Consider the following 56,539-nt stretch of genomic DNA (forward strand, 5'->3'; position numbering starts at 1 on the left):
CATTCTCATCTGGCTTCTTCCCTTTCCCTGTCCTGTTCCATTCACTCCCTTCCTGGTTTTTCTTGGAGGCACTTAATAAATAACAAATCACCTGTTCTCAGTTGCTCATTTCAGGATCTCCTTCTGCAGAACACCACCAGAAAAACACAGCCAGACTTTATTGTGGGTATTGGTCTTGACCTTGGGGGTGGCCATGGAATACACATCCACTGAATGTGTGGGGGATTCCAAACCCTTGAGATACCTTTGCTAAGCCCTGACCTTGTGCCCAAAAGAGCAGGGGCTACAAGTCCAGAAGAGTGTTCCTGTCTGGCCTGCTTCACTCCAGGCCGTGTCCCTGAGGCAACAATGAACATCACACCAACACATGACTTCCCTTCTGATGGTTTATTTTATTGCTATTTAATTAGGCTCTTCCCCAAACATCTTTCGATCTCCGTCATGGCCTCTCGTCTAGAAAGTTGAAACTTCCCTGCTTCTTGCCATCTTCACGGTACCTCCCCTTCCTTCTTACATAAAATATTTCAAAATAAAGATCGAAACAGGAACTTAGCTGAGTTTTGCAACACAGAACTGTATCTTAGGTCTACATTTATAGAAAGTTGGGGATGGGGAAGAGCGATGAGTTCATGGGGACTGGGGGAGCTGTGCACGCTGCGGGTAGTCACACGGGGTAGGAGGGGCAAGCAAGATGGGAATGGGTGTTTGAGTCCGGGGGGCTCCAGAATCATCAGAAATTACCAACTTACCGATGGGGAGAGTTTTAGAAAAATTTATAAACACACACTGTCTCCACATGGGAGATGCTCACTTCCCCTTAAAGGTAGGCTAGAAAAAAAAATGAAAGAAAACCCCAAACCCCACATTAACCAAACACACACACACACAAACACACACACGACAAACTCTAAGTCTCCAGATGGACACCTTCGAATAGGCACTTGGTGTTTTCAGCTCTGGGGTTGCAGAAGTCTGGGGCTGTGGCCCCCAAAGGCAGGGGCACAACAGCTTCTAAAGGCTCTGGGGTCTGATCTGTCGGGTGGGTATTGGCCCAGCTGGGTGGGAAAGGAGGTCTGGTTGGAAAAGAACCCTCTACCTTCATCCAAAATTGTGACTTGCAGGAAGGTCTGTGCCCCGGGCATTTCCTGAATATAGCGGGTTCCCACTTTGGAAGAGCATATCACTGAAAGGGCAAATGTTGGCCATTTAGATTTGGACACGGCATGTTGAGAACTGACTGGCTCCAGGAGGCAGGGACCAGGTCCAGCCTCCTAGGGACCACCACATCCTCAGAGCCCAGCACTGTGCCTGGCCCTTAGTAGACATACAAGAAACATCTGCTGAATGCATGAATGAAATAACCCAAGAAGAAAATCCTGTTCTCGCAAGAATACAAATTTATAACAGTCTAATTGGCTATAAATTGGTTCTTTACAAAGTGGGATTATAATTCACTTATTCTCCCGACATCAGCTGGCCCTCAAGGAACTTTTTTTTTTTTATTGGAAACTGAGTCTTCTGGGTTGGAGCCAGGGAATTAATCTGGTTATGTGCAGATGAGAGGATATTCAGCAAATGTGCTGGTGAACTTCCATGGCATAGACAGTCTGTGTCTAAGGCCACCTGCTGGTCCAGAAATGGCCGTTGGGCTGGGGGCCAGCCCAGGTCCTTAGATGTCGGGTCTCAGGTCTGGGGAGAACTGGCGGGTCTTTAATTATAACCTGGGGCAGGTCTGAGCCTGGCTGGTGGCGAACCAGTCCCCATCTAGCTGCTTGGAGGGATAGGATTGGGAATAGGAAGTGGAGGCATGGGAGGAGGGAGGCCAGGGATTGCCCAGGGAATGGAGAACCAGGCAGGAGAAGGATAAGGCTGAGCCCAGGCATCTATACCCACGGCACTCTCAGGTTCAAGGATGCTGGTCTGGGGGGAGCCTCACAAGCGTTTGGGAGAGCCAGTGTCCATCAGAAAGATGAGGTATAAGGAGCATCTTGGAAATGGAGAGGTCTGAGAAAATCCACTTCTGGGGAAGGTTCTAAGCTAAATTATTGGACCCTCAGGGAATGGGGAAGCTAGTCAGGGATGTTCTACCCTGCAGAGAGGAAGCCAAGGGGGTCTGAGAGAGGCCGGGAAGGAATGAATAATTGAAGGCAGCCCTCTGCACACTCCAAGGGAGTGGGAAACTTGAAATGATGACGGCAGTTCAAAGTACATCTGGGGGTCCCAGGGTCCCTTTCCATGGGATCGACCTTGACCTTCAGAGCATGGCTGCCAGAGCTGGTGATCCCAGAGCTTCCAGAACCCTCTTCCCTTCTCCCCTCCTTCAATTTTGGACAAGAGACTAAGCACTCTTTGGGGAATGGTTTGGGTACAGAGTTTTTGTTTCTTGGTTTTTCGTGTCAGGGCTATACAGAGGCTGGCCAAAGGCACAGCTCTTTTCAGGAAGTATCAAGTTGAGGTTCATCGGGGGTGACTTTGGTGGACGCTGGGGCCCTTCTGAGAGATGGCAAGGCACAGATGTCCCAGGTCCCTTCCCCTTTCCTGGAGGCCTGGTGGGGACAGTCCGGTCCTTGTCAAGTCCTCGGCAGGCAGGGGGAAGCTTTGGGGGGCGGTTCCAGGGGTCTAGAGAAGGAAGGAGGGAGGTGCCAAGGCCCCGGCTGTGTGTGTTTTCTCTTTTTGGTAATGCAAGTGCCTGACTTGGGCTTTGATTGGGAGGTAACCGCTTCAAAGAAAGCCATCTCCAATAAGCATGTTTGTTGCCAGCCACAGGACTAGATAAAACACCAGGCTTCCTCTTGCCCCAGGCTCCTTCGTTTTAGAAATCTTGGCTGGTTTCTAAAGCTGACCATTTGAGCCCCTCGATTTTCCTCATCCCCCACTCCCTGCCGATGCTGCAAAACCCCCGGCCCCGACCCTCCACTGCCCAAAAAGCAGAACCCCAGGCTTGGGCTGTCTCTCTCTCCCTGCGACTTGGCTGTGTGGCCCCAGTTGTGCCATGCAATTTCCAGGTCCTGGAAATAATCATCCTTTTCTCCACCCCCGCCCCCCTCAAAGTTTCCTGATCGTTATTGCTGAAGAACATCTTGCAATCATAAGAACCACGAGGGCTGGTCCCACCACAATCTTGGTTACTGACGGGCTGAGACCCGCACAGCACAGCCCCCGCCCCGGCCGCTCAGGGCACCATGTGCCACCACTTGAAGGAGAAGGGCTTCCTGCGGACGTTGGTGCCACAGTGCACCTCCCCCAGAAACTTGTGGTAGGCCGAGATGTCGTCCACGAAGGTGCAGCAGAGGCCCAGGGGCTCCAGCAGGGAGCGCACGTGCGTCTCCAGGCAGCATACCTCCTCCACCTGGGGCCCGAACGGCTTAGGGATGCCCAGGTCCTTGTCCAGCACAATCATGTTCACCTGTGATGGGGCGTGGGCAACAGCTCCCGTTTAATGAGCACCGACTACTCTCGGGGGTCCTGTTCCAAGCTCTTGGGCACTCCTAACTCTCCTGTGACGTAGATGTTGCGATCATCCCCATTTTACAGTGAGAAAACCGAGGCACAGAGGGGGCCAAGCGGCTGCTACATGGTAGAGCTGAAGCGGAAAACCAGGCGACCTACCTCTGCATGTGTGCTGAGTCCCGGTACCTGCACGTGGTTATACGTGTCCGTATCGGTGTGTGCGTGCGTGCAAGTGTGTACCCGCGCGTGTGTTCTAACCGCCCCCGTCTCACAGAAGACTCTCCCCTAGGATGAAAAGCATCCTTCCTCTCTGTGAAGGCCTTTTTAACTTAGAAAGCACTTTGATATATGCTAAGGGAAAGGATTTCCCAGGGCCCCAGGGAGGCAGCTAGGATGAGCGTCTCACTCCTAGGGGGGAATGCAGCCCAGAGAGGACGAGGGGCCTGGGGTGGGTGGGCGAGGACGCACAGAAGTTCAGCCGGGACGGGCACCTGGGCCTCTGAGGGAACAACCTCAGCTGGTGGGTCCCTCTGATCGGGCTGCCCCTCACCGGCCTGGATGAAGTCTGGGGTCCCGAGTGCCTCACCATGTTTGGGAAGAAAGCTCTGGCCTGGTGGCCTTCGTCCATCTTGAACAGGGCGGGCAGATCGATGATGTCCTGCTCCGTCAGCCCCAGCTCCTTCTTGAGGATGTCACGGTTCCAGTCCAGGCAACGCTGGGGGAGAGAGGAGGGAGAGCGGGCGAGTGAGACGACACTCCTGTCGCTTTGTCCACCCTGCTCCTGTCTCCCGCAGCAGCAGACCCTGGGCCCCAGCACGCCAGAGAGGTTTCCAGTGCTCACCTCGCCCCCCGCCACCTCTCCAGTGCCCCTCCCATCAGGGTCCGGTGACAGGGGTAACAGAGAGAGCAGGACAGAAGATCACAGAAATCATGCTGTTAGAGAGAAATGGGACAGGGACTCAGAAGGTGGGATCTGTTCATGGCAAACTCCTGGAGACTCTGATCCCCTAAAATAAATAAAAATCCAGGGCATATACCGACACCTAATTTTTCTAGAGGGCAGGTCTGTAGCTTGCGTCATATTTTATTATTTTATTTTATTTTAATTAATTTTTAAAAATTTATTTACTTGACAGAGAGAGAGAGTGAGAGAGAGATCGAGCATAAGTAGGCAGAGGGAGAAGGAGAAGCAGACTCCCCGCTGAGCAAGGAGCCTGATGCAGGGCTCAACCCCAGAACACTGGGATCATGACCTGAGCCGAAGGCAGACTCTTTTTTTTTTTTTTTTTTTAAGATTTTAGTTATTTATTTGACAGACAGAGATCACAAGTAGGCAGAGAGGCAGGCAGAGAGAAGGGGGGGTAGAAGCAGGCTCCCCGCTGATCAGAGAGCCGGAAGTGGGGCTCAATCCCAGGACCCTGGGATCATGACCTGGGCTGAAGGCAGAGGCTTAACCCACTGAGCCACCCAGGCGCCCCTGAAGGCAGACTCTTAACGACTGAACCACCCAGGTGCCCCTAATTAATTTATTTTTTAAGTAGACTCCATGCTGGGCATGGAGCCCCATGTGGGGCTTGAACTCATGACCCTGAGATCAAGACCCGAGCTGAAATCAAGAGTCGGATGCTTCACTGGCTGAGTCACATCATAGTTTAAAGGGCTGTGTCTCCCCCAGATGTCTCGGGCTCTAGCCTTACAGAGCCCTTGGCTCTTTGGCACAGCCTGCTATGCTCTCCTTCCCTGGTCTCCTGGCTGCTTCTGACCTCTGTTGAACTGCACACCCTGCCTTTGCCCCTCCGTTTAGCTCCCGGCTTTACACGGGGGTGGTGGAGGGAGGCTGGATCGAATGCTCATGGAGGCCCTTCCCTCTGTCATGTGCCCTGACCCCTTGGTCATTCCCTCTAGAAGCCATGAGGATGTGAGCGGTGTCACCGGGCACAACCCCATCCCTCCCAGGGCCCCCTGTTCTGCTCTTACCTGGAAGTACAGGTTTTCTTGCACGAGGCTCTCATTGGATAGAATCTTGTTGATGGTGATTCGCTTGCTGCTCATGCCGCCCAGGCCTGTGGAAGTCAGAGGTCACAGGGGACAGTCTAGCCTCAGGTACCCAGCCTGCATTCTCCCCTCTATCAAGCCCCCAGGTTTTGGGCTAACTGCGGGGAGGAGGGAGATGGAGCTAGGACAGGCTGAGACTCAGGAGGGCCGGCCCCGGGAACCCAGGCCCCTCTGCCAGGGCGGCTATGTTGCTTGGGCCAGAGACCAGGTGGTGGCGTCTTGCTCTCTTTCTGGCCAGAGGGTGGCGTAGCACAAATACCTGGGCCTCTCACCAGGAGCCTGCTTCGAAGGACAAGCAGCTGACCAGGGGGAGGGAGGCAGAGCAGGTACCCTGAGGTCACCCTTCCTGTTTTCCAGAACTGCCTCATGCTCAGCCCCTGCCCTGGTCGCTGCTGCACCTGCCTCCTGGTCCACACCTGGCTTTTGGTCTGATTAGCAATTCCTAACCCTCATCCAGCCCCTACTGTGTGACAGGCACTCTTCTAGATATTTTACAGGGATTAACTCAGGAATCATCCCTACATTTCTATGAGGTAGCTGCTAGCATTAAAGAGGGGTAAACGGAGGCACAGAGAAGTTCAGTGACTTGTCCAAGGTCTTACAGCTAGTAGCAGAGCCCACGTGCAGACCAGACAGTCGGATTTCAGAGCCTAAGCCATTAATCATAATTCTTCTCCTTCTCCCCTTCCTCCTCTTCTACCTCCTCCTTCTTTTTTTCCATTTTGCCTGATCTGGAAAGAGTTTGCTGGCCCATTGCCCTTCCCAGTCCTGCAGGGTGTCAGTGGCAAAGAGATTGGGGCTGTCACGCCCCTGCTGTTCCTGCACCGTCTCCACACCCCACTTGGACCTATCTCTACAAAGAGAATGGTTTCTATATCCTATGCGTAGCTTTAGAGTATGTTTAATATATAAAGGAGCCTCCAGAAAATCCAGACGCATGCCTGCTAATCCAAAGAGAAGACTTCCCATCGGTGGGGAATCAAAAAAGGACAGAGGGCTTAAACTGACCTCATCTGCTCTAGACACCAGTAACTATCAGGAACACTACCTTCGGATCCAGCAGGCAGGGTTGTATTAAGTATCAGCCAGCCTTAGTAATGGGACTTTTGGGAGTAGGCAGGTTGGAGATACCAACCTGAAAAGTGACATGAAGTAATTTAAGAAAAACATGTAAGGAAGAAATTGTCACGGCCTCTCTAACCTGGCTCACCGTCTGCGTCTGATCAGCTTCCCCTCTTTCCGTGATTCATTTAAGAGCTCACCTAATCCCCGTCTACATCTGGCCCAGTGAAGGGAATGTCTGCACAAAGCAGGTAATTTCTCACTCTGGGACTGACGGTGGTGATGTCTGCTTCTAGATCATGTCTATGTCCGCTCACTTTTCTTCCTGTACCTAAACTGCGTTGTGTCTGTTTTTCTCTATCTCCTTTTCAAGCTCCTTGAATACAGATCACATGTCAATTAACTCTCTTGTGTCTGGTGCCATTGGGTCCTGGAGAAGCATTTGGCACTGCTGCTGATAATGAGGAGTGGTAGGTGGCTCGATAACCCGGCTGACCATGGCGAGGGTCACTAGAGGCCACTGCTGCTTCCCACCACGGTGAGCTCACAGGCCGGAGTGGGCCAGGAACCCAGGGAAGGGGAGCTGGATGCTTAGGGGCAAAGCATCCTCCAGAGCCCCATCCTCCCGAGCATCCCTCTGGGGGCTCAGCTATCCACCCCCTGCCAAGGTCCCACGGGCACTCACCTTTGAACATGATGGCCTCCCCATGGCCCTCCTTCTGCTTCTCTCGAAAGAGCTTGTAGCAGGCTGCGGTACTGGCCATTAGCATTCGGAATTCCTGCGAGAGGATGTCCAGAGGGACCGTGTCAGCAGCAGGGAAGGGACCAGGGACTCGGAGCCCTGTCTGCCTGTTGTCTCAGGCCTCCCTGTGTTGCGGGGCAAGGAGGCCTGGCTGGGTTTTCTCTCTTTTGGGGGAGTACTTTTCTCCCTTCCTGCTGTAGAAATTCCTCCACCTCAGCAATGACATCGTGTCAAAGCTCAGAGTCCAGAATGTCTTCGGACAGGGCGGAACTGCGTCTCCAAGGGGCTAAGAGGACAGGCCATTTACACGACATTTCCAGGGTATGAAGTTGCAGCCATTTCTTTCACGTCAGAAAATGAAAAAGCCCCAAGCCCATACCCCAGAGCTCTCTAGGGCATCACAGCAAATACAGTAGCCATGAGCCCCGTGATTATTGGACTCCGGAATTGTGGCTAATCTGAATTGAGATGTGTGGTTAAGAGTAAAATACGCACCAGATTTTGAAGACTTGGTATGGATCAAAGAACGTAAAATCTCTCATTTATATTTGTACATTGATGACTTGCTGCAATGCTAGTATTTTGGTATATTGGATTAAACATTTACCCGCCACAGCGACAACGGGTAAACCAACTTGAGCCTACTTCCTTCTTCCTTTATGCATGTGGTCCACTACCTGTAGATCCTGGCCCCTGATGACAAGAGCTGGTAGTACATGGGTTCGCCATCATCCTATTCACTCTAGACTCAGGGACTAGCTCACCTTTTTGCCCGGGATGGGGACGAAGGTCATGAACTCGTCCACGTGGCCCACGGTCAGCCAGTCCGAGTAGAGTTCCACGGGCGCCTGCACCTGCTGGGCCTGCAGGAAGTCCCGCACCACCTTGGTCATCCTCCGACCGCCGGACCTGGGGGTAGGGGTGGGGAGGGGGCCGCTCTTCAGATCTCCCCCTGCGCCTGCCTCACCAGAGGGCCTGCAGAAGTTCAGCCTCCGCAGCCCAGCCTGTATCCTAGGTGGCATCAGCAAAAGTCAGGGGAAGGAGCCTGAACCACAGGGCTGAGAGACCCTGGTGCAGGCAAGAAGGCATTTGAGCTCAAGGGGAAAGAAGGAGGCATTAGCTGGAGCCATGGTCTGCATGAATGGTATGGAGCCCAGCCTTCAGCTTTTTCAGATACTGAGGGTGTCAGTTGACATAAAGAGACCATCTTCTGTGCTCAGTGGCCCTGCCTGGACTGCTGGAGGGGGCTAGGGCACAGGTATGGTTCCAAAATCTGCCCGAGCCCGTGTGCCTCTTTGTTACATTAACTTCTACTTAACTTCCATCTTTAATCAGTTCAAGTGACACCTCCTCCAGGAAGCCCTTCCTGACTTTTGGACTCTCTGAGGTCTTCGATCTCCCTAGTGCCCTTAGACTATTACTCAAGGCCCTCCCAGTGGCCAAGAAATTCCTCTCTGATTTGGTCCCTGCCTGGACCTGCTACTTCCTCTCCCTGCCTTCCCCCTTGTTCTACTTCCTACGTGTTAGCTAGCCCTTCAAAGTCTTTGCCCTCGCTGTTCCGTCTATATGAAATGCCTTTCCCTCTGATCTTCCCATGGCTGCTCCCTTCTCATTCAAGCCTCGATTCCCAAGTCATTTCCTTAAAACCACAAAAGCTAAAGTGCACCTGCCCCATCACTCTTTGCCATGGAACCCTATTTTACCTTCTTCATTGCAACTTATTAGCATCTAGAAGCGTCTCATTTGCTGGCTTCTGTGTTGATTTTTTTGTACTCCTCCCACCGTGATTGAAAATTTCCCAAGATCTGGGGCTTTGCCTGCCTGGGTCACTGATGTATCCCTAGAGCCCAGAGCAGTGCCTGACAGAGAAGGCCCTCAATAAATATTTGTCTCTAAGGAGCCCTCTCTGGACTCCCTAAAGGGGTTAGGGACCCCTCTTTGGGTTCCCCAGCTCCCTATCATTCTTTCTATTACTGTATATGGTCATCCCTCTGCCCCCGACTGTTTCATGTCTGTGATCTCCACTATTTCCTTGAAGGTGGGGGCTGGACTTCAGGTTTAGAATGCCATGGCTTGCACTTGGCACTTGGCTAGGGCATGGAAAATACCTGAGGAATGGATGATTGACTATTGAGTGGAGGGAGGAGAGGAGGTGGGCAAACGGGCACTGGCCTCCTCCCAGAAGGTAGAGCATCCCCCGTTGTAGCTCACAGGTGCCCAAATCCTGGCTGATCCCATGTATGCAGGTTGCTGGCAGCCCTTTTGTGAAATGAGGACCCACAGTATTCAGTCTTCGTAGTGACTGTCCTGACCAAAGAAGAATCTGCCTTTTTATTGGGAAGTGGGTCACCTGGGGAGGGAGTGACAGTGTTGTGGACAGGCCCAAGAGCCAAGTACTCATACTTTGGGGCAGGGCCATGTCTTCTCATCCCTCTTTGGTGTATTGGCAACCCCAAGGACTTGTTGCTACCTTCCCACTCAGCCTCATTCAGTTACCTTTTATGGACTTCTTCATCCCTTCCTTTCCTGGTTTATAATCTCATTATACAACCTCCCATTTTGGGAAGAGCTATTTAGCTTTATATTAGATCCTAAGTCATACTAAGATATAAAGGCTAACTTGGTTTTATTTCTAAGAGTCGTGGAAGGGGTTCATTCTCCCAGATAATCTCTCCACGTGTGAACAGCCCAGGCTACTCCTAAAGAGAAGAAAGAGTAACATCTCCCCACTCCCCCAACCCCCTGAGCCCCACCCTCATCTCTCTTACAGAGGAAAGCTGCTCCCGATGAGAATCCGGCCCAGGGGGTAGGCCTTGCCGTTCACAGTCACTGGTGGACTGACCTCCAGGTTCCCAAAGGAATCAAGGCTGGTGACAGGCTCGAAGAGGGGCTCCCGGGTCACGTAGCCGAAATCTGGGCCCTGGGCAGGGAGCACACACCCATCATTAGTCTCCTGTAGCGAGAGGTCCTTAACCCCAGCTCAGCTAGCCACTGATGACTACTGTTTCACTATCTTTGGGCTGGCACTATTTGGGCACTTGGTTTCTAGGGGTCTTCTCAGTCCCACTGAAGAGCAGGGGGTAAGACACAGGGAGGCTGAGTTTGTGGGCAGGCTGGCGTGAGGGTGGGCCTGCCCGATAGTATATAAGTATGTATCAGTGCGTGTGTGCACTGGGTCTCATCATGCACCTCTGTTTCTGGACACAGAGACACACTGGTGACTTCAGGGCTGGTTCTCATTTTGTGCCCTTGACATCCCTGTTTATCTCTTTATTTATCTGACCCTCAGTTTCCCCATCCGTACAAGGAGCCAGATTCCCCATCTGTAAAAGAGGGAGACCTGTAGGTTCTATTGTTGTTCCCAGAGACTTGCTGCCTTCTCCCCGGGAAGAGGATTTTTGCATCCTGAGCCATAGCTGGTATGCATGGCGGTATCTCCTGGCGGAAGGAACAGAATTCCGCACCCAGTGTTGGACTCAGTCACGTGACTGGCTTTGGCCAGTGAAATGTGAGCCAAAGTGACGCATGCCCGTTCAGAGCAGAAGCCATAAGACCAAATCATTCTCTGCTCCTTGTGCTAGGAGAACAGTGTTTCCCAGGCTAGCACTGCACTTGCAGCCTGGGCTCTGGAATGGGGAAGGCACTCGGAAGCCGGGCTGCAGAAGACCAACCAGACATCAGTGCAAGATGCAGGCAAGAAATGGACCTCTGCTGTTGTCAGCCCCTACAGTTTGGGGGTTGTTTGTCCTCGCAGCCTTACCTAGGAACATCTGACTGATTCACGCAGGTATGGCAGATATGTAACATATAGACCGTCCCAACCCATTCCTCTCCCCTGAGCCCAGAGACAGCCTCAGAATCCTTTTTCAAACAGAGCTCCAAGAAATGAGAGCTGGTGCATAATATAACCCCAGGGACCCTTGAATTTTAAGGTTCCTTTCAGGACTTTTTGATGAAACAGTAGAGCCCTTGCTTGGGAACTTGTACTGGGGCTGGAACGAAGCTTGCCTGACAAAACTTCTTGGTAAAAAAAATCCCCTGGGGTGGGAAGATGTGCCTTATCCTCGCCCAGCTGAGAGGCTCAAGGGACAGCCATGCCCAGTGGCGTGGATGGCTACAGCTTAGCGCTTTCTCACGCAGGAGCCCCAGATGGTAAAGTGTGTGTTGCCGGAAGCTGGGGCAGCTGGGCTTTGGGGCACACGTAGGCAGGCAGGCATGGAGCACAAAGCCGGGCTTGGCCCAGGTCCCCAGGAACAATGCAGCCGTGGACCTTGGCACCAAGCCAGCCTGGAACATTGAAGGCAGGTGACAACCCTGGGCAGACCGTGAGAGCAGGAGCTGGGAGGCCGTGGTTCTCAGGCTTGTGGCCACTGCTGCTGAAGACCAGCTTGACTCTACCCCTCCAGTGTGGGAAGAAGCAGACAGTCCTCACCAAGGACAATGTCCAGGGCTGTGGGATGACAACCGTAAGGGCAGCTAATAATGAGCATTCTATTAGGAGTAGGAGGACGCCTTCTAGGTGCCTTCAATCTTCACAATGATTCTGTGAGAGGAATGCCATTTCTAGCCCCATTTACAGATGAGCAAACTGAGGCTTGACGAGGTCCAGCTGCTTGCCTCAGGTCAAGGAGTGGGACAAGATGCCAGGCCAGGCTCTAGCACCATCTCCCTGTGGTGAGGGCCCTAGGTTAAGTTCTCAAGAAGTAGAGGGGAGCCTGTGAATGTTTCTGACTCTAGCGGAAGCTGTCCCATGTGCGTGCGACCTTGGGAAGAGCCCCTGATCTATCCCAGTCTTTACTCCGTGCTCTGTCCTCGCCTCCCCTGCCTGTTCAAGGTGAAGGTGAGGACAAAAGAAGGAGGTTTTAGTTCTGCCCTCACTCCATCAGTGGCTAAGGGCATCAGTGGGAGTGGTAATGGCTTCTAGAATCAGGGGGTTGGATTGCTTAAAAAAAAAAACAAACCCACAGACTGATTATGGTTCCAACTTCAAAGCCCTGCAGCTTCAGGGAGCTTTGAAGTTGGAACCATAATTTTTGACAATGGCTTAACTCTAACTTTCCTCTTTGAAACTGATTTTTCTGCAAGGTGGGGGTGGGGCAGGGGCAAGGGCAGGAGCTGCCCCTTTCCCATAAGTTCCCATTTCCTATGAGAAAACTCCCCTATGAGTAAATTTTTTACCCAGGGGATTGAGAAGTCTTGTCAGGGTGCTTATCATTCCTGCCTTCCAAAGTGGGTGAAACTGATAACAATGGTACATTTATTGAGCACCTGTGGTGTGCCAGGCCGTGGGGTAGTGTCATGCTCTCCTCTGAGAAAACTCTCCAAGGAAAGGACCGTGGAGGTCACTATCCCAACTGACCCATTCTGCAGATGAGAAGATGGAGGTGTTGGGCAACAGACTAACTTGTCAAGGGTGCCTCCAGGTCTCCTGCCCACTCTGCCCTGTAAGAGTCCCCAGGATCATTTCCCCAACTCCCTACCCTGAGGTGGCCCTCAGCATCTCACCAGAAGCTGCTTCACTGGGAAGTCCTTCAGGTTTCCATCTCGGGGGGAGTCCAATACCACGGGGAAGCCTTTGTGGGGGGCCTCTATGTAGCCAAACTCAACTTCATCCTGTGGGGACACCAAGGAGAGCCATCAGATGAGCCAGCCTCCCTAGTTCTCCATCCTGGCAAGCGATGGCAGGGGTTCCTTATATATCCTTCTCCAAATAGTCTCTGCCTGCTCCAAGCATGTTTGACTCCTATCAACCCCATTTCTTAAAACATAATCAATAACATCCTATTTACATTTCCTGCAAGTAACATCTCCATTTGAAGTGCATTCTGTATTTCTAGGTTGGCTTCTTTTTCACTGTTGTATAGTACTCCATGGTAAGGCTATCTGCTCATATGGTGACCCAGTCTCTCTTGGGGGACAGTCTTTTGCTACTTCAAGAAGCAATGCTGCAGAGAATTGCCTTCTACATTTGTCTCTGTGCACATGGGCACGTAGGAGCCAATAGCAGAATTCCCATCCACGGAGCTGCTGGGTGCCACGGAGCTGATGTTAAGCCAACTCTTCTTGCCTGAGCCTTGGACCACATCCCTCCCAGCCTGCAGGGCCTCACCTGGATCCAGCGGTCCCCTCGGTTGATATACTGGAAGCAGACCTTCAGTTCGCAGTTGGTTTTCTCAACCAGGTTCTTCACCTCTTTCAGGAACAAATAATTGTCCTTCATGCTGAGAAGTTCGGGGAAGAGAGGGAGGCCAGGAGGAAGGGTGAGGAGGGTCAAGGGCCAGTCCAACTGAGGTGTCAACAAGCAGCTTTCACCTCTGGGTTGTGCTGGGAAGATGAGGCCACAAATGGGTTCCTAGTCACCTTTGCAAAGGCTGCTTGAGCCAAGGCCAGACAAATTCCTCCACCCATGGTATTTGCCAAGGTCACGAACGAGAAGGGGCACTCTTCCCCCCCAACCCGCCCAGCTTTCTGGAGAGTTCTGTCTAGCCCAGAGGCAGGGGGATGGGCCCAGGGCCTCAGGGCCCTCTCATCATGGCCAGCAGCCACCTGCAGGGCACTTTGTCTTGCTTCTCATCTTGCTGCAGATGTCTAGCACATGATAGCTGCTCAAAAAAAAAAAAGCTGCATAAGATGAGCTGAATATCCACCACACAGGAGCTTCCCAAGCAGACGACGCAAGCAAAGAATGAGAGAAGGGGTGACAGACCTTATTTTTATAGCATACGCAAGAGCCAGGACCTTGGATTAATACTTGACCTGCTTCATTTAGTGCCCACAGTGATGCTGTGATGTCAGCATTTCAGAGAAACAGAGGCACAGAGAGGTCAAGGGAGTTGCTCAAGGTCACACAGTGGGTAAGGGACAGAGCCAGGCTCTGAACTCAGAGCCCCAGCTTTAGTGACTCGGCCGTGCCACCTCCCTGTGCCCTGGCCATCGCTTACCAGCACACGAACACCGACACGGGAGGCAAGATGTTGGGGGTCATGATCCACGGAGCAATCCGGAATATCACGGTGTCCGTGAAGATGGGCGTCAGGGGAATCTTCTGGATGTGGGAGAGGGGAGGGGACCAGAAAGTCTGGTCAGGGTAGCTTTCATGCCTGCTTCCTAAAGTGGGTGAATCTGATGACAAAACTACATTTATTGAGCACTTGTAGTATACCAGGCCCTGGGCTAGCGCCACACATGCCATTTCATTTCTGCCTCACAGCAACTGCAGGGGGAAGATAACTATTATAACCCGTGTCTTACAGGTAGGGAAACTGAGTCACAGGCTTCTAGTCACAGACCTGTTTCACGTGGTTAGTGGGGGGGGGGGGCGGAGCCTGGATTTAAACCCACATGGTCAGGCTGCTGCCTTCATACTCTCAACCACGATTGGGTCTTGCCCCATCAAAGTCCCTGTCCTGAAACCAGCCCACAGGATGGCTGGGCCAGCCACGCCTTCTTCTGTCTCTGCTTTGGGACCTTGCTCTTTTCTACAGGTGAGTGTTTTAATGTTTCTCGGGGGAATTTTGCTATGTCCAGATGGTTCTTTAAGTAAAGGTTCAGGAAGCTTGCTTGGAACCTGAGGGAAAATGAGTCGATTCTGAGGTTTTGTGTAGTTGGCTTTGAACAGCTACAGGAAATGGGCACCTGCCCTTGGCAGAGACCGTGGGAGCAGGTGGGACTAGGGCCCTAGCTGTCCTTTCCTGCCTGGGTCTGCCTTGTGAGTCTCCGCTGGTGCCTGCTGGAGGGGCCAGTCTGAGGCCCCGATGGCCAGGCTACTCCAGGCACAGATGGGAGCAGAAGCCCTTCTCTGTCCCATCCTGTTAGTGCTGCCCTTCCTGCCTTTATTCTTCTGAGGGACTTGAGGATGCTTTGTGAAGGAGTTCTTACCAGTATGGGTGCTCACAACCACCCCAGGAAGCAGAAACTTCTGCCGTTTGTCTTACGGATGGGGAAACTAAGGCACAGGGAGCAAATTCACCTGCCCAGTGTCTCCCAGGGCTTGGAACTGGGCAGTCTGACTCCAGAGCCCGTTCTCTTAAGTGTAAGCTAGGTTCAGCCTCTCCTTCTACACAGCCCGCTGTGCCCTGCCCCCAGTACTCTGGAAGTGACAATGGGGAGGGGACCCCGTGTCGGGGAGGGCAGCCAGATCCCTCCCTATATCTGAGCAAAGCAGGGTGGGCCCGAGAGGTGGGAGTCTGGGGCTGTGGTCTTTGCGAGAAGAGGCCTTGTCAGCAGGACACACTCTAAGTGAGGGGGGCTTCTCCTCTAGAGGGGCGGACGTTCTCCTTCTCGTCCAGTTTCCCCAAACCAAGAACAATGGCGAGTGAGAAGTCTGCCTGCAGGGTTGGGGGGATGGGTTCAGCCTGTGGTCAGAGTTGGTATAACCCACAGTTAGGGTGAAGGGTCAGTCTGGGGAGGGAAAACCTCAAGTGTATGGCCTAGTTTCCTTCCTGCCTGGGCATCTGTGCCTCAGAACTAGGCCCATAGCGCTGCAGGGAGGAGGACAGACCACACCACTGTGGGGAACGCTGGAAAACCTCACCCACGGGGCGGGGGGGGGGTCCTGGGGAGCAGGTACGGGCAGCAGGAGGACCCCTAGAGCACAGCCCAGAGGAGCCTGGCAGGCAGGTGCGCGTAGGTTGGTGGGTGGGTCTCTAAGCTTGGCCACCCCCCCCTACCGCCCCAGTGCTTTGGAGCCTCATGGGAACCCCTGAGAGTGGCACGCTGGAAAGACTCCCACCTCGTCCCCAGGGATGGCCCTTCATGGTGGCTGCCCGGGAGCCCTCACCTCGGCCATGTACTCCAGCAGGCTGACGTGGATGGAGACCAGGCCCGGGAAGCCCTCGTCGGGGAAGCGCAGGCCTTCCACAAAGAACAGCAGCTCCGCCGAGCCGCCCGTGTACTTGACCACGTGGTAGAGCTTCCGCCGGCCCAGGATGTGGATGTAACGTTGGCCGAAAAATGGGTCTGGAGGGAGAGGGGCTCATGTCAGGCCCCCGCCCCCGCCAGGGGTGTGTCAGTGGGGCAGGGGACAAGAGGGCAGAGTGACTCGTCCTCTAGACACAGGGAGATAAGCACAAGCAGAAAATGCCACCGGAAGGGCCATGGCGCCGGTCATCGTCCCAGCACTGCCGCGCGCTCACCCGTGGTGAGAACCGGACCACCTCTCTAGCTTCCAGCTTCCTCATCTAGAAGATAGGCTGGCGCTCAGGAATGGCCCAGGCGCTCTGATAGCAGGTGATGACCGAGCACTGAGAGGTGCTGAGGAAGGACAGTATGTTCCTGCTTTACACATGAGGAAACCGAGTCTCAGAAAGGAGAAATGGGTTGCTGAGGTCATATAACCAGCAAGTGGCCAAGCTGGGGCTCAAATTCCTGTGCAATTCTGAACCCCAAGCTCCCCTCCCCTTTTATATGCAAAACCCCAAGATGCTCATTTATATCCCAAATTTCTGTCCGTGTGATGAAAGTCACATTGGTGTAAAGCCACACGCATGGTGTCCGGCTGTACTGGCTCGTGGCTGGGCGGAAAGGCAGGTTTCCCCAGTGCGTCTGTTCCACTGGCATCCCCCAGCTCTTTCCAGTGCCGTTCCCTCCGCTGGGCAGAGTTGTTCTTTCCTTCCAGGCCTTGATTTGGGTCCCTTCTGGGAATTACGCCCGGATCCTCCAGACACCAAGCCGGGGTCCGTGTGGAGCTTCTGCCGTCTCCTCCTTGCCCATCACAGCCCTTCTGAGGGGATATGATCTCAGTGTTTAGTTCTTGGCCCTGAGAGACTGTCACCTGAGGGCCGAGACAGGTCTGGCTGGGCCCAGTGCCAGCATCACACAGGTCGTGTTTAATCAATGTCTACCAAATGAACCCGTGGCTTCCACACCATTCCCTATAGGAGAATTTTCAGGCCAGAGCAGCATTACTACTCTGTTCCCAGCATGGGCAACCTCTGGGGGTGGGGGGTAGTGGATAGAAATGGGCAAGATTCTATACCTCTGTCTGTCCAACAGCAGTGCTCGGCCGATGATAATGCTGATGTGGGAAGTGTTGTAACATGGGTGAGAGCTCTGGGCAGGTTACTGGGGTGGGGAGTGGGGGGAAGGGAGGCAGGACGGGAAGCATGTGAGCAGATGAAGGGAGACTTTGAGATGCCCTTTGGGGTGGCAGAGGTGGGGTACAGTGAGGAGAGGAAACAGATACTTGCATTGCCCAAGGCATGGAGGCAGAACCCTATGTAGTTCCAGAAGGAGTTTCTTTATGCCCCGCAGAGCTGGAAGGGCAGAATCAGGCTCAGCTTAGGACATACTGTCAGCAACAACAGTAATGGTTAATCACTAGTCACCCGTGGGTCGGTCCTCGTACAAACAGGGTGTATGCTGAAAACCAGCAGATTAAATGGAGGAAACTCCAAAGCCTGGGTTTGGGATAGCTCCTCATGTAGGACAATGTGTTCAGGAGGACCCTGGTTATATGTCTCATTGAGGGCACGTGACCTTACTGGTTATGACTTCCAGAGTCAGAGAGACCTGGGTTCCAATACCATTCAGGCTTTACAAGCAGCAAAACCTCTGGGAATTCACTTAAACTTCCCAAGCCTCAGTTTACCCATCTGTTAAATGGGGCTAATATCACCTAGGCCACAAGGTCATTGCAAGATAGAATGACACAGCATCAGTAACTTAGGGACACCCATTAACCACGGGTAACCATCATTAACACAGCCGGGACCCGTAGATGTCAGTAAGACGAGCGCCTGAGCCAAGTTGGCACGCCCATTTCTGCAAAACTCATGGCCTTTGTGTTGAACGGCTTATGAGCAGAAGGCAAAGAAACAATACCTCACCTCTCCTCCCCTTGGCTGGGCCCAAGAAATGAGGCCAACAGGCTGAGACCCTGGACGTGCCCAGGAGCTGACCGAGAAGATGAAACAACAGGGTGCGCCCTCAGTAGATCCTAACTGCTGAATACATCCAGAAAGATCTTTGTAATTAAAAAGGTCTCTTCCAGGCATTCAGGCTGCCTGGGCTGCGGCTCAGGGGAGAGATCTCGGGCCCAGAAGCTGACTTGTCTTTGCAGAAACCTCCAAAGCTTCCCCAGGACTCCGGGTGGCGGGGCACTCCACCTGGGCCTGGGGAGGGAAGGGGTCTGGCCAGGAAGCTGGGTCAGGTGGAAGGACACATTCTCACTCCTCTGCAGGTAATTTTCTCCCTCCTGTGGCCTGTGATTTACACACGTCTCTCTTTCTGGTGCTTGGGCCACCTCCAGGTGGATTGACTCGGTGGTGGGAACAATGCAGCCACTGTCCCAAGGAGCATGTTTCCCCTGCCCCCAGCTTGGGGCAGGCTGCCTGAGCATGGCCAGCTCTCCCTGCAGGAACCAACAATGCCCTTCTCTGAGCAGCCCACATGCCCCGGGCTGGGCCTGCCAGCCACCCTGACCTCTCCTTGGCCCCAGGCATTGGACCTACCGGCCGGCGCGTGGTCTGGTTTGGCATAACCCTTCTGGTCACCTTGGAGCCATTCCACCTCCCAAGCTCCCAAGGAGACTCCCTGATGGTGCGACCAACTGTCCTGGTTTGCCTGGGACTCGGGTTTCCCAGGGAGGGGGGTTTTCACTGTGACAACCAGGGAAGTCCTGGGCAAATGGGGACAAGCTGGTCACTGTATTGTTATTGGAAGAAGTCAGGCCCCAACTTCAGGATCCTGGGGCAGAATCTGAGGCTGGAACCCAGACATCAGTGTCTTCCTAACAGCACGGGGGACTTCTGTCTATTGCAAGGGTTCTAATTCATGATCATCAGAATGATCCCAGCCAAACCAACAAGGGCCATCTCTAGAGGGCATTCCATGGGCCCGCTCCTGTGCCGGGTGTCTCACACATGGTCCTTGTTTAGTCCCCAACCTCGGCAGGGACCGTCATGCCCCCCCACCATCCCCACGTCACATCACAGCTGAACCCAAGTCACAGACTGGTAAGTAGACTTGCCCAGATGCAGGGTTTGAAACCCCCAGACACCAGAGCTCCTTCTTAGGATCCCTTGGCCTTCAGCCCAGCTCCCTGCTCTTGGGGAACCCAGGTGACATGAAACATTTGTGTAATACGGCCCATTCTCCCCCATAGGTGTACTGAGATTTTGACAAAACCTGGAAATGTTTGCACAGAAGAAAGGGAAACTGCCACAGACGGAGAACCCCCCTCCCCATCCTACTCCCCACTCCGTTCTTTCCAGGATTCCGCATTTCGTGGGAAAACTATTTTAGACTCATCACTGCATCAGTAAGGTGCCCCCTGTGCCCCACAGGACAGCAGTCCTATAAGGCAGACTGGGGAACAGCAGTGTCTCAAGGCATCTGTTTGCTCAGGGGCCATCTCGGATGGCAAGGGAGGGGCAGGGATGCGATTATGGGGCCAGACTACAATCCACTCCCATTAATGAGCAGCACCCTCTAGATAATGGCCAGGGGCCACTATTAGCAGCACGCCGCGTGTCCCAGTTGAATGTCACGGTTGAGAGGAGCAGGTGGGGGTTCTGCTGTACCACTCCCTCCTGCCGTGCCGTCAGCCCCATCCTCTGCAGTTGCCTTAGACTGGACGGGACAAGTATCAACAGCTCCGGCCCCCTGGGGCAGCAGAGCTGGCCTGACTCTGGGGACATTCCAATCTCGGGGAGGCCACTGCCAGGCCCAGGATGGATCAGGACTGGCCTTGGGTGGCAGCTGTCCACTGCTGTCTGGGCTAAATCACTCCCTGCAGTGAGGGTCCGGGGCTCCCATGACTAGCTCCTCATGGCGACTGTCCTGGTGCTAGCGGGCCTGTCCAGAGGTGGTCCCCAGAGGTAGGCCAGAGGTCCTGGGCCCCCCAGACAGCTGGGCACACAGGGGAAACCCCACCTCGCATCATGGCAAATTGCAAAGCTAACTATTTTGCTGAGAGAGCTTTTTAATACATAAATCAGATCTTGACAGTCTCTTGCTTAAAACTCTCTAATGGCTTTCCACAGCTCTCAGAATAAAATCCAAGCCTGCTCCTCATGCCCCTGGTCCCTGTCCAGCTTGCTGACCTTGACTCCAACACATCCCCCACCTATAGTCTCTCCCTTTTGCTCCTCTAACACTCCAAGCTGGTTCCACTCCTCTCTGATTTGTGCGTGCTGTTTCCTCTAATTAGAACTCTCTTCCCTCAGCTCATGAATATCTGGGTCCTTCACACTGTGGATTTGGGCCTCAGCTCAAATGTCACCTGCTCAGTGAGGCCTTTCTGGATGGCCCAGGGCCTGCGATCTCTCACCTCTGCCTCTGAAAGTCCCTAGTACTTGGTGGGTGTCATTTTTTCCCATTGTGCTCCTTATCATGCCCAGACCATCCCCTCCCCCAAGCTCAGGAGAGGGATGGTCGCAGAGGGAGACACACGTGGGGTGTGACTACTGAGAACAGTGCTGGGTGCGGAGGGGGCTCAACACGTATTTATAGGAGGCATGAGACAGAGCAGGTGGCTGTGAGGACTGGCTCTGTGGCAGAAGCATGTTCCCTACACAGCTAGGGCCCAGGATGTCCTGTCACCATCAAGAGGAGAGAGGGGCTCTGGGTTGTACATAAACCCCCATCAGTACCAACTCCTTTGAGAGAGGAGAGGCCTATCCCTGGGGCCTCCTGACTTCACAGGACAGCAACAGTGCTCCCAGGGACCATTACTAAGAAGCGGGTCCTGGCCCTCTCCAGTCACGTGCACCTGCAGAGGTCATAGCTGCTGGCGGGGGTGGGGGCGGTGCTCTGGGGAGCAGGAGGGCAAACCAGGGCCCTGGGGAAGTTAGCTCAGTGAGCACCAAATGGATAGAAACTTCCAGAGGGGTTGAACTGGGGTCACTCACTCTCCACGTAGAACACGCCCACTTTGTCCGAGTCCGCCATGGAAATGTAGAGAACTATCTCGTATCCGGCGGGGAGGCGCTCAGGGCCTTTGGTCCTCAGGATCATCTGGGACATGTCCTTGAGGTCTGGGGAGCAGGGGATACAGAGGAGGTTAGAATTAAGAGACAGGCAGCTGGAATGTGAGCTCAGGAATAATTGTTGCTTTTCCAATCGGGACAGAAAACCCCACACTTGTGTATTGTAGGAACCACAGAGAAGCACAACAACAGGTTGTCTTCTCTAATACCATGACCTCCTGTAACTTTTTGGGAATTTCCTTCCAGTCCTTTCCCTATGTGTTTGTGTACGTGTAACTCCTGTTACAAAACCATGGTTCCCATTGAATCTTGTTAATAGATTTTTTCTGTTTTTTAGCAAGAATGGATTTTTTTTTTTTTTTTTTTTGAGAGTGAGAGAGAGAGCAGAGCAGGGAGGTGCAGAGGGAGAGGGAGACAATCCTAAGCAAGCTCCAGACACAGCAAGGAGCTGGACACAGGGCTTGATCTCACAATCCCGAGATCATGACCTGATCCAAAATCAAGAGCTGGATGCTTAACAGACTGAGTGACCCAGGTGCCCCAAGAGTGGATATTGGAGTCCACCATCCCCAGGAGACTGAAGGTCACTCCTGCCTCAGTCTTGGCCCAGCCCAGGGCTGAGCATGCGTGTTTCCATTGTCCAACCCCCCACCCATTCCGAGTGTGAGTCCTGCTGGCACCTTCCTTGGTGTAGACCTTCTCATCGTTCAAGTCCTCCTTGGGCAGCCAGGGCGCGTCTCGGTCACAGTTCACCAGCAGGATGGCCCCCTGGCCCTCAGGGCCCCAGGTCCAGGATGCCTGCAATGTCAGGGAAAGGGTCAGCACCTTCTTGTCTACCTTCTGGCTGATTTGAGCTCTGCCACAGACCCCACAGGACCCTCAAGAGACAGTCCCAGGATGAGGATAAACAGAGCTACCATGCATCGAGACAGGGGTGACGTGGCAAATGTGAACCCCACGTCTGATGCCCGGAGAGGCTCAGTGCAGGCACCAGAGACAAGCTCAGGAGGGGGATGGTGGCAGAAGGAGACACAGAGATGGGGACACTGGGTATTTATGAGCCACAAGCCTGGTGTGCCTGTGTCTGGAAGGGGTGGAGGCAGGGAGACAGAGGGCGGCTGGAGGAATGAGGAGGTTTGCATTCTACGACAGGTTCTGGAGTCCCTGGAGGGGATCAGAGGGGAGACGCCTGGATGGGCGGACACCCAGCTGTTTCCAGACATGCTGAGTGCTCCAAACGGGACCTGCAAGGTGATCCGTTCTCTCCGCTGTAGCCAGGGACTTACTAGAACAAGCTCCAACCAGATCATGTTGCTTTCCTGCTGTAAGCCCTTTCCGGGGCTCCCTGTTGACTTAGGATAAAGCCCCAATCCCTGACTGTGGGCTGCAAGGCCGGGTAAGCCTGGCCCACTCTCCATCCATCCCCCTTCCTGCTGGCTCGCTCTGCTCCCTCCATACAGACTCAGGACCTCTCAGGCGGGTGCCCTCACAGGTCCTGTGCTCCCGACACTGTCGGTCTCCCCTCGCCTGGCCACCCTCACAACTCCTGGGGTCCTGGCAGGACCATCCCTTCCTTCCAGAAGACTTTCTAAGTTTCCAGCCCTGAGCGGCTGCACTGGGGTTACGTTTAGGGCCCCATACATGTTCCCTTTGGAGGTGAGCTTGGGACAATTGTGATGAGATGGTCACCCAGGACACTCTGTTTAAAGAGGCCCCTCTTCCCTCCTCCTGCCCTGGACTGCGGGCTCCCGGAGGGCAGCAGCTGACTTCCACTCTTTCCTTCTGCAGCTGCAGGGCCTGACCAGTCCGGGAACATCAACAAATACTTGTGGGACAAGGGGAGAACATATGAAGCCTCACAGGCCCGGCTAGAGAGAGTCCGAGGAAGTCTAGACCTGTAGGACTGTGGGACTTCACCAAGGCTGCAGAGCTGCCCGGGGGGGTGGGGGCGGGGTGCCACCGAGGCCTCCGTGGAGTCTGCTGTCATGTGGCTTGGCCACGGACACAGACTCGGCGTCTCCTTGCAGCAGGAACCCTCCAGAAGGCGGAGTCCCATGGAGGAGCCGGGGAGAGGGGGTTCCCCCACGGGCCTGAGGCCCCACATCCCTGGTACAGAGAGTCTGTGGCTGGCTGCTGGGACCCAGGCTTCTCCCTGGGCTGTGCTCATTTAACTTTTGCAAGTATCCATCTACATGTAATTTAAAACAGGCTTTGGGTTGTTATTATGAAAGTAACATAAACCACCAACGTAAGTGATCTAGAAGGCCGGGAAATGGAACGAAGGAACGTTGCATGTACACAGAGCAAAACCAGTGGAGCTTAAAACCTGTCTGGAGGGCGAAGGCCACAGCTGAAGGAGCCGGAGAACACGGTGCTGTCTACGCAGGCAAAAGACACACGTGCACCAAGCACACGGTGTGTTTTGCAGGAATCATGAGAACGGAAAGGAACACACCAAACCCATTAAAATGGTCCTCTGTAGGGAAGCCGGATGGGAGTGTGGAACGCGGGGTAAGAGGGAGTAAATGAATGAAGATATGAACCGATGCAGGGATGAATGAATGAATGGGTGAATGAAACAAGAGAGGGGGTATCGGTGCGCCCTTAAAGATAACACGCCTTGAACGAGAATGGTTTACGCGGCCTTCTGCTCCCGAGGGTCTCCCTCGTTCGGTTTTAAAATGAAAAAGAAGGCCGAGTCATAAGAGCGAATGCCTCCTCTGTGGCAGGACACCGTCCAACAGCTCTACGAACCGGGTGTTCCGTCCTGTGGACGGGGAACCGACTCGGGAAGGTGCTTGGCGGCTGTGGCTGTGAGGCACTTGGCTCCTCTGTGGGCTCTGCCATGGGCGCGCTGTGTGGGAGCCTGCGCTGGGCCTCAGTCTCCTTCTCTGTAAAAGGGGAGCTGTCCGTGCTTGTGGGGAGGACCGCGGCTGACCACAGCACCCATCCTGGGGCTCTGCTCTGCACCCCCGGGAGCCTCCCCACCAAGTCCGGGGCCGTTTGCCCTGGTAGCTCGGTACCTTTCCCGGGTTGTTCTTCTCCACCACGCCGTCCCGGTCTGCATCCACATCCAGGGAGATCTCTGGGGACAGACACACGCGTGAGTCGTGGAGCCTGCCAGACAGGGTGGGGTGGGGAGAGGGCCGGGGGGAAGCCCTGTGCAGCTCACACGTTTGCTTGGTCCCTGGGTCCCTGGAAGGGGAGGGTCTTGCTGCCATCTCAGGCAGCCTCCTGCCCCAGCCCCCCACCGCCCGATGGAGGATGTAAGTGGACACTGTGCCAACCTCACACATGACAGCCTGGAGAGGGGCGATCACATAGGGCAGGGATCCCCCCAGCCTTCATGGTTCTGCAGACGGTTCTGGGTGGTGGGTGGGATGAGCCCCATGAGATAGGTCCAGGAGACTTGGCTCAGAGACGCCAAGTCACGTGCCCCGTGTGGACAGGAGGCATTAGCGGAACTGGGGCATGTTGTGTTTGGCCTGACCTGAAGTTCAGATTTTGAAAACTTTCATAGGCGTCCCTGACTGCCTTTCTCCGTCTGTCCTGGCAGTGTGCACACATGCACGCGTGTGATCTCTTCTAGAACTTCCGCCTCCCATCGGGGTTTTACCTTGGATGGGAAGCTGGGTCTCCAATCCCTCCTGGTCTGAGGGTGCCTGAGAAAGCCAGGCTCTCAGATAGAGGACTCAGTCTGGGGTCCCTATTTATTCTTTCTCTTGGGGAAGGGCTATTTGGTATCTCTAGGCCTGTCCTAGGGACCAGCTTCATGGAAACCATGTGAGGCAGCGAAAGGAGCCCAAGATTAAGTGTTAGACAGTGCTGGGTTCAAACCCTGGTTTTCTGCTTATAAGCTGTGTGACTTTGGGCAGGTTGGACAGCCTCTCTGAGCCCTAGTTCCTCTACCTGCATTGGAGGATGTCTAGCAGCATCCCTGGCCACCACCTGCCAGATGCCAGTGACATCCCCTAACTGCAACAACTGAAATGTCTTCAGACATTGCCAAATGTCCCTTGGGAGGCCAAATGGCCCCCCGAGTTAGAGACTAACAGGACAGGGCAGGGCAGGGCTGAGGAGTCGTCCCGAGGTGATGGAGTGTCACACAATGGATGAACTGAGTCCAGGTCTTGGAAATGCCCTGGCCTCACGCAGAGCATGAGTTGGACAGAGGCGGGAGCTGGGTGGGAGTGAATGCATTCCTGGTCTGTCCCCTTGGCAGGCGTGCTCTCTCCCTGGATTGGGTGGGGAGGAGGGTCCTGGCACAGGAAGGGCTGCTGATGTCACCCTTCCTGAGGCAGCTCACCCTGGGGATAATACACAAGTCCTCTCTTTGCTCACAGCCTGATTCCCTGAATGTGGCTTTTCTGGGTCTAGAAGGAGGCAGGACAGGGGAAACTCTCAGGGCGCTTGGTCCTTTGGGAGAGGGAGCACCCCAGCGTCCCAGCCTCTGCAGCCCGGCTGTCAGTTGGGTGCCATAGGCCGCGATTATTAGATAAGCTCGTCCTATCAATCCCATCTGTCAAAAAATCATCATTGAGCATCCCCTCATTCCAGGCGCTCTACAGAGCTTGGGGGGCCCAGCGGTGGGCATTCGGGACACCTGCCTACCCTGGAGTCCCCAGTCTGATGAGATAAATATTATTATTGCCACGACTGTAGAGATGAGCGAACCCAGCCTTCGAGACGTCATCTGTCAGCAAACTGGGCTGATAGATAACCTGGAGGCTGGCTCAGGGTAGGGATATTCTCCAGGCCAAGTGGGGAGGCAGGTACCGCCAGCTGCTGTTAAAGAGATTGAAGGCTCTGATGGAGGAACAGTATTGATTTTGGCTTCCAGACCTTCATGAACTTTCCAACTGGACACCCCCCAGTGAGTGTTGCCTTTCAGGGAGGTTGGCTTCCCGAAGCTCCTCCCTGGGAACCAGCCACAGTCCTGGGCTCCCTAAGGAACCCCCTGTCTTTGCTTTTCCAGGTAACAATCTCTTCTGTGTGTGCAGTTCCCTTCTCCCGAGGCAGAGTGCCTCTCATCGCGTGTTCTCCCCTTAGTCACACCCGCAGAGACGACTTACCACTACCGCACAGATGGGGAGACCAAGGCATCCTGCAGGGAAATGCCCACAAAGTCTCCAGAGAGTGGAAAGCCAGGCATCCCATTCCAGCCTCTGACTCCAGACCCCTGACCTTGGCCCGTTTCCTCTCCACTGACTCAGGCTGATCTCCACCTTGGGATGTTTCTAAAAGCCAAGTCCGCCGTCAAAGACCCAAGGCTTATTCCCCTTAAGGCCATTCCCAGGGGAGCTGGCCACATCCCTACCCTGGCAGCCCTGGGACTTTGGTCTCTAGTTCAAGGTGACAGGACACCATGGCTGTTGGTGGGTCCACGGACACAGTGGGCCACAGGAGAGAAATTACGAAGCACTTAACTGTGTCTTCCTTCATGATAAATTCCTTAAATTTAAAAATTTTGTCGATGTAGGGGCGCCCATGTGACTTAGTCGGTTAAGCCTCTGACTTCTACTCAGGTCATGATCCCGGGGTCCTGGGATCGAGCCTCACATCGGGCTCTAGGCTCAGCAGGGAGTCTGCTTCCCCCCCCCTTCCCCCTGCTCCTTCTCTTTCTCTCAAATAAATAAATAAAATCTTAAAAAAAATTTTTTTTTAAATAAAAATTTTATCGATGGAATATTTGCACAAAATGCAAAACAAAACAAAACAACTCACACACAAAACAAGCAAACTGCAAATAGCACCAAACACCTTCTAAAAAATAGCAGTTTCCTGCCCATTCTATCCTCTCACCTGCCTTAGGAAATCTCCAGAATATCGAGTCTTATGCTTATTGCTCTCCCTTGAGACAAGTTTTAACTTTAACTTCAGACAAGTTTCACTGACTTCCTGTTATAAAATTCAGACATGACGTCATCGGGCTCTCTTATCACCCACCTCCCAACCGCCCAGGCTCTTCCCCTTCAAAGTTCCCTCCAATGTTGCATTTAACTAGATTTCCGCAGAGATGATCCTTGCAGGGACAGAGGACAGGGCCATCGTGACCCACCCAGAGTTCTGTCGTCTTGAGATAGCTCTGTCTTCCCTGAAGGGGAGGGGGGTGAGGACAGCTGTTTCGGGGCATCTGGGCTCCAGATGACATTTCCCAGAGGCTCAGAATCCTACCTCAGCTCCCCAGAATAGCCCCAAGGGGTCAGGTGGCACCTGGGGTGTGGGGCAGATTTATGGGAAATGTCACTGGGATTGAGTTCAAGGTAGTCTGCCCTGAGAATCTAGACACCGAGGCTTTAGGCTTGACACAGAGGCATAAGCATTTTGGCAGGCTGCTGGCCCCCAGGGGCAGGGGCAGGGGCAGCGTGCCTGCCCTTCTTACGTAACCGGGCAGCACGGGGTGTGGTGGGGAGGCAGGACTTTCTCCCCCACAGCCAACTAGGGCAATCAGCCTAGGCTCTGGGGAGGGGGCACAAGAAATGAGGTCCTTAGGATGAGGCTAATAATTCTCAAGGCTCATGTCCTGCTCCTCTTGCCAGAACCACAGCCAAGACGGGGAGACCATTCTTCTGTCTCCCACCCCTCCCTTCCCCCAGTCCCCTTCACAGGAAGGACTTTGCAACTCAGTCCTACCCGGAGTCTTGAAGGCCGTCAATGGGCTCAAAGCCTTGGTTTTACAGCTGGGAGAAAGTGAGGTCCCAAGGGGCGGGCTACTTGGTGAGGTCACACAGCATGTCCTTGGCAGGACTGGGAGCCGAGCCCCAGGGCCTGGTTTGGCCAAGGGCACCATGGATTTGTTTCCAAGTCCCAGGAGGAAGACTGAGGGACAATAGGGTTCTTCAGCTTTGCCCAGGTGGAAGGAAAATGTGGCTACCCCAAGCAGAAGGGCGAGAAGAACGAGTATTGACTGAGTGTCTACTCCAGACCCCATGATCGGATCTCCGTGAGCACTGTGCACAAGGGCACTGTGGGTCCCTCGGGGCAGGTGAGGAATGTGGGGCTCAGGGCAGAGCTAGGGTTTGGTGGACTCTGATATATCCCTGGGGGGGGCAGCCCCTTATCCCGGAACTTTTGGGGTATTCCTTGCCTCTGAGGTGCCCTCCCTAGGAAGGGGCAATGATTACTCAGGACTCGGGGCTCAGGGCCCCTGGGATAGATGCCTGAGAAAGACAAGACCCAGAGGGTCAGACAGACCAGCGGGCCCTAAGGGGAACCAATTTCCCCCAGGGTCCCTGGTAGAACAGGAAATGTAAGTTCAGCGGGTGAGGTTTCCGCAAGACTTTATTTCAGCAATGTAAGTGACTGTCTTCTATTCTGGAATAATTCCTCTGTCTACTTTTTAAGTGTGAAAAATGTTAGAATGATGGTGATAGTTGTTGGCAAATTATTTTATTTATATTTTATAAATAAATATTCACATATTTTTTTCTTTTTGGCCAAGCACCAACAATGTCAGGCTTATTACTGGGGGCGGGGTGGGCACTTTACTGGTCTGTGGAACCTGCTGTTCCCTCGAGCACAAGCTCCCCAGTCCTTCGGATGAGAGGGGGGGTCCGGTCCTGCCTCCTCACGGGGCACTGTTTTGCCATCTATCCTGTCTGCCTGGCTTCGGGGGTAGACTCGCTCATGGTGGCGTCAGCCCTCTGGGACCACTGGCCACTGCCCTTCCTGCTTATGTCCCCAGGTGTCCCCGTCTCTGTGGGATTAGGTTTCCTCAGGGCAGGTCATCTGAGATGCCCAGGGGCCGTGTGTGCTTGTGAGGACCCTCCTCCGGGGTCCCGCCCCCGAGGGTGTCCCGAGGAGCCTAGCCCAAGGCCGGGCACTCCCTCCGTGCAGAAAGAGGGTCAGGGTGACCAGCAAACAAAGCCCACCGGGGAAGAAGCTGAGGGTGGAGGTACATTGCTGCTACTCTGGTGGTTGGAGGAGGAGAAGCTGAGTGGGAACTGGTTGTTTTGGGGAGAAGTTCTGAGACCTCTTATCTATCCTGACCATAGTTGGAAGAGAAGATTGAGACCGTGACAGTGAAGGAATGGAACTGGGCACACAGTTGGCGCTCAAGAAAGGTCGAGTGTTTCTCCTTCTCCTCTTCGAAGCACCCAGCACCGTAGAGGACCCAGAGTAGGTTTTGAGTAAGTGCGAGACATTTTTGCAACTTTTAAAGCTCTCCGCACACGGCTGGTTCTCAGCAGCTGAAAGTTTTCTCGCCCTGCCATGGGGCAGCTCGGGCAATGCTAAATCAGGCTGGACAGACAGAACGACCTCCTGACATGTCCTCCTGGCTTAAACATTATGTAATTAAGATGAAAAGGAAGATGTAAAAGTAACACCTCACCTGCAGAAGAGGGGAATGTTGGAAGAAAGCCACACTGCCCGAGCCCTGGAACCTGGGCAGGGGAGTGCTGGGCAGATGGGAAGAGCCCAGAGAGGGGGATCGTCCTGAGCCCCGGACCCAACCTTCCAGGGAGATGCTGTGTGACTTTGAACAAGTTCCCTAACCTCTCTCGGCCTCCCTGTCCTCCATGCCAGATGAAAGGCTTGGACTAGGTGAGTTAAGGAACCAGGCTGCCTCTCTGTGTTCCCAGGGCAGGGTCTAGGGAGGGCAAGGGGGTAGTCCCAGCAGACTGCCCATTTCCCTCACTATGAGGGACAAGCTCTTCTCCAGGCTGCAGGGGAGAGGCAGGGGAGGAACAGACTCTGCTCTTTTTTCTCAGTGGCCCACAGAGCCTGGGTGGGGATGCTGACATTGGGGGCGAGGTGCTGGCAGACCAGGGTACGCCTCCTCCTGCAGGACATCCCTCACCCCTCATCCCTCACAGAAGGGCCTGGGCACCCGTGGCATCACTTCTCAGGCCTGCATTATTCAGAGGAAGCTCCGAGTGTCAGGTCTGCAGCACTGGACTCAGGCCAAGTGCCGCTGAGAAGGGCAGCAGGGTCAGCCCCCGGGGAGCAAAGCACCCAGGCCGCAGTCACACCAACTTACCGATGGCTGTGAGGAAGAGCCCAGCCTGGTCAATGGGCATAGTCCCCTCCTCCTCATAGTAGTTGACAGTGACCTTGGCAGGGAAGGTGGTGCATTGGGAGGGAGAGAAGAGCAGAGATCACAGATCACAGGCAGGAAAATCTGCGGAGACCCCTCTCCCTGATTCACCCCTCACAGCCTGTCAAGCCAAACACAGAAACCCTCTCCTCCAGGAAGCATTCCTGGGTTGGTAGGCTGCTTCTCTCAAATTATCCAACAGATAGGGGGCTCCCCTCTTCTTAGAGGGCATTAGGGTACTGACTGGGTACATTAGGGTACTGACTGGGTACATTAGGGTACTGGTGCATTCTGCTGCCTACCCCGCTCCCATATCTGCCATGGCATATGACTTGCTCCTGCTAAGCAGCCAGGGGTAGGGCTGAGGGGTTTTCTTTAAATAATGCCCAGTGCCATCACTGCCACGGGGCGCATCGGAAGTTCATAACTACAGAACCCAGCAAAGAGACGTCAGGTCTCAGCTTTACCACTGGGCAAATTGCCCTACTGCGTGGCCACTCAGCACCCCATTCAATATAGGAGGAGGCCAAGGACATTTGTGGCTGTAACTTCCAGTGATTCTAATACATCACTCAGCAGCCCACAGCATTAACATTCCATGAAGCCATCCATCCACGGTCTGGCCCTGAGTCTCCGTGTCCAGTAGTCACCAGCCACAGGGGTGTCCCGTGGCAAATCTGATCTGACATGTGCTCCAAGTGTGACACAGACTTGGTGTAAAAAAGGACATGCGGTATCTCATGGATTTTTTTTTTTTTATATTAGCATCATGTCAAAATAATAATACGTGATCTATGGGGTTAAGGAAAACGTACTATAAAAATGGAGGCCGCCTGTCTCTTTCTGTTCTTTGAGAATGGATGCTAGGAACGGGGCAGTGACAAGTGTGGCGCACGTTCTGTCTGAGTTGGGTGACGCTGCTTTAGCCCCGCCCCCGGTTCCCGCTGCCCTCGCCCTCGGAGGGCGTCCCTAGCCAGGGTACCTTGTCACTGCTGGCCTCAGCGCTCGCCTGGCTCATGGTGACCCGCAGCGTGGTGCTGGGCGACAGGAGCCAGCGCTGTTTGCCGTTGGTGGCCACCTCCTCGGCCTGCCCGTCGCGCACCACCTCCACGCGCACGCGCTCGGAGTGCTTCAGGCTGAAGGTCCGGGCCTCGGCGGGGGCCGCGCTGTGGGGAGAGAGGAGAGTGGGTCATGGTGCCGGGAGGATCCCAGGGCAGGTGGGACGAGAGGTTTCCAAAAAAGACTCCTGTGCGGGGGGAGGAAGCTGCAGCGGACCCCTGGGAGAGCCAGGTCTGGGGGACCCCCAAGGACCCAGCTGCACCACAGTCTCCCCGTAGTGGGGAGGACACTGGGTAGCAATACAGAGCCCTGGGGGCTGTCTTCTATCCACCCAGCCAGCATGTTCAGGGGCGGGCCTGGGGATCTGAATTCTTAACAGGCTTCCTGGTGCTTCTGATGGGCCGCCATGTGGGGCCCTAAGGGTGTGGGTACCGAGGCTCAGACCAAAAAATGAATTTGCACCAAAGGCAGCGCCCACCCCTGATCCAGGATGTGAACTGCAGGCAGAGGAAGGGCACAAGGCAGGTGTCACAACGCTTGCCCAGGGGAGGAGCCTGGGACTTGGGTCCTCAAGGGGCAGCGATGGGTTGGCTCTGTCACAAGGATCTCTCCCTCCCGCCACACATTCCTCTCCCAGCTTGGAACTCCCTTCTCTGAGAGTCATTCCTAGGGGCTCTGGAGTGGTTTTTCTACAGATGGCTGATAGTTTGGAATTCTTTTATTTTTTTTGTTTAAAGATTTTATTTATTTGTCAGAGAGAGAGAGAGAGAGCGCACAAGCAGGGGGAGCAGCAGGCAGAGGGAGAAGCAAGCTCCCCGCTGAGCAGGGAGCCCGATGTGGGGCTCGATCTCAGGACCCTGGGATCATGATCCGGGCCGAAGGCAGAGGCTTAAAGGACTGAGCCACCCGGGCGTCCTAGTATCCTTGGAATTCTTGAAAAGCCATGAAGATTTCAGGGCAGGAAACGGACTAGTTTGATTCAGTTGCTGTAGGCACGTGTATGTGCCCCCAAATTCACATGCCAAAGTTCTTTTCCTGCCTGACATGACTGCATTTGAAGAGAGGGCTTTCAGAAGATAGCCTTAAATGAAATCATGAGCGCGAGGTCCTCTCTGATCCGACTGGTCGCCTTGTAAGAAGGGGAAGAGAGATAGTTCTCTCTCCCATGCTACAAGGAAGCCTGTGTGAGCTCACAGCGAGAAAGCGGCCGCCTGTGAGCCAGGAAGAGGTCCCACCCCAATAGGACCATAAGGGCCCCTGATCTCCGACTTCAAGCCTCCGGGACTGTGAGAAATTCATTTCTTTGTTTAAGCCACTCAGCCCGAGGTTATTTTGTTACTGCCTAAGACACTGGTTTAAGCGGAGGTGACAGGAAGGATGGGGAGCCTGGGGGAGGGAGGTGTCCAGGGCAGACAATTTTGCTAAATCCATCCCCTGGTCTGAAGGTTCCCAGAGGCTGAAGAGGGCTCAGATGGATTTAGGTGGGATTCTCATGGGATTTGGGACTAAGACGTAGGTACAAGTGTCTGCCTCAGAGCCACACCTGCTATTTGGAGGGCCGTGCCTTCCTGGGTTCCAGAATAGTCTTCCGCTATGTTTGGGCATCGGAATCATCCAGGGGTACAGTCTAAGTCTCCGGGTTTGTTTGCTTGGCTTTTCTGTTGGTGTCGTTAAGGCTAGAGATTAGTAGATCCTTTCCCTGGAGAGTTTGACTGGCCGGGTGGAGGTTCGGCTGGGCAGCTGTGGCCAGGGGTTGGAGTGGTTCTCCAACCAGTGGTTCCACCAGCTGGTTCTCCCAGCTCAGCAGTGTCACCTGGAATGTTTTTCTGCAGACAGATTGCCCGGCCCCTCCTCTGAGTTTCAGATTCAGTAGGTCTGCAGTGGGGCCCGAGAATTTGTGTTTCTACCATTTCTAGGAACGGTTGGTGATGCTGGTCCAAGCCTATACTCTGAGAACCACTGGTCTGGACAATTCAACCATGTGGCCTGGTGGTGAGAGCCCTGGAGTGGCCGGGGCCATGAGTGTGAGTCACGCAGGGTCTCTCTGATGACCCAGGCTACCGACAGTGGCAGAGATCACTGGTCTTGGGTGGGCACTGCAGGAGAGTGTGGACCAGGGTCTGGCAGTCCATGCCTGGGCCTGGGAGAGGAGCTTGAAAGAAAAGCTCCAGGGCCACCCTATTTCTTGTCTATCTGCCCCTTTTTACATTTCCCAGCTCCTCCCGGGGCCACGGGGCTGATCAGAGGCTGAACACTTGTCGGCAGTGGTCTGCCACCTTCTGTCTGCAAGGCACTTTGCCTCAGTTTCACCAAGTGTGACATGGGAGCGTGGCACCAGGTCAGCTGGTGGCTGGCATCTGGGCAGCGCAGAGGGGGCAAGCCCTGGGCAAAGGGGTGAGGAGGGAGGCACGGAAAAGCTGGGGATCTCTTGGCTGTGTCCCCACTCTCCTTTAAGCAGAGTCACTGATGTCACCTGGTTTCACATATTGGGTTTCTGCATACAGTTCTATTTAGGAAAAAGAATGCTTTCTAAACTCATAGACAGGATGCGTTTTAGGGCGGGACACTGACCATAGCTGCTTTAAGTGATGCCTCCTGCTTCCTTCGTTCCTCTGGGCTGGTGAGAAGCTATGGGAGACCCCAGAGGCTCCGGGAGTTAGCGCCTGGGCCCCACACCCTCCTACCCCAGCACCAGCCCTGCTCTGAGCTGAGCAAACAGCTATTCTTGGAGAGGCTCTGGCAGAAGCAACAAAGGCAACCATTGTCCCCTACAGAGCCTGCTGGCTGCCTCCCTCCCCAGGAAGAACCGCTCAGAACTCATCCCCCAGAAACCCGAGAACCAGGAGCTGGGGGGGGGAGGTGCCTCAGTGGTCCCAGGGGGCTGCAGGGAGGGGCCCAGGATGGTATTGAGGGAGAGAATGACGGTATTGATAGTGGCCAGGACCTCCAGTTTATGGGACGGAGGCTAAAGGTAGCGTGCCTGGGACAGGCTGCCAGTCCCCAGGACACATCTGTTCTGCCAACCAGTGCACCCCAGTGCCCTGGACAAGGCCACACCCTCCATATATTCTTCGGTGGGAATAAATGAATGATTGAACCCACCCTTTTTGGTTTCCCAAACTGTATCACAGAGGGATTAATAAAATGAAATCGGGCAACTTGCCTGCTTGAAAATATTCAGTGGCTCCTCGGTGGCAGACAATACAATAAAAGATGGGACCCAACCAGTGACATTCCGTCACTGGGTCCCAGCATGACTCTCCAGCCTCTGCAGCCTGCACTATCCCATGCAAATGCCCTTCCTTCTACCCTTCCTTTCCCTGACTTCTCTGCCAGGCAACTCACTATCCCTCCTTAAAGACCCAGCTCAATCCATTTGTCTCCATCCGTGTTTTTTCCTCTTGTAGGTCCTTGAAGGTGGGGGTTGTCTCTTTTTCCTGTTTCAGCCCCTGGCCCTGTCCAGGCTCACAGTAAATCTAGGTGTTTGCTGCGGGAAGGACTGGAAGAACAGGGCTTGCTTATGTGGTCACTCGACCTGCATTGGCTGAGCACTTCCTAAGTGCCAGACACAGTTCTCGGTGCTGGGGGCAGATCAGCAAAAGAGAACAGGTTCCCTGGGCCCATGGAGTACATGTTCTAGTGGAAGAGAAGAACTTTCCGTGGGTTACACAGCTGACGATGTGGTTTTGGTGGTGAGAATGGCTCTAACATAGAAGCAATGTGTGCCATGAAGCCCTGGCCTGCAGGTCAAGGAGGGCTTCCTGGAGGAAGTGGCATTGGAGCTGGGGTCTAACTCTATACTCTGAAGGACAGCAAGAATTCACTAGACCAGCGGATCTTAAATTTGGAGCGTGCATCAGCATTATCGGAAGGGTCTGTTAAAATACAGGTTGTTGGACCATCTTGTCTCTGACTCAGCTCATCTGGCGTGGGGCCCGGGAAACTTTCTTTTTCTCCCCCAAATTTGCAGAAGAACAATTGACAAATATAATTATATATATTTAACATGTCCAACACGATGCCTTGCTGTACATATACATCATGGAAAGAAACTACATTTCTTTTCCCAGTTTTATAATTCACTTAATGGCAAATTAACAACAGTCATCTTCAAAAGCTATGACGCTGAATGTGCTATCATTTCTTGAGGTTGATCAGATCCCTAGAATCCCAGGCACTTCCCACAGAAGGGGCAGGATATAAATCAGACTTGGTCTATCACCAGCATTTATCAAACCAGACCTGGGGAAGGACCAAGCCTGGCCACTTAGGCATGGTCTTAACATCGCAACTTCAGACTGCGTTTCTAACAAGTCCCCAGCTGCCGCTACTGCTGCTGATCCAGGGACCACAGTTTAAGAACCAGTGAACTGGAGAAAGGGAGGAAGAGGAGCAATTTCCAGGTGGCACCGACCACCTGGGTGGGGGCCGAGGTAGATGTTAGCCCAGTGTATTGGAGGGACTGGAGGGAGATCACTGTGGCTGCAGTTTTGTGGGGGGGGGGGGGGGGGGCGGCGGGTCAGGGGAGAGGACCTAGCTTGTGGTGAGGGGCTGGCCCTCCCCACCGAGGGCACCAAAGGCTTCTGGGGGCGGGGGTCATGATTGATTTTGCCCCGAGGACAGATCACCCAGGGTGCAGAGTGGGGAAAGCATTTCAGGAAAGCAACACCGGAAGGGGGGACTCAGGGAGAGGGCGACTCCACAGCTGTCTGGGTGAGTCATGATGGTGGTGTGGGACAAAGTGGTGGCTGGGGAAATGGAGAGAAATGGCTGGTAAACAAAGGAACTTTGAGCAAGACTGGAACGCAGTGTTGGATGTGGAAGAGGGTTGCTTCCTGAGCCCAGCCCAGGGGAATAGGCTTTGTGATCTAACAGCTGCTCGGCCCCACGTAGGGCCTCCGGGGAGCCAGTCAGCCTCTCTGGTCTTCACTCACTTAGTGGGGAGGTTACTGGTTTGGCCTTGCAGGCTTGGGGTGCCCACTCAGCCCCAGGCTGGAGGGTGTGATGTGCCCGCTTCTGGCTGGCGTCTGGCCCTCCCAGCTTCTCCACCTGTCCTGGGCCTCGTTAACACCAGCCAGGGATCACCGCCCCCCCATTCCCCCCGCTCCAGCGAACCTGGCTCCTGGCGCTGAGGGTGTGACATCCTGCCCTCCGGTCTTTGCAGGAGTCTGAGGGGTTGGCAGGTGCCAACCCGGCACGCAAGCCCAGGGTGAGCACCCTCAATGACGTGGATGAGAGGAGGAAGGTGAAGCCTCAGCTTGGCATGAAGGGGTCTGGAGCCCCGAGGTGGGTGGCTGCCTTGAAAAGGCCTTGCCTTCAGCAAGTCCCCTTCTCTGCCTGGTGACCTCAGCCGCCTCTCTCCCTGGACACTGGTGCTTCTAGCTGGCCCCTCTCCTTAGGGCAGAAACAATCAAATCTGTGATCACTCCCTTTCCAGACAGCTTCAAAAACTCCCCACTGCCTATGTAACAAAGCCCAACACCTGAGCCTCACAGTCAAAGCCCTGGTTTGAGCTCATACACTCTGCAGCCTTGCACTGTAGGCCACTGAGTCTATGCCCTTTCTGCCTTTCTGTCTGCATGTGTCCCAACAGTCCTGCCAGGCACCGTTGCTCCTGCGTGGTATGTCCTGGTCACACTGTGAACCCCTGTCCATGCTTCAGCTTGGTTGCCACCTCCTCCAGGAAGTCTTCCCTGATTCCATCTGCCAGGACTCCTCCCTCCCTCCCCACTTTGTTGATGCTTTAAACAGCACCTCAAACAAATGTTGTTCAACTTTTCTCTCCCGTGAGTGTTATGGATGCTTGGAGGCCAAAGCTCATCACTGTTTTAATAATATTACAATAATCCCAGTACTAATTCATGATAATGACTTACTGAGTGTTTATCATGCACCAGGCACTGGTCTAAGCCCTTGGCCCACGTGATCTCCACCCATCCTTTTGAAATCCCGGGAGGTCTGCGTCAGTATCATCCATTTTTACAGATGAGCGTGTCCAGACCACCAGAGTGTGAGCACTGGATCCGAGTCTCAGGGACAGTAACAGCCAAGTGCGAGGTAAACTCAAGCTCTCTGAACCCCTGGCCTGTCTGCTCCCTTCCCAGGGGGAGGTCCAGAAGTTACAGTCTTCCCTAAAGGTCCTCTAGATGGGGATGGGGAATCCTGGGCCTGGCTCAGGAGAGGAGCAAATGAGAAGCCCGAAGGAACCTCTAGAGACCCCTACTTATTTTGAAGGTGGGGTCTGAGGCCCAGAAAAGGAACACCGAAGGCTTGGGTGTGTGACTTAGATAGGCAGGCTTGGGCCAGTCTAAGCCCCTGGCCATGGAGCCTGGCAGGGCTAGGCAGGCAGAGCTGCCTCTGAAAACTGGCCTCCCCCTACCTCCCCCATCTAACAGGTGTCCCTGTCCAGCTGGGGGATTGACACAGTGGTGAGCTCCTGCCACTCTGCTTCCAACCTGGCAGGTCCTGTGGGCAAGAAGGGAAGCCTCTGCGGGACCCCAGTTGTGTCTGGGGCTGTGGGCTGCACACACAGGGTACCAGGTCCTCCTTAGAACCCTGCCTACCCCCGAGGAACTAGCCTGAAACCAGAGCTGCAAAACAGCTCCTGGCAAGACCTCCTTTTTAGGGTTGAGAATGCTGGGTGCTGTTCTAATTTATGAGGCCACCTGATCTGGCCTGATTCCTTAGTAGCAAGTGCTGCTCTGGCCAAGCTCGGCCACATGCCCTTGACCTTCCACTGGCCAGTCCAACAGTGCTCATCCCTTGAGGCTGGGGGTGGGGAGCTCAGCCCAGTGACAGGCCGATCTACATGCATCACTGGCCACATCCATCCATTCATTTACTAAGTGAAGGAGGCCTTCATTGATGTGAGGGTTGGAGGTACAGGGGAGTAAGGAAGGCAGCAGGTGTGAAGGGGACACGCCCCAAACATAAGTCCTTAGAAGGCAGCCTGGCAGAGTAGTCTGGGGCTGGGGTGAGGCAGTGCCATCATTTACCTGCTGTGCCAACTTGGACAAACGTTCCTTATCTCAGTTTCCCCAACGAAGGGGGCCAGCAACCGTAGCTAACTCCTAAAATTGTTGTGAGGTTTAAACACATGTAAATTATTAAATACATGTGAGATGAGTATGGAAGGTGTTAGGAAGGCAGTCTGATACAGAATATGTGTTCAATAAATGTTATCCAGTAATATTGAGTTAATAAGATCTGCAGGAGGAAAAATGGCATGGAGGCCCAAAAATGCTTGGGGCTTGAGATGGTGTGTCATGAAATGAGGGTAATGAAGAATGCTTCTCAGAGGAGGTGATGTGTGAGCAAAGCCTTGATGGATAAAGTGTCAGGCTTGCAGAGGTTTGGGGAATAGTACTCCAGACAGAGGGAAGAGCACATACAAAGGTCCTGTGGCACAAATGAGCTTAGTGTGGTCAAGAGCTAATAGCATCCACAAAATTAACGTGGCCAGAGTAGAATGTGTGTAGGGTAGTTGGCAGGAGATGGGATCTGTGAGGCAGGGCCTGGCACTCTCAGGGATGGGGACACCATGGCACCCCAGTTCTCTAATGCTTCTAACTGGATCACAGACCCCCCCACCCTTGGCCTTTGTCCTAAGGATACTTTCTAAAACACTCACACCAACCAAGGAACAAGAAGGAAGTCTAAGAAGGGTCAAGAGAGTGAGATGGTGAATTTTGATTCTCCAGGCTCTTCCCCAAGGTGGGGTACATCTCTGTACCCCTCCTTGTTTTCCCAGCATTTTACTGTGCTCGCTTCTCTTGCCCTGGTACCCTTGGCCAGCTTCTGCCTTGGGGTATCCCACGGGAGGGGGCGGGGGAATCACTCCCACCCCCCATCTCATCCTGATGTCAGCTATAATTAGGAGAATGCTCCGCAGAGGCAAGAGACCATTGTTAAGGTTGTCTGCGTCCTAAAGCTTCTGCAGGCTTTAGGAAACAGATCCTGACCTTTCTGCACCAGAGAGAAGGGTACGCCTCTGACTCCCCTGGACAGATGCGTAGACCAAGGGAGGGAGAGGAGAAGCTGTCTACACAGCCTGGTTTGTGGGTCAGTGGGACAATCAGGCACAGTGTGATCACCCCCGTTACCCGACTCCAAGGCTGCCCTTTCTCTGATCCCTCCTGGCTCTGGGGGTGTCTCCTCACGGAAACCAGAGGTGAACGGGGAGGTTGAAATCAACATGGAGAAGCCACTCTCTCTCTGCTCTCTCCAGCTGCAAGCCCGAAGCAGAGGGGGACCCGGGCCAGCCCCAGTGAAGAAGCATCTGGCAGGTAAAGGGACTGTCGGGGGAGATGGTGTGGACAAGGCGTACACGTGCCAGATCTAAGAGAAGATGCTTGGGATGGAGAGAAGGAAACAGCAAGTACCTTTAACAACTGCAAAGTAAATCTCTGGGAAAAAAACCGACTTCCTTTTTCTGTGCATTTATTTACTTATAGCTCACTGGAAACCAGCACGCAGAAAGTTCCAGGGTCAGGACATCTACCCCCAGGGGCCAGTGTGGCTGGGAGAGGGTGGGTCAACCACAGGGTCTGCTGAGGACCCCCCCCGTGTGGCCTCCTCACCCACAGCTGTGGCCCCCACTGTGTGTCTGTAGGAAAGGGGGCCATGCATACATCTCAGGAAAAGAGGCCCGAGCCCCTGGGAAGAGGAGGTGGGTGTTGAGACCTGTTCTCTCACTTTTGTCACAAGGGCAGTGAGGGATCCAAACACACTCCCTTAGTAGCTGGGCCCAGGGTCCACAAGGGTCCCTTGATGTCTCCTTGGAGACCCTGGGCAGAGGGGAAGACTCGTGTGGGATCTAGAGTCAGAACCTATATCTGGGTCCCGAAGGACTCTGTAGGAAGTGCAGGGTCGAAAGGGGGTGGGTGAAGGGTCTTGAGGCATTGGAGGGAGGAAGAAACACTGGCCGAGAGGGTCACCCAGTTCAACTTGCTAGTTTTAAAGTCACACACAATGCAGTGGAGGTTAAGAATTCAGGTTCTGAGTCAGACAGACCCGGACCCAAATCCTGTCTGATATTAGGCGACTGGCCTCACGTCTCTGAGCCTTGCTTCCTCATCTAGAAAATGAGATGATCTCAGCCTGACCCCCAAGGTCCGTGGCGAGGAAGAGACAAGAGAATGCATTTGGTTTCCAAGTGCTCACTAATATCCCCGCTATTATTAAAACGGACCCTAGCCCTTACCGCCACGGATACTAGGAGTGGCAGGAGGAGTAACAGCCCGTCTCCTTTGTTCTTAAAGAGGCTTCCTTCCACTCGACCAGTGGTTCTCAGCTGGAGGTGTTTTTGTCCTCCTCTAGAGGGCTGCTGCCATTATCTGGAGACATTTTGGGTCATCACAGCGACAGAGGACTTACTATAGGCGTCTAGAGTTTAGAAGTCAGGGATGTTGCTGAACATTGCACAGGACAGCCCCCCGCAACAAACGACTATCCGGCTCCAAATGCACTAGTGTTGAGGGTTGGAATCCCGGCCTGGGCTGTTCAGGACAGTGGCAACCAGGCACCTGTGTCTACTGAGAGCCCAAGATTCAGCGCGTCTGTACCAAGATGAGCCCTAAGTATAAAACACACATTGGGGGCGCCTGGGTGGCTCAGTGGGTTAAAGCCTCTGCCTTCGGCTCAGGTCATGATCCCAGGGTCCTGGGATTGAGCCCCGCATCGGGCTCTCTGCTCTGCGGGGAGCCTGCTTCCTCCTCTCTCTCTGCCTGCCTCTCTGCCTACTTGTGATCTCTATCTGTCAAATAAATAAATAAATAAATCTTAAAAAAAAAAGTAAAACGCATGTTGAATTTCAAAGACTTAGTATGAAAAAGACAATGTAAACTATCTCCTTAATCATTTTAAACTGATTAGATGTTGGAGTGCTAGTATTTTGGATCTCTTGGGTTAAATAAAATACACTATGAAAATTAATTTCGCCTCTTTATTGGAATCCTAAAAATTGTGGGTGATAGGAAATTAACGTATACCTGCGGCTCTCTTTGTAGCTGGCATGCTATTTCTGCTGGACCGTGCTGGTCTAGACCAAGCTTCTACTCTTGGGGGGTGGTGGGGTCTTAAGCGAAGGGCAGCTGGGGGACGGGGGTCATCGTGGCAGTGGGGGCTTTCTTGGGAAAGGACAAAGGGGATCATCACACCTCTGCCCCCTGCCAGAGGGAGGATGGTGGGTCCACCCCTCCCCCACACACTTCCCTACTGGGGCTGGGCCTCTATCTGCCAGGACAGGGGAAGGCAGGAGGCCTAAGGATGACCCCCCTCCCTTCTCCCCATCCTCCCACCAGAGGCACAATGCCAGCCTTTCAGGCTGCAGCGAAAGTGCTCCAGTGAACAAACAGGCGGGTCTAGGGACAGCTGAGGCTTAGAGACCTGAGTGCCTTGGCTCCCCGCCCGCTCCCTGGCAGTGCCTGGTTTAGGATTGGGGGTGGGGAACAGAGGGGAGCCCTTCCAGGCCACCGAGGCCTGGACCACAGTCCTCTGCTGTATTTTGACCCTCAGAAACCACCTTGAATTTCCATGTGCACAATTGAGGCCAGGGGCCAATGAGCAGAGAGGGTGCCTGTCTGCATGGTGACGGGACCCTTTGTCCTCACAGGAGGAGGCTGGGGCTCTAATGGTATCAGCGTGGCCAGAGCCTGATGAGGGGGTGGCAGGAGACTGGCTGGGCAGGGCTGCCAGGGCCACCGGAGGTGACCGAGGATGGGGTGGGGAGGGGGCGTGGGGAGAGGCAGGGATGGGATTTGGTGAAGGTCCTGGGGAGGCGGGTACTCCGGATGGCAGAATGATTTGGGGGCAATGAGACACATCGGCAGCTCCAGTTCAGCTCAAGGAACAGAGAGGTTAGGGGACCTGTTCAAGGTTATCAGCTTGGGGTCCCACCTTAGAGTCCGGCATGTTCCCTCCTGCCAGCGCTGGCCCATCCCACTCTAGCCATGCTTGCAGGAGAGGGCTGCTCCGAGAAAATGCTCACGGAATGATCCTGCCAGGGTCCCCCTCCACCCCTTTGCACACACCAGCCACAACTTCGCAAGGGTGACCCACAGAATACAGGAGGGGGGCCATGGGGTTCCCCTGTTTCCTGGGGGCTGGGGCAGTGGGGAGGGTCATGACTTCAATTTCCCCACCCTATCTCCTGCTATTTCAGAAACCCTGTATCCCGCCAAAATTTGTGGGCCAGAGAAGAGGGGGAGGGAACAGGGTGCAGTCTGGGACGCTCTTCTTCCAAAGACCCTTCCTCTGCACCCTGCAGCCTGGCAGAACCAAGTCCTCCCAAACTCCAGGGCGAAGTCAGGGGAAGGCATTCAGGGACATGGAGCTCACAGCCAGTGCCTGGGGACAGGCAACCACCAGCAGCCCCCACAGGGCGAAATTGGAGCCTGAGTAACCCCCAGGGCCAGATTCCACCCCAGGGCAGCTCCCCTCTGGCCTGGCCCTGGCCGCACCCCCCTCCTCCCAGCAGATCCTGGAAGAACTCAGCTGCTTTGAGGTGGGTGATGAGTCAGAAGGGTCTGAGAGGAAGGGGAGAGCCTAGGGGGGAGAAGGGAGGTGTTGAGGGGAGAGCAAGGGGAAAGACTAGGGGTCTCCCGGTTTGTTCTGGGTGAGGGGCTGCAGAGGGTCAGACCATGGGAAGACTGGGGTCCAGGGGAAGGGGTCTGGGAAAGGGGTGATGAGGGAGCTAGGTCTGTGTTAGGGTGTGTGAGAGGGTGTCAGGATTTCGGGGAGGCTGTTGGTTTGGGGGCAGTCGGTCTTCCGGGTGAGTTTCTTAGGATTTCTGGATACAAGGGCCTCAAGATGAGCAGCAACTCGCGCTGGAGGAAGTCCGTCGCGACCCCACATCCGAGGAGGGGCTCGGGTTTCTGGGATCGGCGGGGGGAGGGGTGTCTCCAGCGGTCTCAGGGGCCCCACTCACCTGTAGACATCGGTCCAGAGGTAAGTGCCCAGCACGTACACCGCCTCCACCCGGCTCCCGTACTGTAGCCGCACGGTCCGCTCGCGCAGCATCTTCCCGCAGTGCCGGTCGTCGCTCGTCCAGGTCGCGTCGGCCCGGAGCACCTGCCGGAGCACCTGCCGCAGGTGAGCCCACTCCAGCTGCCCGCAGTCGGGCTGCGCGCTCCGCAGTATTTATGGCCGGTGGGCGGGGCGGCCGCTTGGCCTCCGCTTCGCAGCAGAGGGCGGGCCCGTCCGTCAAGCGTGGCCACGCCCCCACCCTCCCCGCAGCTCCCCCAACCTCCGCACCACCGCCCGCGCACTCGTGTTCCGCATCCCCGGGTCTGTAATCGGGGTGAAGTCGGCGGTTGCCCATTTCCTCCTTTCCACGGCTGGTTTACTGACTCAGTATACTTTCGTGGGCCCCCAGCTACCGGGCGCCAGGACGCAGGGCCGGGCTCCCCTCCGGGCGCCCCCAGTTTTTCAGGGCAGATAATGCAGCGGTGGAGCTGTTACAGGGGCGAGGACAGGAAGTGGTGGTAGCCCAGAGGGAGTGGGCGCGCTAACCCGGCTTGGGGTCCGGACCTGAGCCTTCCTAAAGGAGGCGTTTGCAAACTAAGGGGAAGGGAGGAGAGGCAGTGTCCGGAGGAAAGCCAGGAAGCCAGAGACAAGCTGACATCCCCATCCACCCCCTATGATGAGGGAGAACCGGGAGCAGTTGGCAGGGGAACCCAGCAGCCTACAGGGTCAGAACGCCAAGCCAAGGCATCGCTGGCTGGGTGTGCAGTGGGAGCCTCAGGGTGACTTCTTCAGCGAGGAGGGGTCAGAGTGGACGCAGGTTACAAGAAGGAGGGAGTAGGCTGGAGGGCGTTCATGTTTGAGAAGAGGGTAGGGTTGCTGGGGGAATGGAGCCCTGGGATGGGGTGCCCCTGAATGAGCGGGTGGGGGCTTACCAGTGCCCAGAGCTGAGGCACACCCAGCCTCTGACCCCAGCAGCCTTCTTGAGATGGCCCAAATTAAGAGATGGTGAAGAGCCCGGCTGCTCATGGGCAGCCAGGATCTGGGAGGAATGTGGGTGGACAAAGGGGAAGGTCTGAGTTGGGTTGGGGTGGGGGGCATCTGCCCCAAAAGGCTCACTGAGCCAGAGAGACCCTGGTAACTTCTGATAGGAGTGAGACTCAGGAGACGGCAGCTACCTGCCAAAGAGGAGAAAGCTTGTGCACCTGGGAGCTGACTTTGAGGGTCCCTTGAGGGGGGGATCTCGTCTGAGCACCCCTCTCCCAGAATTGTTTTTGAGTCCCTACTATGTGGCAGATCCTGGGCATATGCCAGGGGTGCCCCCTTCCTGCGGATCATGAAGCATGACAACCTCATCTCACCCGCCCAGAAACTAGGGCCCTGGAGTTGGGGGGAGGAATGCTGCACCCCCACTGGGGCCCTGGCAGGTCACGAATGGAGCAGGATAGTGATAACGTCAGGCAAGGGGTGGTGATTGCCAGGAGAGAAAGAATGACAGCAGGCCCTTAATGCATTCTTCTCGCATGCCAGGTGCTGTCCCAGCGGCACTTTTCATGTATTAGAATTAGATCATTGTACCCTCCCCATAACCCTGCCACTTTCCAGATGAAGAAAGGGAGCCGCACAAATGTTAAGGAATTTGCCCTCGGTTAGGGCCAATTTAATGTTAAAACCTGCTTAACTATTAGGGCCTGCTTAGCCAGAGCAACTCCATATTGCCTAGGTAGCCATATGGTTTACATCCACGGACTTCATTCCGGGAATAAACGCCCCAGTAGTTCCTGGTATGGTCTGGGTATCAATTCCGGGAATAAACACCTCGACAATAGAAACCACATACCTTGGGTCTGCGGTTATGCCCTATAAAACCAGCCTGTGAGATCGGGAGGGGGTCGCTCTCTTCGGAGGCAGCCCTGGCCAGTCAGTCTGACTTCTAATGCTTGGCATAGAATAAGGCTTTGCATAACTTGCACTTTGCCTCAGTCTCGTTCCTTTGATAATGGACCCCAACACCCTCCACCTCCCAGCTCCCAAGAGGGGCAGAGCCAATGTAGGGACTTGTGTGGCCATGGGGGCAGGGGTTGGGGGACAGAGCAGGTCAGGGCAGAGATGGAATGCTGTCTCTTGATTGGTAGATGAAGAAACCCAAGTTCTAGTTCCTTTGTGGGGACGGCATCATGAAGCCCTGGACAATTCACTCTGCCCTTTGGGGACCTGTGAACGACTCAGCTCTCGCATAGGTGTGAGGATGGGATTAAAGGAGACAATGTGTGGGAAACACGAGCACAGTGCCTGGTACAAAGCAAGCAGTCAAGAGATGAAATTCCTACTCCTTCAAAAATCCAACCTGGACCCAGGGGACCCACATTCGGGTTCCTACCCCTGGCTCAGGGCCTGCAGTTGGGTCACGGCACTGGTCGGTGTGAGGGGAGCCTCCTGGTGCCCAAGGGTTTAAAATAGCTGAAGTGGTCACAGCTGTTGGGGGATTCGGGGCCGGAGGTCTCACACACCACGGCTGCTCCCACCGCTCCCCTGGGGCCCGGAAGAGCTGCAAAGGCATCTCATTGTGTCTTTTGGGGAATGCCAACAAAGAAGAGGCTTAGTGTGGGCCGCTTCCTGGCACTGATCTGCACCCTACACCTGCAACTCCATCTCCTGCCAAGTGTGTGGCTGGAGAGCCTGGGCTGGGAGGGCTCCTCTGAGCCGTTCTGTGCTATGATCCTGTCCCCGGGGGGTCTCCCTGTGCCAGGTCGTGGGGAGGTGACTCACATCACAGGCCTGCTTTGAGACGAGGGACAGATCACCAAGGACATAGTTCATGGAAAAATTTAAGAAGAAAGAAATATACAATGAATACCTGATTAGTATAGAAAAAGAAAAACAGATATGATTACCCAGGACCTCAGGACCAGAGATACCACTGTTAACTTTTTTTGAGTGTGATCTTGTAGGGCCCGCCCGGAGGCAGTCCGGTGCTGCTGTGGGTGATGATGCTGGCTGAGCCCTAAGTCTCTGCCAGGAGCCGCCCTGAGGGCTTTGCACCTCTTAGCTTGTTTAATCCTCCAACAACCCTATGAGGTGGAAGCTATTATTATTCCCAATTTGCACAGGGGAACCAACTGGCCTGGCAGTGAAGAGCGTGCATGGCCTTTGGACTTGGCAAAGCTGGGGTCAAGTCCAGTTCTGCCCCTCGCTAGCTAGGGGACCGTTCTGGACCTTAGCTGCTTCTTCCTTATAGGAGATGCTGGTGGTACTCAGTGTTAGGGCCGATTTAATGTTAAAACCTGCTTAACTATTAGGGCCTGCTTTGCCAGAGCAACTCCATATTGCCTAGGTAGCCATATGGTTTACATCCACGGACTTCATTCCGGGAATAAACGCCCCAGTAGTTCCTGGTATGGTCTGGGTATCAATTCCGGGAGTAAACCCCTCGACAATAGAAGCCACATACCTTGGGTCTGCAGTTGTGCCCTATAAAACCAGCCTGTGAGATCGGGAGGGGGTCGCTCTCTTTGGAGGCGGCCCTGGCCGGTCAGTCTGACTTCTAATGCTTGGTATAGAATAAGGCATTGCATAACTTTCACTTTGTCTCAGTCTCGTTTCTTTGATAACGGACCCCAATACTCAGCTGGCAGGGTTGTAAGGAATAACGAGGTGGTACAGACAGTAACATTCTTGGTGTACCAGAGCCTAGCTCCAACTAAGTCTAATAGATGGTAGTTATTTTCTAGATGCATATTTTGGACTGTACATGCTGTTCTATAACAATTTAAAAAACCTCTGCAATTTATCACGAGCATGTATTTCTAGGGTGCTATCATCCTCCCCCTTTATGGCGTCCAGAACTTCAGAGTTTGCTGATGAAAGCAAGGTTCTGATTAGCTAAGGAGACTCAGAGAAGGGGAGAGATTGGAGAGAGGTCATCCAGCCAGACAGCAAATGGAAGAATGCAGAGCAGGGTGTGGGTGGTATTTAGCGAGTGCCACCGTGTGCCAGGCTGTACTGGGCACCAGGTGTTTGAGACGTAAAAACAAGTAGCTGTGGCCATTCTTTTTTTTTTTTTTTTAAGACTTTACTTATTTATTTGACAGAGAGAGAGAGAGAGAGAGAGATCACGAATAGGCAGAGAATCAGGCAGAGAGAGAGGGGGAAACAGGCTCCTCGCCAAGCAGAGAGCACAATGCAGGGCTCGATCCCAGGACCCCAGGACCCTGAGATCATGACCCAAGCTGAAGGCGGAGGCTTTAACCCACTGAGCCACCCAGGTGCCCGTGCTGTGGCCTTTCTTGAGAAGGGGCGGGCAGGAGCAGAGGATTGCCCTTGATCACTGCTGGGGGAGGGGGAAATTTTCTTTACCCTCTGAGATTCTTTTAGCTGGTCTCAGACTCAAACCAGCATGAGAACGATTAACCAGAGAAAAATAAGCAAAGTTTAATAGTATGTGTAAGTTCTGTATACATGGGGGAGGTTCAAGGAAACCGAGTAACTCCTGAAGTGGCTCCATCACAGCTAAAGATGAAAGAAGATGTTGGGGTAGGGAGTCAGTTATGGGAGGTGACCAGGAAAAGCACAGTCAACAAGAGGTCAGGTTTTTAAGCAGATTTAAGTCCATGTCTTCTCATTGATAGACTTTCTAGAGACTTAGGATCATCCTAAATACCTCTTTCTGGTACAAAGAGGGAGACACCCTACAAATGGAACTTTCCCTTATACATATTAAATATCTTTTAGCAATAATTGCGCCTCGGATAAACCTCATTGGCTACGATACTGCCACTGCGCAAAGCTACATATTAAGTATCTTTGATGAAATGGTAACTTCTATTGATTCTTTAGAACTTCTCTCTCTCTCTCTCTCTCTCTTTTTTTTTTTTTTTGCAGATTTGTACATTCTAAAAAAAACCCCACAGTTTAGGGGTGCCTGGGTAGCTCAGTGGGTTAAACCTCTGCCTTTGGCTCAGGTCATGATCTTGGGGTCCTGGAATTGAATGCCACATCGGGCTCTCTGCTCAGCGGGGAGTCTGCTTTCCCCTCTCTGGCTGCCTATTTGTAATCTCTCTCTCTGTCAAATAAATGAATAAAATCTTTAAAAAAATAACCAGTTTAAAATAACAAGCATGCCAAAATGGCATATTTTGGGGTGACAAAGTTTGCTCCCCTACATCACCACTAGGCCCCCTAAAGCCACCCAAGCAGATTAGATCTGAGGCCGCTCTATACAGAAGTTTTGGAAGAGCCATTGAGCTAGGGCCTTGGGGACCCAGAGGAAGGGTGCAGGGCTGCCTTGTAGATGAGGGGAGGAAGACATCCCAGGTGAGACTTAGAGGGTGGGCTGCAGGGGAGGAGGGGGTGAGAAGAGTGCTCCAGACAGAAGCAAGCACACACACAAGGGTCTAGTGAGTTCTATCTAGCCAAGGTTTGGGTAGGGCAGGGGCTGGCCTGGCCATGACCTGGTCACATAGTGCCTTGTAAGTCATCGGAAGGATGTTTTTCTTTATCTTAAGGTCACAGGAAAGCCTTGCAAGGACCTTGAAACATGGCAACTGACATGATGGGTGCTTTAGGAAAATCACGCTGGATACCACGTGAGCTGAATTTGACAGACATTCTGATAGGAGGCCAGAGTGGGGAGGTGATGGGCCATCCATCTCCAAGGTAGCTCCTCTGTGCCCAGTGGACCTCCCCCCACCCTATCCTCAAGAGCAGCTCCCCACACCCTGGGTCTTTCCTTGTTCCCTCGCATCCCTTTTTCCCTGGCAAAGCCCATCCTATGATCCTACTTTCTTGGAAGGGATCTCTGGCCAGTCAGTGAAGGAGGGGCTCTGGGATGGGGCATCACTTCCACTTCTGCCTCAGCCCTCAGTCCTGTAAACCATTCCACTTAGGAAAAGGGAAGGGCTGGGAAAATGTAACTTTGGGAAAGTTTTACTTTGCCTATGAGATGTCCATTTGCGGCTTGCATATTTCCGTTGGAAGGGCTGGTCTAGCTTCTTCTAAACAATTAGGCAGGGACTGTGGCCCCCTTGCTCGTAATTTTCTCTTCTGGGTTGTGCCTTCATGCCCAAACATAGTAAATATTTGGTGAAGAGGGTGGGATGCCCTGGAGTTCCCAGAGGGCATCAGTGGGCTCCTTGGCAAGAGATAAAGGAAAAGGTGGAGGAGGAGGAAGTGATGACCACGAGGTGGCGCCAGATCCCCATTTTAGGAGCAGGGAGGAGGGACGTTTTTCTCAGGGGAGGCATGGTACCAGCGAGTGTTACGCTGTCAGATGAAGGAAGGTGCTTTTTTCTGTCTTAGCGCCTTCCTTTAGCTTTTGGTACCTTATTCCCACTGGATGGCTGGAGTTAGGGCTTAGGGACTCCATTTGTGTGGGTCAGTGACAAGGGACCCTCTCCCTAGACACAGGGGCAACTGCAGCTCCGAGAAGGGGGAGTGAAGTCCAGAGAGGGACAGCGACCTGCCCAAGGTCACACAGTCTGCTAGGTGCTCTGAACCTCAACATTTTCGGCTGTCCTGTTGTCTTACTGCCTTGGTCCTATGAGCCTGGGCTGTTGATTCAGTCTAATAAACACTTAATAAATCATTCTTGAGTATGCATCGTCACTGGGCTGGGCAGGAGGAGGGGCGTGAGTCCATAGACACAGTCCATCCTTATAAGCAATCTAGCAGGGGTGACAGAGGTTCCCTGCCCGCCCCCCCCCCCCCAGCCCTTTCTATAAGAACACTTCTCGGGCATTCACAACTACGTGGAGGCAGGTGCTGTCATACCTGCCATATCCCACACGTGGCTAAATTCTCCATCTCTAGAATCCATCCACCTGGATTTAAATCCCAGCCCTGCCACTTGTTAGCTGAGGAGACCTTGGACAAATCGTTTACACAAGTCTTGGTTTTCTCAACTGTGAAATCAGGGTCACCACGGCACCCACTTCCCAGGTTGTTGTGAGCTCAAACGAAAGGACACATAAAAAGGACCAGGCACGTCGAAAGTGCTCGATCCATCTTGCTTGTGGTTTTAGTGGGCAACATGCAAGGCCCCTGCTGCCCGGTGCTCCAGCAAAGCCATCCGCTGAGTACCGTGGAGGGAGTGCACAGGCCTGGGATGGGTTCCCTGGAAGCAGATCCTGCCATAGAAATTCAGGGCAAGTTGTTTATTTGACGGGCTGTCCCAGGAAGCACCAGTAGGGGAGTGAGGAATTGAAGCAGAAAGGTTAGTCAATAGGGAAAGTTAGTCAATAGGGAAAGGGGTGCCAAATTTACTGGTGTAGGCAACTGCAGTTTTTGGGGGCGGGAGGTGGGGGGAGTTTCTGGCGGGGAGCGTGGAGCATGAACTCAGAGTTGTCCCCGAGAGGGGTGATGGAGCTGGGGTGTTTGTCGGTGGAGGGCAGCACCTGGAATGGGGGTGGGATGATTCCTGAGCATTCCTGGCCTGTGGTCTGCGGCCAGGTGAAGGGATACAGGTGCTCTTGGGAGGCGGGCTGGGACACACAGCCACTGCTTCACAGAGGAGGGAAATTTAAATCAAGCTAAGGAAAGAGGGGAAGGCCTTCGGGAAGAGGTGGCTCTGGATTTCACCTCCGAGGGATGGGCAAGAGTTTGACGAGGGCATTGCTGGCAGGAGACAGGGCACAGCCAAGGAAGGTAGGTGTGGACACTCAGTGAGTGAGGGTACACGGTGGGGAGATATTTGGGGGGCAGGGCCAAGAAAAGCCTGAGGCCAGGCCATGGAGACTTTGAGTGCCAGGCCAGAGAGCCTTCTGGCTGGATTCCTTGGGCACTAGGGAGCCATGGAAGGTAGGATCTCTGGCTTTTGGTGAGAGTGGGCAGGAGGGACTCCTAAGAGCAGATGGGAGGCTGTGCTAGGGCTCCACTGGGACAGTGGGACTGAGCTTAGAGAGAAGCATACTGGAGGCTAAAGAACTTTCTGGAGACAGGTCCTAGAAATCTCGGAGCCTGGACCCCTTTCTGTTCTCCAGGGGCCGAAACCTTAGGTGAGCTCCTTTCTGTGTGCCAGAGCTCCCCTGTGCCATACGCCCACCTTCCAGCAGGAGGCGTCACTGGTACAGAAACTCTCCGCCTCTTAGCGCTCATAAACGGAAGAAAGAAGAGCCCCCTCCTCTCTGCTCCGAGTGAGTGAATTCCACGGGCTCCATTCTTTAAGGGAGGGCTTGAGACCTAACAACACACAGCCAGCAGCCTGGATTTAAACCCACGCGCCACCTTTATCTCCCTGTGTCTTTACCTTTCTATTCTCCCATTCGTGAAATGTACGCGGTGAAAGTGTCTTCTCCAGATGATTGCTACAAGGATGAAATGAAATAAAGCATATTAAAGCTCTTGGCACATAGTGCTCAGAAATTGGTGGGTAAGTTCTGGAAACAGCCACTAGCCATGAGGGCTGAAGTCAAGTGACAGGAGCGGTCCAGAGACCAGGACCTTGCCCCTGGATGATAGTTCCCCTGTGTAGTTGGCAGACACCAAAATCATCAGGGAAGGGGGAGTGGGTGACCTGATTGTCATTTCCACAGCTAATGCTACCTGAGTGTCACTGTGAGTTCTTGGTACCCTTGAGGTGGCTTTTCTGCCTAGAGAAGATCATTAGGTCTCCTTTGGTTTTCCAAAATTAACAATTTCTTACAGTTTTAAATTCAATAACTGCATTTCAGCATTTGAGTTCAGAATAAAAATCCCTCACGAATAGTGCAACTTTAAAAATAAGTTTTTAGGACGATCATTTAAAAGTGATGAATGTTTACGATCTTGGTTAAACATGTGTAAACACTTTAAACGGAATGTATAAATTTAATATATTCAATTTATGTTTAAAATACTTCACTTGCCTTAATGACAAACAAAACTTTCTCAAGCACTTAAATAGTTCTTAGAAATCTAATAATTTATGTTAATAAATATGGTGAATTTGAATTCTCAGAACTACTCTGATGCTGTTGACAAACTTGGATAGATTTCAAATTAAAAATCCTGAGTCTAAATCAATCAATGATTTGTTTGTGCATTTTCAATTAGAACCAGAAAGCTGATCTGTTACACCCACGGAGCATATTCTTTTAAATATGATACTCAGAATTCTAAACACGCACCCACCCATCATTTCTTAACGTCACTGTGTAACGGCTATATGTTTGATTCTCTTAAGTGCCTTTTTAAATTTTATTTTATTTATTTGACAGACAGAGATCACAGGTAGGCAGAGAGGCAGGCAGAGAGAGGAAGGGAAGCAGGCTCCCTGCTGAGCAGAGAATCTGATGCTGGGCTCGATCCCAGGACCCTGGGATCACAACCTGAGTGAAAGGCAGAGGCTTTAACCTACTGAGCCACCCAGGCGCCCCTCTTAAATACCTTTGTACTCAATTCTTATCAAGCTCAAGAAAAGTGGGTTCACGAAGGCTGCGATTTTGCCACTCCAAGCAAATGTTGAGGTTAACTTCCCAAGCCATTTTGGGGTTATCTCTTCTAAGATTTCTTAATATCTACAGAAACCACAGGCTTTGATGCAGATTTTAGCCCACGACCTTGATGGGACATGAGTCCTTTGTATGTCACTTGGACAAGATTTCCCATCTCCTGAAAGGGAGTGGTTCTGTAGCTTGGCTCCTATGGGTTCCACCTGTGGATTCCCTATTTCTCAAGTCATATTTGAGGTTAAGTGTTTGGGTTTGGATTTTGGTTCAACTGGATTTACTGCTTGAATCTGTTCTGAACCCTGTTCAAGGACTTCCTTTTGGAGCCACCCTGTTACAGATACTTAAATGACACCCAACTGAATCTTTCTGATTTTATTTGGTTCCTAGGCACAATTCTAAGGTGTTTATAGTGACAACTTGAGAATTGACAACTCAATTCTTAAGCTGGAGCTTAAGAAACTTGCACGCAGCTGAAGAAACGGGGTGTCAGTCAGGTTGCGGGGGCAGAGGTGGAGCCTGGGGTGGGGCTTCCTCTTCATTCTGGTCTCAGCCTCTCCAGCCAAAACCCCTCATCCTCCATCACGGTCTATGGTGCCGATCACCCTTTCTTATTTTCCTCAGATGATTCAGTCCCTGGCTGAAAATATCTTGTGCAAGCAAATAAAAACATAAGCCACCCAGTTAAATTTGAATTTCAGATGAGCAATGGATAATGATCCCAGGTTCCAAATATTGCGCGAGGCGTTGCAAACTATGTGTTGTTTATCTGAAATTCAAATTCACCTGGGCACTCTGTAGTTCATCTAGCAAGCCCCCCCCACGTAACTGTATTGATAATCGCCAGTCCTACACCCTCTCCCCAACTAATACCATAAGCCTGTGAAGGTTCAGTCTCTCTGTCTTGCTCCCTGCTGTACTCCTGGTGCCCAGCACGGGACCTGACTCACAGCACCCCCTTTTTTGGGAGGTTGCCCTTGGTGATCTCTTGAGCAATCAGATCGAGCCTCCAGGCTGAGTTCAACACCAGGTTTTCTTCCTGGGGCCACCTGGGCCCGGCTGGTTCATCCTAGACAATTTTTTAAAAAAAGAGTTTATTTATTCATTTGTCAGAGAGAGAGACAGAGAGAGAGCATAATCGGGGGGAGGGGCAGAGGCAGAGAGAGAAGCGGGCTCCATGTTGAGCAAGGACCCCGATGAGGGACTTGATCCCAGGACCCCAGGATCATGACCCGAGCCAAAGGCAGATGCTTAACCATCTGAGCCACCCAGGTGTCTAATCCTAGGCAGATTTTTTGGGTATGTTGTTCCAGTATTTTGTGATGGAATTTGGAGCTGGGGGTGTCAGTGTTTCCTGCTGTTCCCCATGGTTGAGAGCCTGGCCCAGGGGCCTCTGAGGTGCTTCTGAGCCCTGGTGTCGTACCTGCTTCACCAATCCGAGGCCAGTAGATGGCCACCCACAGCGAAGCCGAATGTAGGGGAGAGCCACTCACTAGTTCCACCTGTTACCTTCCCAGTGCCTGCTATGCGTGCCCAAGAGAGAGAACAGGGGTCCCACGTGTAGCCTGCAGGAATGTGCTCTGCTGGCCTGGTGGGGACCTTTCTGCCCTCATAGGTCCTTGTGGGCTTCCAAGGAGGGGTCCTGGGGTCCCCACGTGGGCTGCGCTACACGGAGCCACCCTCACTCCAGCCAGGGAGGGGTTGAAGCCTCAGCCTCTGGCCCCATGAGCCAGACTCCAGCAGCACAGATGAGTCGACCCTCCCACTCGGGCCCAGACCTGCACATGTGTGCGCTCAGACACGCACATAAGCTTATACTGCTTTGATCCCATGGACCCTTAAGGGGTCAGCTCCCCAGAAGGCTTCCTGGGACCCAGCCCCCTCTTGGAAGGCATGCCTCACCCTGAGGGGCAGTGAGGGGCTGGGAAGTGTGCCCCCATCCCTGGCAGTGAGCCCCTGGTGTTCAGGGACCTCTAATTCATCCCTGTGCTTGGCGCCTGGCATAGGGGTCGGAAGTCTCAGTAACCATTTACCGAATGGTATGAGCAGAGTCCCGACACAGCAACAAAATTAAGCATCGAGCCCTGCTTCATGCCAGGCACCGAGTGCTCTCACTAAGCTTAGGAGGTGGGGACTACCATTACCCTCACGTTCCTGAAGGGGAAACTGAGGCACAGAGCTTCAGTGATGACAGTGGTGAATTCATTTGAGCCCTGTGAGCCTGCCAACAGTGAAGGTTAACCCTTCCACATAACTCCCCTTATCCACATGACTTAGTTAAGGCTCCTAGATGTCGCCTGGTTTCCCTATGGCCCTTGGTTTCCAAACTCCCATTGATTACTAGGTAAATGATTAGCTGAACTGCTTGTTGCCACGGATCCATCAGAACACCGTGCTGATTAACCAAGCTCCCTTCCTTCCTCCCTGCGTGTCTGGTCCACCCTCAGCACAGGCCAGCTACAGCCCCGCCCCCCCCACCCGCCCGCGGCAATAGTAGGGCCCTGGGGCCAAAGTGGTCTACCTCTCCATCACCCACGTTCCGGCCCACTTCCCCACACCAGTTCCTCTCGCCTCATTCACGCCTTTCTATAAAAGAAAAGCCCTTTCTGCCTGCCTCTTGGGGTGCTCACAGAATGTACAGATGGTCAGAGCTCTCCCTACTGCCAGAGGCCCTCCTACCCCATGAAATCGTTCCTTCCTTCCCTGCAATAATCCATGTGAATAAAGCCGTGCCCTACACAGTCTGTCTTTGTCGGGTTTAGTTTGCCGTAACTTGTCCAAGCTCATACGGCCAGCAGGGAGCCGAGCAGGGTTCTGATCCAGGCTTTCTGCTCTAGGAGCTGAGTTCCAGATGCTCTACTAACTGGCCCGTTGTGCGCCTGCGCGCTCCAGGCCTCCGCAACTACCCGCAGACACACCTGCGGAACGTGTGCCTCCATCGCCCTTCATGCACGCGGGCTCACGCATGCGCTCATCCTCCCGCGGGGGCGGGGTACCTCCCCCAGGTGCACGCGCAGGCACACTCAACTCTTCCCATATGCCACCCCTCCCACCCGGCACGCACAGCAGTCCCGTTCTCTGTGGAGGGAAAGGAAGGTGAGTCTGTGGGAAAGCTGGTAGCGGGTTTGGCTGTGAGCCTCGCACTCCGCATCCTTCCTCCGCCTGATGGGATCTCCTGGTCCCAACCCCACCCCAGAGTTTTCCCAGCTCCCCCCCCCCCACCACCACCACCAGGCTGCTGGCACTGCTGCTGTCCACGGGGTGTGAGTCAGGCCCCTGCAGGGAGGGAGTGCGAGGGGGTTGGAGGATCCTGGAGCTGGTTCATGGAGCTGGGGTGACATGGGCCCCAGCACCCAGGATCTGGCTGGCAGATGGAGAAGAAAGGCTTGAGGGGCCCACACTGAGGCGTGGCTCCCTGTCCCTCCCATCTGAGAAGAGCCTCGGCTCCAGAGAGTGGAAGCCCAGGGCGCTGCCCTTCCTTCTGGATTTGAATCTTCCGCAGCTGCCTACGGGCTGGATGACCTTGGATGAGTTACTTAACTTCTCTGAGCTTCAGTATTTTCACCCGTTAGGCGAGGACAAAGAGGACAATTAAAAAAGAGGAGCTAAAACTTACCATGTGCCAGACACCAGGCCATGAGATTAGAGAGGTTAATTTATTTGATCTTCTCAGTAACCTGTCAGGATAGATTTTAGGTCAAAGCATGTGAAATTGCAATTTTTATAGGTCAGAAACAGTCAAAATGCTGACAGATGTGTTTAGTATAGCCTGATATTATCATCCCTGTGTTACAGATGAGAAAAGGAGACTGAGAGAGGGGAC

General features: G+C 53.7%; 1 protein-coding gene, 1 non-coding gene and 1 pseudogene across 2 annotated transcripts; all 3 read right to left on the reverse strand.

Annotated features, from left to right (window-relative positions):
- Positions 1-2,305: 2,305 nt before the first annotated feature.
- On the reverse strand, positions 2,306-43,448 carry PADI2 (peptidyl arginine deiminase 2). The gene is made up of 16 exons (XM_032863559.1): positions 43,260-43,448; positions 31,257-31,440; positions 30,218-30,290; positions 24,261-24,322; positions 21,918-22,035; positions 21,160-21,285; positions 16,089-16,267; positions 14,251-14,354; positions 13,419-13,530; positions 12,815-12,922; positions 10,078-10,229; positions 8,074-8,218; positions 7,253-7,346; positions 5,428-5,513; positions 4,037-4,165; positions 2,306-3,406 (listed from the first exon to the last, which is right to left on the reverse strand). Exons 1-16 carry the CDS (start codon positions 43,349-43,351, stop codon positions 3,173-3,175), a joined length of 1,998 nt encoding a protein of 665 aa, XP_032719450.1. The 5' UTR covers positions 43,352-43,448; the 3' UTR covers positions 2,306-3,172.
- On the reverse strand, positions 35,547-35,637 carry LOC116871417 (annotated as a pseudogene).
- A 4,500-nt stretch (positions 43,449-47,948) lies between the features above and the next one.
- Positions 47,949-48,082, reverse strand: LOC116871402. The gene has a single exon (XR_004383376.1). It is a non-coding gene; the product is annotated as a U4 spliceosomal RNA (small nuclear RNA).
- Positions 48,083-56,539: the final 8,457 nt, after the last annotated feature.

This window comes from Lontra canadensis, unplaced genomic scaffold (genome assembly GCF_010015895.1).
Source record: "Lontra canadensis isolate GAN:19392208 unplaced genomic scaffold, GSC_riverotter_1.0 scaffold25, whole genome shotgun sequence".
NCBI lineage: Eukaryota > Metazoa > Chordata > Mammalia > Carnivora > Mustelidae > Lontra > Lontra canadensis.

What these genes read in the sequence shown, in the direction of transcription:
- PADI2 (XM_032863559.1), bottom strand. Translation starts at nt 43,351, where the DNA reads ATGCTGCGCGAGCGGACCGTGCGGCTACAGTACGGGAGCCGGGTGGAG. An exon ending in TCCCCATCCCGGGCAAAAAG is followed by an intron (nt 7,347 to 8,073) that starts GTGAGCTAGTCC and finishes ATCCTCTCGCAG; the next exon opens with GAATTCCGAATGCTAATGGC. An exon ending in GGAGGCCATCATGTTCAAAG is followed by an intron (nt 5,514 to 7,252) that starts GTGAGTGCCCGT and finishes TGACTTCCACAG; the next exon opens with GCCTGGGCGGCATGAGCAGC.